The sequence below is a fragment of the Mustela lutreola genome, chromosome 9, assembly GCF_030435805.1.
Source record: "Mustela lutreola isolate mMusLut2 chromosome 9, mMusLut2.pri, whole genome shotgun sequence".
Lineage (NCBI taxonomy): Eukaryota > Metazoa > Chordata > Mammalia > Carnivora > Mustelidae > Mustela > Mustela lutreola.
The window spans coordinates 49975671-50047759 of record NC_081298.1 but is presented as its reverse complement, the minus strand read 5'-3'; the positions used below and the strand labels follow the sequence as shown (position 1 = coordinate 50047759).

Genomic DNA, 72089 nt, shown 5'->3' with positions numbered 1-72089 from the left:
TGATCTCTATGTATGTGCATATAAAACCCCTTAAAATACTTTGTAGGAATGTGCTACAGGAAATTAAGGAGACAGGGAGATAAAGGGGGGAAAAATAGCTCAACTTGAAATGACTCGTTGGTTGCCACTGTGTTTTATTTACATTTTCCACCACTTTTTTGGTCAATGAAATTATTTTTCATGTATCTATTATTATCTTGTAGGACATGTTACACTAATATCATTATTAATGAAGTTGAGAATAAGAATATGATGCCTCATTTCATCATAATTGTTAAAAATGATCCCTAAGCTGGTAAATGCAGGAAGCCAGAAACAGAAATAATAATTAGCACCAGTTCAAAAGCTTGTCCACCTGGAACCTGTAAGAAAATCCAACTAGATCCTGAAAATAATGAGTGATTTGAGGTAACTGGACAGGGATATAGATTTGCAGATGCTTTTTACTTATAATGGCAATAGCAACTTAGACAAGGTAAAGGAAAAGAATCTATTAATTGGCCGTAGGAAAATTATTAAAAAAATATAAACCATGAGCCAATGAACTTGGGAAAATTATGAAGAATCCACATAAACATAAAAAGAAACAATATATATTTGCCAAGGCACATTCACATTTAAAAAAATAAGTTGAAAGGGGAACAATATGCCATAATACATATATCAATGTTTTTCATAGAAGTTTAGTATAAAAAATAAACATTTTAAATAATTTATTTGGAAATTGATATCACATATCTGAAAAACTTGGAAGAAATGGATAACCATGACTAAACAAATGTAGCAGAAAATGATTTACAATAATAGATAAAAGCTATTCAAAAATGCAGTGAATATTGGCCAAAGCTTAGAAAAATCGATAAAATATAAAATGTAAAATGAATTCATGAATGAAAAACAGAATCCCATTAAATCTAATTTGGAAAGAACTAATATATATATATTTTTTGCCTGAATCTGCTCTGCCTTTCATTAGGTGGGACACTGACCAAGCCCACTCAGCTCCTCTCTCATGCCCAGTAATAGAAATGTCAGGGACATTAATTACTTCTGGGATGAATTTTAACCACTGTGAATAGGATGCAGAAGCCAGTGGGTTAAACAGATTCTTTCTTGTTTCAGGAAAATAATTCTGAGATGTATTCTGTGCATTAGGATTGATGCTCAGTTGTCCACAATCATAATCCACTCAGTCTGAACTCATATATGTTTCTCCTGGACCACTTAGCTCTTCTCATTCTCTCCTCTTCCACGTGATCAAATCCCAAAATAATTATTTAGGTTGTGTATGCAAGTCCTGATTTTGAAGGGAAACTCAGTTACAGAAAGAGATGAAAATAAAGATACAGGGGAAAAAATGGTGCACTTGGTTGACTCAATTAGATAAGCATCTGACTCTTGATTTCAGCTCAGGTTGTTATCTCAGGGCGATGAGATGAAGCCCCTATAGGCTCTGTGCTGGGCAAGGAGGTTGCTTAAGATTCTCTCTTCTTATCCCTTCCCTTCCACCCTTCACCTCCCATGCTGTCTTTCTCTTAAATAATAAGCACTGCTGAACTATCTTAGATTCTGTACCTTCTCTCCAGCCATGAACCTATCACTGTCTTTAACTCTTGAAAACTTCATTAGACAAATTAATGTGGTGAAGGAAGCAATATGAGAAAGCCTATTAATCTGATGAGCATGGAACTGAACAAACCCTATAGATACTTTCCCTTTGATTTCTAGCCTATCAATACCTACAGTGAGTCACATACACTCAAGACTATTGTTTTTATTGTATACTTCATATATTCATTAATTTTTGACTCGTTATCATTTTGTTGAAGTGTTAAACTATGGTAATAAACAAACTTTAATTAACTTTTCCTCCTATGATACAAATATAACTTGCACTTGAGCTTTAGCTAATTTTACGTCCTAAAATTGCCAAAACAAAACGATCAAGGTTTCTAGATTATTTACTGTATTTTCTACTATATAATATTGTTCTATCTCTTCTGTATAAAGAAAATGAATGCTTGGGGCTCTTGGGTGGCTCAGTGCGTTAAAGCCTCTGCCTTCTGCTCAGGTCATGATCCCAGAGTCCTGGGATAGAGCCCCACATCAGGCTCTCTGCTCAGCAGGGACCCTGCTTCCCTTCCTTTCTCTCTGCCTGCCTCTCTGTCTACTTGTGATCTCTGTCAAATAAATAAATAAAATCTTTTAAAAAAAAGCAAATGAATGCTTGATAACTAAATGAATGCTTTACTGAACAAATTAAATATGGCAATAGCATTTTATTTTATCATGCTTTACATATTAAACTATAATATTATATCACTAGTCTACAAATAATCTACTCACATAGTGATTTGGAAGCATTTAGCAAAAGAATTCTTCCTCCTGATTGTAGTATAAAAGCCACAGAAATATACAGAAGACTCTTAGGATAGAAAGTTAAATCCAGTTATCCGTGATGCCTTGAGTAGGACCTGACCTATGTATGTCCTGGGATGCACTAGTAACTGTTACATGTGATAGGATTATATTTAATATATACAGTTTCATTTACTTCACAAAGGAGATATAAATTTGAGAATAAAATATTTGGTGAATCTATAAAGTCTATATCTATTTGTAACTAATGTGGTACAATTAAGATGTTAATTTGAAAAAAAATTTCATTGAACACATACACATATTCAATTGTTTTTATATATATAAACAGCATTATTTATTTATGTAAATAAATGCATTGTCAGTAAAATCCATTTACTTATCAATCATAAGGGTAATTTTAAGTACTAAGAATAAGAAATATGTGAAAAGATAAGTGTTCAAGAGTGCAGTTTGTGGTAATTAATGCAATATGATAGGCTCATAAAAAAGATATATTACTTGAACTTAAAAGCTTCTATAATTAAGCGATGACCACTTGAAATTTGTAATTAGTCTTGCTGCAGTTTTTCCTTGTACTTATTGCCCTTCTCCAGAAGTTCATTAAGAATTTCTGTGAATGTCCTTATGTTTAATCTCATTCATAGATTCCACTGCTGCACACAAAACAAAGCCAAAAAGAGAGGTAACTCTATGTGGCACTCCATCCACAAGCAATACATTCATAAATAATTAAAAAGCTCTCTACTTCATTTATTACCCATTCAGCTGATAATTTAAATGAGTAACTGAGGCCATTTTATCAGCACTTTTAATAGAATGAGACTCAGAAACTTCACAGTGTTTTTTAAGAAGAAATGCTCATGTGTTAAGGTTTTTATTTCTTTTAAATCAACAAAATAATTTTCAAATATTAAAAGCAAATGTCTCCTTTTCCTCCAAGTTTCCTTGCTATGTCAAAGTTATAAATAAATACATTACTATCGTATTTTGAGTAGTAGATAAAAACAAATGTTTTGAAACTGCCTGTGGGTTGAGTGTCTGGGTTAACTTGTATAAATATCTGAATTCAATGTATTTAGACTTTATTAGATGGTTATTTTTAGACTATTTAAAAATACATGCTCAGATAATGACAACATTATTTTATTCATTTTAATAAATAAATTATTTTATTTAATTATGTTTAGATATTTATTTATTAAATTAATGATTTAATTTTTAACAATCTAAATTTGAAATATTTAAAATTCTAAAAAATATTTATTTAATTAAATTGATATATTTAATATAAATATTTAATAAATTATTTAATCATTATTATAATTATGCAATACATTATGTATTGTGTAATAATTGCATTTTAATAAATAAATAAATGTATTATTTACATTATTTTATTTTATTTAGTTGACAATGAGAGGGAGAACGCAAGCAAAGGGAGCTGCAGGCAGAGGCAGAGGGAGAAGTAGGCTCCCAGCTGAGCAGAAAGTTCAACCTGGGGTTCCATCCCACGACCCTGGGATCACCACCTGAGTCGAAGGCAGATGCTTAACTGACTGAGCCATCCAGTTGCCCAAGGCTTTGTATTCTTCGCTTCTAAATATTGATGCTGCTTCATCTCTGGAGTTAGTAAATTGATGCTGAGAATTCATATCAAAGAATTGATAGTAGCTGTTAAACAGAAACATGTAATTTAGGGGGAAAAAAAGAACAGAAGGAAGAGAAAAGCCAAAAGTCAAAAGCACATTAATATAAAATTTAATTAGATAAATAAAGCTGATATTCCTGAACGGGGCTAATAAAAGAGCTGCAAAGAGCTCATAGGATTAGGAAAATTGTCCACTCCTGGTCATTTCATAATTTTAAACTATTCCTTATTAATAAATATACTTAGTTCCAGAAACACAACCACATAAGGACATTTCCACCAAGTTTCCTCTAACAGCATTTACAAATTAGACATTCAAACAATGTAGTTCGTTACATGTTGCATCTGTATCTTAAAGTTTAAATACTTTCTGTGACACATTTTCTAACAATTAAAATAAATAAATATATATATTATACATATATACATATTACATATATATACATATTACATACATATATATACATATTACATATATATATACATATTACATATATATATATATATATATATATATATATATCTTATCCCTAAATGGAAACAAAAAAAATATATATAGAAACCTTATCCCTAAATCAAACCTTTCTTTGTTTATTAGCTTAAATAGGTAAATTAGCAACAACAACAACAACAAACAGCTAATATTATAGAGGCAGGAACAGTTTACCTCTTCATTCATTGCTATTTTCTAAAAATTCCTATTTTATTTTTTTCTCAAGTCTGTCATAATAATTTTCTGTATCTCCTGCTTTATTCAATTTTTTTTTCTTTTAGTGGAAATCTCTATTTCATATTTATTTTCTCTTCCTCCACTCTTTGCTCTAATAATTCAATGTATTATTAGATTTTCTGTTTTTCTCTTTATCCAGATATATCTTTTCTTTCTTTCTTTCTTTTTTAAATAATTTGATTTGCTGGCATTTTACATCAGTACATGCTTTCTTATGGATGTTAGAAATGTCTGTGGAACTACTAGAAGAATAAACTTTTTTACCTTTAAGAAGTTTACAGTCTAGAGTGCCTGGGTGGCTCAGTTGGTTAAGTGTCTTCCTTCAGCTTAGGTCATGATGCCAGGGTACTAGGATCCAGTCCTGCATCAGCTGCCTGCTCAGCAAGGAGTCTGGTTCTTCCTCTCCCTCTGCCCCTCCCTCTCTCTCTCTAATAAATAAATAAAATCATTTAAAAAAGACTTACTGAAATCTGAGACTGAATTACTAAATTCAGTCTTAATATAAGACAGCTAAACAAAGCAATGATCACAACTGGAACATTTAGTCAGATCATGGTTTAACATTTTTGGTTGACACAGGACCTATTTCAGTAACAACTTTCCCTAAATATCAATTTCTTTTTAAGGCAAAAAATTTTGACAAGAAATCCAGATCCTTCTCATCATTTTCATATCAATTTAATGTGACATCCTCGGAGTATATAATCAAATATGTAATTATTCTATCTGTTGCCTTGTATATTGCCTGTATCTTTTTCAGACTCAAAGTTCCATTGAGGTAGAGTTTTTTTGTTTTGTTTTTAAAGCAGAGATTTTTAAAGTGTTTGATATATACAAGATGCTTCATAAGTGTTTACAAAACCTATGTATTTCAGAAGCCTTAAACAGGCTTTCAAATAATGTAGGTGATATTAGTAGTCATATCAAACAATTTGTAGGTTTCAGTCATGTAAATAACTACATTTCTCAGAGACAGAGAAACATACAAATGATCTGGGTCCAGTAGGATAATGCTAGCATGTGTTGTAAATTCTCTTATATGACCTTATTCTTGCAAGAATTGGTTATGTGGCAGAAAAAAAGGTATCACTATCTTATACTTTATTATTTAAAGAGATTTATGGAAGTTGTTAATTTCTTACACTACCCCTTTGTTTCAGTGGACCCAATTTCCGTGGTAATGGTGAGAGGAAAGTAGGCAATTTAGGCAGCAGCAAAAATCTCCTACAAGGCACTATAAAATAAGGCTTGTTCTAGATCATGGGTCTGTCCAAAGGGGAATGTTAAGGGGTAGAATGGATGATGGATGCATTGAGGACTTATAACTATAAGATTAATACTGTTATGCCCCAATAATGGGTCTATGATTAAAGGAGCCAGAGTGATGTAAAGCGAAGGTCAAGCAAAGCTTTATTTCATGCCAAGCATCAAGAATCTAACCGAACGTTCGGGGCCACACCTCTTATGAGAGAAGGCAACCCTTCGCTGTTTCACAGTCTAGCTTTTAAGGTCAAAGGCCATGCAGTCAGGCCTGGCCACGCACAGGTGACCAATGAGATTTTAACACACACAGGAAACTCCACAGTGAGGCTAGGTGACCAATTGAGGTTCAATTTACCCTAGTATAGACATTTGACCCAGCCTATTACACCTTGATTAGGATTGGTGCCAAAACGGTTCCCAAAGGGCGGAGGAGTGGGGCATACTCCTTAGTATCTAGGGAGACAATATGCAAACACCGCCCCCCCCCCCCCGCTGACTGATGTCTCCACCTGGCCTGACCCACCCTTGTATATGGGCTTTGTTACCTGGAGCTGATTCCCAGGACTTGTTTTTAAGTGAATCCCCTGGGGGAAGGGGAGCAAGGACAGTTTAAGGGTTAACCTCAATGAAAGCCTCTTGCTAAAATATAAAAATATAAAATAGGTCCTTACATTACAACAACTCAGTAGGGAAAGTCCCAGTGTGGTGATAAAAGAAGTGATGTAACTTGCATTGCGCATTTTATTTTTAAAACGTGTAAGTTGTATTTTTCCCTGCCATGACATCATACTTTATCTTCATCTCTGTCTACTAGTTTAAAACTAGTTAAACAAACTCAACAATTTTTTTAAAGATTTTTTATTTATTTACTTGAGAGAGAGACAGTGAGAGAGAGCATGAGCAAGGAGAAGGTCAGAGAGAGAAGCAGACTCCCCATGGAGCTGGGAGCCCGATGCGGGACTCGATCCCGGGATTCCAGGATCATGACCAGAGCTGAAGGCAGTCGTCCAACCAACTGAGCCACCCAGGCATCCCCAAACTCAAAAATTTTTTAAAAAAATATTTTATTTATTTATTTAAGAGCAAAAGCCACAGAGAGAGAGAGAGAGAGAGAGAGAGAGAGAGAGAGCATGAGCAATATGGGGCTCGATCCCAGGACTCTTGAGATCATGATCTGAGCCAAAGGCAGACACTTAACTGACTGAGCAAATGAGACTCCCACAAACTCAACAATTTTATAAAATTTTTATTTGTTGTGGTTCCTGGTTGGATCAGTCAGTAAAATATGTAACTCTTGATCTTGGGGTTGTACGTTTGAAATCCACCTTGTGTGTAGAGGTTTTTAAAAATAAAATCTTAAAAATTTTTTTTTTCATTTTTTTATTTAAGCCATTGTATGGCAGTGTTGATCACTATATTGTACACCTGAAACTAATATTAACCTTATTTTAACTAACTGGAATTTAAATAAAAACTTTAAAAATAAAATAAAAATAATAATCATAAAAATAAAAAAGAGGAAAAATTATCTGGCAGGCAATTTTCTTAATTGCATTATTATTTATTATTATCATAGTCTGTGTGTCGGTGGGAAGTGGCTGGTATTCCAGTGAGTTCCATATCTGTGTTACACTGAGGTCCATGTCTGGAGTCAGTCTTTTTTTTTTTTTTATTTATTTTCAGTGATACGAAATTCATTGTTTATGCACCACACCCAGTGCTTCATGTAATAAATTCCCTCCTTAATACCCACCACTGCGCTCACCCAACCACCTGCCACCCTCCTCTTCAAAACCCTCAGTTTGTTTCTCAGAGTCCACAGTCTCTCATGGTTTGTCTCTCCCTCCGATTTCCCCCAGCACACTTCTCTCCATCTCCCAGTGTCCTCCCCGTTATTTCTTATGTATTGAGTCTTATAAAAACTTTTACTTCTTTCCCTATTCTGCTTTGCATATGCTTACCTTAGATGTTAAAATGTTATAAACCTCTCCTGCCTGGTCCACTTTCTTTCTCTTCTCTCATGATTTCTCATGCTCTCCCTGCCAACCCCACATGCCTTACAATATCTGGATATGACTAATTTCTTCCTGAGCTACTTTATTCTACTCTGCCATATGGTTGCCCTTCCCTCTTCTGTACCATAACTTCTATCCCCTGCATTTGTGCTTTAACAATACCTAATTCTTTTCACTACATCTGTATCTTTGAGGCCAATACTCAGTAGTGCAATCGCTGGGTCATAGGCTAGCTCTATTTTACTGGAAAGAAGGGCCATATGCACCCCAGTGTTCATAGCAGCAATGTCCACAATAGCCATTCTGTTGAAAGAGCCAAGATCCCCTTAAACAGACAAACGGATAAAGAAGATGTGATCTATGGATACAATGGAATATCACTCAGCCATCAGAAAGGATGAATACCCAACTTTTGCATCAACATGGATGGGACTGGAGGAGATTATGTTAAGTGAAATAAGTCAAGCAGAGAAAGTCAATCATCATATGGTTTCACTTATTTGTGGAACCTAAGGAATAGCATGGAGGACATTAGGAGAAGGAAAGGAAAAATGAAGTGGGGGGATTGGAGGGGGAAATGAAACATGAAAAACTATGGACTCCAAGAAACAAACTGAGGGTTTTAAAGATGAGAAGGATGTGGGGATGGGTGAGCCTGGTGATGGGTATTAAGGAGGGCACATATTGCATGGGTCACTGGGTGTTTTACACAAACAATGAATCATGGAACACTACTTCAAAAACTAATGATGTATTGTATGGCAACTAACATAACATAATTTAAAAAAAAAGGAGGGGGACAATACCTAACACTCAATCTTTGCTAGTTTCTTGTTTACCTCCTTTTAAGAGTAAGCTCATTAGTGGTTTTTGTTTGTTTGTTTGTTTTTTGTCTCAACTAAAAGAAGAAAAATAATACACATTATTTTGAAAAATTTTGAACAGTGTACAAACGTTAGTCAAGTCCACAATGTCTCATCTCTTCTTCCTCCTAACATGGCTAAGTTGAAAAACCCTTTACCTGGGAAAAGATCATTCTCCTGCGACCTTGTGTAAGATTTTGGCTTTAGCTTAGATTATCCTTTCTTTCCTTTTCTGAAAATAAGTTGAAAATATTAATAGCCTAAGTTTCTTCTTCCAAAATATGACTGCTTCTTTACCAAGTGCAAAAGCAACCCATTTTGACCATAGTAAACAGCTTGGACCTACTTTTTTTGGCTCACTGTTTTAGTGAGACAAGTGGAGTGAAGATGACACACCATTTCCAAATGTATTAATAATTGGTAGACCATACTTCTAACTTGAAGTTTTGTTGCCATTAAACTACGACCACACTTGCTATAATTACAGAGGTAAATTCTTTATATTTACTATATTTGAAATTACCATATAATACCAAAATAAAATTATGATTATATGAAGAGTCTGTAATATTAAGAAGATGACTTTGAAATTATTGTTATCTAAATGAAATTTCCCATTTTATAATCTTGTATAAGCTTCCGTTGTCATTTCCTATTTAAAATCTATTAGAAGGCACTCTTATTTTCCCTTACGTGGGAAGTCAAGTGTGGAACAAATTCATCCCAAAGGAAATGATTCTATATTCCACTGAAGACCAGGTGCCTTCCATGTGGCATTTTACCTCTTGCATATTGTTCATCTCCTACAACAAATGGGGGTATGCTCTTTAGTAAACTAATTCAACTCAATTAGAGACATTGTCTTCAAGGGATAACATCATAGAGACTAGAATCAGAATGATACTTTTGGGAAAATTGGGCCCAGGTTTTTTGTTTTGTTTTTTTTTGTTTTAAGATTTTATTTATTTATTTGACCGACAGAGACCACAAGTGGGCAGAGGCAGAGAAAGGGGGGGAAGCAGGCTCCCTGCTGAACAGAGAGCCTGATGCAGAGCTCGATCCCAGGACCCTGAGATCATGGCCTGAGCCAAAGGCAGAGGCTTAACCCACTGAGCTACCCTGGTGCCCCTGGGCCCAGGTTTTGATGGCTTCTTTCCTCAATCTTATAAAACCTATTTGAACTCTACTGGATGCCAGAACTGCTTAAAAATATTTGGTCCCTTGTAATTTTAACCTTCCAGTATTCAATGCACCTGATCCATGTAATATCCTATAGTATTTTTGTCAAATGAAGACTCTCAAAGTGTGTTTCTTGGGAGACACTTTTCAATTGGTTGCTTACATTTCTGCATTTATTATTTGTTCTAGACCATCCTTTGAAGATGGTTGTATTGAATAGACTTGGAAGACAGAAATAGTATCTTTTTTTTTTAACTTAACCTGTTGTGTTTGCAAATATTATCTGCCTCTGTTTTGATTCTTCTTGTGGGAACTGAGGCTCAGAACTGATATATAACTCCCACCCCTACACACACACACACACACACACAAACAAACAAATACTGTTAATATTCTGGCTACCTCTATTGCTGTGAATAATAAACTATATTATTTCTGAACCATGAGTCTGCGTCTTCTATCAACACCCAAGAAACCACGGCAGACTCATACACCAGCTTTCAAATAAGGGAAAATAATCTCAGATGCTTTATATTTTTTGATAGTGTTACCTACTTCTGAACATATGACTGAACACATATAAAGCTGGAGCCATGACCATTTAGAGCTTCTTCTGTGGAAGAACTATGCATTCACTAGTAAACAAAAGTAGTTTCATCTTTTTTTTTTTTTTTTTCCTCCTGGACACCATTTCCTCTCTCACACTGTTGCTCAAATTGGATGGAGTCTAAGGTCCTTTGAGGAAATTTTTGTTTAATGACTCAAAATAAAATAGGAAGAGTCTAAAGTGCTAAAAATAATTCTAGATAAAAGGTATAAGATCATGCCAGAAAGGATAGTAATTTTATCTAACAACTGCCTGTTCACCCCGTATTTGTTCATTAACTAATCTCCAAATTCCTGACTAAATCCCTTTTGTAAGCCAGAATGTGAGGTAAAAACTGGGATTTTTAAAAAGTTTTCATTTGAAATCCAGTTAGTTAACATATATGGTTGTATTAGTTTCATGTGTACAATATAACATATAGCACTCAGTGCTCATCAAGACAAGTGCTCTAATTAACCCTCATCACTTATTTAATCCATCACTCCTTTCAGATCCCCTCAAGTAACCATCAGTTTGTTCTCCGTAATGAAATGTCTGTTTCTTGCTTTGTTTCTCTTTCTATGTCTTATTATTTTCACCTTTGCTTGTTTGTTTTGTTTCTTTTATTCCATATATGAGTAAAGGTATTTGTCTTACTCTGACTGACTTATTTCACTTTTAGCATTATACTGTCTACTTCCATCCATGTTATTGCAAATGGCAAGATTTCAGTCTTTTTTTATGGCAGAATAATATTCCATTGTATATACATACCACTTATTCTTTATTTATTCATCAATTGATGGATACTTGCGCTCTTTCCATATCTTAGCTTTACAAATAATGCTTCTATAAACATAGGGGTGCTGGCATCCCTTTGAATAATTTTTCTTATATTCATTGGGTAAATACACACCAACAGGATTGTTGGATCACAAAGGACTTCTATTTTTAAATTTTATGGAAATTCCATACTGTTTTCAAATATGGCTGTATCAGTTTGCATCACCACCAACAGTTCACAATTGTTAATTTTTCTCTTTTTTTAAGATTTTATTCATTTGACAGAGAGAGATCACAAGTAGAGAGAGAGAGGAGGGAGCAGGCTCCATGCCTGGCAGATGTGGGACTTGATCCCAGGACCCTGAGATCATGACCTGAGCTGAAGGCAGAGGCTTAACCACTGAGCCACCCAGGCAGCCCCCACAAGTGTTACTTTTTCACATCCTCTCCAACACCTTTTGTTTCTTGTAGTGTTGATTTTAGCCATTCTGACAGGTGTGAGGTGGTATCGCTTTCTAGTTTTGCTTTGCAATTTCCTGATGATACATGATGATGGACATCTTTTCATGTATCTACTGAACATTTGAATGTGTTCTTTGGGGAAACACTTGTTCATGTCTTCTATCCATGTTTTTATTGGATTATTTGTTTTTGGATGTTGACTAAAAACTGGATATTAAGTAGCACACAAGACAGGTTTCCTTGAGCTTAAATTTTATTTGCATGAGTATCATTAACAGGAAAAAATATGCATATGTGTATGTACAAGTGTGTTTTCGTATACATCTATCTATCTATCCTCTATCCCCTGTCTTCCTATTGTGGTAAATCCTGTAAGGTGGGGAATGGGATAGTCTGAAGAAATATGCTGCTGGATATGTTGGGTAAGCAAATTTAATTGCACTCAGATGCATTGTATATAAGTGAATCACTCAAATGAGTTATTTAATATTATATAGAAACAAATTAAAATTTTATGTAGTTGAAAATAATAGGTAGTTAAAATAATTTTTGTTGTTTGTTGTTTTTGTGTCTTTTTTTGTTTATATATACTATGGTGTGAATGTTTATGTCTCCCAAAATCATATTATGAAATCTAACTCTGGAAGTGATAGTATTAAAACATAGGGGCCTTTGGGAGGTGATTAGGTCATAAGTGGGATTCCAGTCCTTTTAAAGGAGACCCCAGAGAGTTCTCTTGCTTCATTCATCGTGTACGTTTACAGTGAGAAGATAGCCATCTATGAGGAAGTGGGCTCTCCCTGGATCTGCCCATTCCTTAATCTTGAACTTCTCAGTTCTAGAACTGTGAGAAATAAATTCCTGTTCTTTATAAGCTATTCAGTCTATATCATGTCCGTTATAGCAGCCTGCATGCAGAAGGACACTATGACCTAAAACGAGAGCAATAAATATAAAGCTTCAGTAAAGTCAGTTGGTACAATGTTTTTTTACTTAGAGAAGACATGCTGCTTCATGTTAAACCTTGATATTGTATATGTTTCTTGAAGGGCCACTTCTTACTCCTTTGTGTGTCCTCCACAAAGTCCAGGATGATGCCTTACATAAAGGTAATATTTTATAAATACTGTTGGAAATATATACTTCTCTAAAATCTTATTTTGCCTACGGATTACTTGGATCCACTTTGCCTTGTGTAGAATATTTGAAATATATTAAGAACAGAATGTCTCTCTAAATAACATTTAGAATCATCATTAGTTTATGACTCCTGACTCATTTGTTTATGCAGTGATACTTACTGCAAGAACACTGAAGTTTGTAATATAATTTTTGAATTAATCACCAAGCTAGTTTATTATAACTTATGAAAAAATAATTTCTCATGTTGGTTTAATTCTGCTCTTATGTTATGGTCATGACATTTTCATTAACATAAAGTAGAAAATAGAAGTAAATAATAAATGAAAAATAAAAAATAATAAATAAAAAAATAAAAGTAAAACTCTTGTGAAATGTTAAACTTTTCTTACTTATTTTGTTTTGCTTTTCCTCTACCATGCTGGCAAAGCTGTATTTTGCAAATAGATACAATTTTCGAGTTGCTAGGTTTGTTACTTTTGCTAAAATTTTCAAAATATAAGAAGTTGAATAGTCATGGATTGTTTATTAAACTCCTTATCTACACATATAAAAATAAAACAATGATGGTGACCTGGGTATTTCTAAAATTGTATTCTGTTTTTCCATATTATGTTTTACAATGTAATTAATAAAGATTCTGCATATATTAACACCCATCCCCTTCTATCTCATCTGTATGTCCATTACAGAGCATGTATGATTTCTATTCATTGCTATGTTGTGGTGAAGAGATTGTCTGAAGTAGTCCTATATTTATGCAGGTAGATCTTAAGCTACGGTGCTCTTGTTTATTTGCTTGTTCGTGATCAGTATGTCTGAAAGATGGTAACTATTGCATCAGGTATGACGATTAAAAAATATTATTGGTGCCTGATACACTGTGATGAAATAGGTAAGTCAATTCATAATTTGTTAATTAAATTAGAAAAAAATTCCTTTGGATTTGTCCTTTATTAAGAGTTTTTTTTTAACGAAATCCTTGGGATGTTTTTTGTGTAATATATATCACATGCCTCAACCTTTAAATTTGAATGTAGAAAAGAGTTATCAGAATGAGCCTAGAAAATATTGTTATGAAATATTTGTGTTCTGTTATATTATGTTAACTTAGGAAATAATGGTAGTTATTTTTATTAGCATTTCCTACTTTCCACATGCCCTTACAGATGAGATATCATGTTTTTCCTACTCTTTTTATCGTGGTTGTTATATTCTTCATGATCAATAACAATCAATGGAAATTTATAACATTAATTTTCTTTGGGAAAGTGATATTTTAGCAAGAATCCATGACCAAAAATTTTAGCTGTTGTTCTTCCAGGAGATGAGACTATCAATGTTCCCGAAATTTCAAGAAATAGAACTTATTAATTGTGTTGGTTGATGTTTATTGTCTCTGAACTTAGAGGTGCATAATTCACTTTAAAATTTATTTTGGATGCGCCTGGGTGGCTCAGTGGGTTAAAGCCTCTGCCTTTGGCTCAGGTCATGGAGTGGACCTTAGGGGTGTGCTTATCTGAAATTGAGGGACATTATAAAAAAAAATAAAAAATAAAATTTATTTTGAATTGAAAACAAGATCTTACTGAAGTTTAGGCATCCCACTTTATATCAGGCCTCCAGTACATTCTAATTTATTTATAGAAAATATCATAAACATGAATGTCACTTTTCCTATTGCATTTATACTGAAACTGCAATGATTCAAAGATGTCAGATCTGAAAAGCACTACCTTTCTATAATTTCTGTTTCCTAGGAGGAATGGATATACCATTTTAGCACAATTATCCAACAGTATTCAAAACCACCATGAATTTTAAAACATAGTTATTACACCCTAAAAATCAAGTATGAAAATGTATAAGCAACCAAATCTCTATCTGTAAATGAAATACTCCCACACAGACGGGTTTTAAAACTTTCTAACTTAAGGAATTTGATAGCACAGACTCAGGGTAGTAGTTTCAGTGCCTACAGTATACTTTCAGGGAGAGAGTAATGTAAGCTCTGAGTCACTTTCTGCCTAGAGATGACCTAATAGTGGTTCTGCCATTGTTTGTTTGTTTTTGAAAATACGTTCCTGGGCGTCATTCAGAAAATGCAGAGTTTGGTAATCTATATAAATTAAGGATGATCTTTTTGAATGTTTGTCTTTCACTACATCAAATTAACATAATTGGACAGAAATTCCACTAAATTAAGCATTGTTAGGAAACGTGTAAATTGGAGCTGCTCAAATTAGTTGCTCTTTGAACTATGTGCTGTTGGTTCAGGATTAGATAAGCAGTTTGAAGGAAAACCTAAATCATTGCTTCCTTTTTTGATAGAGTCTTAGCATATTTTCTTAAAATTAGCTGAAATCAACAATATGTTTAGTCGCAAAGTGATTTGCAATTTTGAACAAACTCCCTATCTCCTTGAGAATTATAACAAATATTTCATGAAACATCATTGATCTTTACTTTGTGACACTGCTGTAAAGTACATTCAGAGTTGCCAGTTAAAAGTGTTAGTGTTGAGATGAAATGTCATACATTTTTCTTCACTTCCATGCAAATGAACACAGTAATTTATTAAGACACAATGAAGAAAAAAAAATTGACAATGAGTTCCAGATTTTAAAAATCACTTGCCATTCAATCCAAATTGTGAGTTTGATCGGTTACCGAACACTTTATAATGCACCCCCGGTAATTTTACAGAGATTATTTGTTTCTTACCAATTCTTGATTATTCTGTCTTGCAATGCAGAGAAAGCTAACTAATTTAAAATAAACTTCCATTAATTTTGATTGTTATAAACTTAAAATTGATTAATTTCCATATACAGAGTTGAAAATGTTCGCAATTTACATTAAATATATATTCTGTGTATGCCTTGGAAAAATTATACTGAAAATTGAAATTAAAATGATGTTGTATATAGCTGCAAGAAGCCGCCTGTCCCATTTCATCTTCCTATATAAGTTGTGTCAGGTAATTTATAAAATCCCTACTGCATAACAAGTCTATTTTTTGTTGGAATGTGTAGTAATGTTTCTTCTTATTTCTAAATAAGAGTTGGTCTATGAGTGCATCTGCAACTGTATTTTTCCTAAGTGGCTTCATGGTGTTGAACTGAGAAAGCTCAGAACATTAAACATCAAAATAATATATTTTGACATAATTAGACATCAAGGAAATGCAATTAAAATGACACTGAGATATCACTACACACTTACCAGAATGGCTAAAATAAAATATAATGACAAGACCAAAAGAAAAAAATATACCATTTGATGATACACAATGGCAAGTTGTACCATCACTTAACCATCTCAGACTAGTGTAGTGTTAAATTTGTTTTTCTAAGCAATGTTTTGGGTCACTTACCACTTTTCAAGGATATAAAGTGCTACCATTTTACTTAAAACTGTGAAATTTGGTCAGATTTAAATTTCAATTTATGTTAAAACATTCTGTAAACTGTGTTAAACTTTGACATTTGTTCCCTCTGTTCAGTGAATAACACTATATCATATTCTGAAAAATACACTAATTTTCATTTTGAAAAATATCCCTTTTTCCTCTTATGGTAATTATTAATATGAATTAATAGTAGAATTTGATATGGTTCCATATGCCCATAAATACTTTATTGTATATTATCAAATTTAATAATGAATATAATGTACTTCTTTGGACAATTTTTAAAGACCAGTCTACTCTTAAAACAAAAAAATGGAGACGCACTTCTTTAGTTCACACAAATTTTATTTTATTATACATAACCTCAGACAAATTTCAACAAATCATAATTTATTAAAATTGTGTCTACTTAAAATTCTCATAGAAGAGTAAAACCATCAAAAATAAAAATAAACACACACAACACACACACATCACCCATGTATTGGCAAATCACAATGGCTGTAACAATACATTAGGCATTCCACAGTTAAGGGCTATCAAAATTTCCATCAGTGGCAAAAAGATTTGTATCCAAATGGACTGATTTTCCAGAATCCAAGAAAAAGTCTCCTAGGGTTTATTTAAAGATAAATGTTTAAACAAATACTTCTTAAATTTAGGAAATTCAGAACATATGATTAAAGAATATTTGCAGTGCAGACTATATTCAATCCTTCCTTCAAAATGTGCCTTTGAGTACATAATTCTGTTTTCTCTATCTAAATTGAGCTGTCCTCCAAGGAAGTTTTCTAAAATGTGTGTCTCTGTGTGATAAATGTTCTAAGACCTAACATGCTTCATTGTATTTTTACTGTGCTCTCAAATTTAATCAGTAATTTGGCTTGATGTATAATATCTAGTTTCAAATATCTTTTCCATCTATACAAACACCCAGCTGTCTCCTTTATATGCTATTACTATTGAGAATTCTGCTGTCAGTATTATTCTTGTACATTTTAGGTGATCTGTTCTTCTCTTGGGCATCATTTATGCTCTTCTCTGTTTTTGATATTCTTAAAACTCACCATAATGTATATGAGTGGTTTTTTGTGTGTGTGGTTTTTGTTTTGTTTTGTTTCTGATTTCTCATGTTTGGCATCATTTTAAGTCTGGTATCTTTTACCTTTCTTTAATTCTCCAAAATTTATCTCAGTACTTATTTAAATATTTTCTTTATTTTTTTTTCTCTTCTGCTGCATTTGGGCAGAAGTCATTAATTTGTTTGTTTGTTTTTCCCAACTCATTTATTCATTTTACAGCTATATTCATCTTAGTCTCCATTTATTGTATTCTTTATTTCAACAATTTTCACTTAATTTATATTCACAGTATAGTATCTTTTCTTTGTATATGTATATCATTATTTTATCATATCCTTTTAAGCTATTTTTAAAAATATTTTATTTATTTATTTGACAGTGAGAGATCACAAGTAGGCAGAGAGGCGGGCAGAGAGAGAGGAAGGGAAGCAGGCTACCTGCTGAGCAGAAAGCCCGATGTGGGGCTTGATCCCAGGATCCTGAGATCATGACCTGAACCGAAGGCAGCAGCTTAAACCTCTGAGCCTCCCAGGCGCCCCTTTTAAGCTATTTTTTTAAAGTACAGTCATTCATTTTTTTTTTTTAAGATTTTCTATCTTTATTTATTTGACAGAGAGAGATCACAAGTAGACGGAGGGCAGGCAGAGAGAGAGAGAGAGAGAGAGAGAGAGAGGGAAGCAGACTCCCTGCTGAGCAGAGAGCCTGATGCAGGACTTGATCCCAGGACCCTGAGATCATGACCTGAGCTGAAGGCAGTGGCTTAATCCACTGTGCCACCTAGGCGCCCCTAAGCTATTATTTTAATTCCTGTTCCAATAACACTTGGATTGCCATATAAAGTTAACCACATCATCTTTTTTAGGTAAATGATTGTACTTTTTATGTGCATAGTTATTTTGGTCCATGAGTTCAGCTCCTTTTAGGATCATCAAATCTCTGTAAAGTCTGGGTATGCTAGGATTTTCTAAGCAACAATAAAATACATTGAAACCTGGTAGCTTAAATATAATAATGTTTTCTTTCTCAATAATTCACAATAGTATTACATTCTGAGTAGCTTCCTTCTATTTTGCAGCTATAGTGTTTGGAAAAACTTGAATTGTAATATCACTGTGATAATGTGAATTAGTCAGAGTTTTTCAGAGAATCGGGAAGAGAAAACAAGGAAGAAATTCTCCAGGGCCAACTCTAGAAGTGACTATTAAAACATCTGTCCAAATTCAATTGAACAAAACTCAGAAATGCCATCTCCAGTGAAATACAAAGAAGATTATATATAGTTCTGGGCACACACATCTCATTTGACCCAATGATGTACATCAATGAAAGACTGAAGGCCAATCACCACTCCATGGGAGAATTTAAAAATAAATTTACTAATGAGGCCAAGAATTCAGAATCACAAATACTTCAGAACTAATAATAACTGCCTTCACTTGATGCTATTCTTTTTTTTTTTAATTTTTTATTTTTTATAAACATATATTTTTATCCCCAGGGGTACAGGTCTGTGAATCACAAGGTTTACACACTTCACAGCACTCACCAAAGCACATACCCTTCCCAATGTCCATAATCCCACCCCCTTCTCCCAAACCCCCTCCCCCCAGCAACCCTCAGTTTGTTTTGTGAGATTAAGAGTCACTTATGGTTTGTCTCCCTCCCAATACCATCTTGTTTCATTTATTCTTCTCCTACCCACTTAAGCCTCCATGTTGCATCACCACTTCCTCTTATCAGGGAGATCATATGATAGTTGACTTTCTCTGCTTGACTTATTTCGCTAAGCATGATACGCTCTAGTTCCATCCATGTTGTCGCAAATGGCAAGATTTCATTTCTTTTGATGGCTGCATAGTATTCCATTGTGTATATATACCACATCTTCTTGATCCATTCATCTGTTGATGGACATCTAGGTTCTTTCCATAGTATGGCTATTGTGGACATTGCTGCTCTAAACATTCGGGTGCATGTGCCCCTTTGGATCACTACATTTGTATCTTTAGGGTAAATACCCAATAGTGCAATTGCTGGGTCATAGGGCAGTTCTATTTTCAACATTCTGAGGAACCTCCATGCTGTTTTCCAGAGTGGCTGCACCAGCTTGCATTCCCACCAAGAGTGTAGGACGGTTCCCCTTTCTCCACATCCTCGCCAGCATCTGTCATTTCCTGACTTGTTGATTTTAGCCATTCTGACTAGTGTGAGGTGATATCTCATTGTGGTTTTGATTTGTATTTCCCTGATGCCGAGTTATATGGAGCACTTTTTCATGTGTCTGTTGGCCATCTGGATGTCTTCTTTGCAGAAATGTCTGTTCATGTCCTCTGCCCATTTCTTGATTGGATTATTTGTTCTTTGGGTGTTGAGTTTGCTAAGTTCTTTATAGATTCTGGACACTAGTCCTTTATCTGATATGTTGTTTGTAAATATTTTCTCCCATTCTGTCAGTTGTCTTTTGATTTTGTTAACTGTTTCCTTTGCTGTGCAAATCTTTTGATCTTGATGAAATCCCAATAGTTCATTTTTTCCCTTGCTTCCCTTGTCTTTTGCGTTGTTCCTAGGAAGATGTTGCTGCGGCAGAGGTCGAAGAGGTTGCTGCCTGTGTTCTCCTCAAGGATTTTGATGGATTCCTTTCGCACATTGAGGTCCTTCATCCATTTTGAGTCTATTTTTGTGTGTGGTGTAAGGAAATGGTCCAATTTCATTTTTCTCCATGTGGCTGTCCAATTTTCCCAGCACCATTTATTGAAGAGGCTGTCTTTTTTCCATTGGACATTCTTTCCTGCTTTGTCGAGGATGAGTTGACCATAGATTTGAGGGTCTATTTCTGGGCTCTCTATTCTGTTCCATTGATCTATGTGTCTGTTTTTGTGCCAGTACCATGCTGTCTTGATGATGACAGCTTTGTAATAGAGCTTGAAGTCCGGAATTCTGATGCCACCAACGTTGGCTTTCTTTTTCAATATCCCTTTGGCTATTCGAGGTCTTTTCTGGTTCCATATAAATTTTAGCATTATTTGTTCCATTTCTTTGAAAAAGATGGATGGTACTTTGATAAGAATTGCATTAAATGTGTATATTGCTTTAGGTAGCATAGACATTTTCACAATATTTATTCTTCCAATGCAGGAGCATGGAACATTTTTCCATTTCTTTGTGTCTTCCTCAATTTCTTTCATGAGTACTTTATAGTTTTCTGAGTATAGTTTAAGCCCGAAGACACCTCCAGATTTAAAGTGAGGGGGTGGAAAAGAATTTACCATGTTAATGGACATCAGAAGAAAGCAGGAGTGGCAATCCTTATATCAGATCAATTAGATTTTAAGCCAAAGACTATAATAAGAGATGAGGAAGGACACTATATCATACTCAAAGGGTCTGTCCAACAAGAAGATTTAACAATTTTAAATATCTATGCCCCCAACGTGGGAGCAGCCAACTATATAAACCAATTAATAACAAAATCAAAGAAACACATCAACAATAATACAATAATAGTAGGGGACTTTAACACTCCCCTCACTGAAATGGACAGGTCATCCAAGCAAAAGATCAGCAAGGAAATAAAGCCCTAAACGACACACTGGACCAGATGGACATCACAGATATATTCAGAATATTTCATCCCAAAGCCACAGAATACACATTCTTCTCTAGTGCACATGGAACATTCTCCAGAATAGATCACATCCTCGGTCCTAAATCAGGACTCGACCAGTATCAAAAGATTGGGATCATTCCCTGCATATTTTCAGACCACAATGCTCTAAAGCTAGAACTCAACCACAAAAGGAAGTTTGGAAAGAACCCAAATACATGGAGACTAAACAGTATCCTTCTAAAGAATGAATGGGTCAACTGGGAAATTAAAGAAGAATTGAAAAGAATCATGGAAACAAATGATAAGGAAAATACAACGGTTCAAAATCTGTGGGACACAACAAAGGCAGTCCTGAGAGGAATATATATAGCGGTACAAGCCTTTCACAAGAAACAAAAAAGGTCTCAGGTACACAACCTAACCCTACACCTAAAGGAGCTGGAGAAAGAACAAGAAAGAAACCCTAAGCCCAGCAGGAGAAGAGAAATCATAAAGATCAGAGCAGAAATCAATGAAATAGAAACCAAAAAAACAATAGAACAAATCAACGAAACTAGGAGCTGGTTCTTTGAAAGAATTAATAAAATTGATAAACCCCTGGCCCGACTTATCAAAAAGAAAAGAGAAAGGACCCAAATAAATAAAATCATGAATGTAAGAGGAGAGATCACAACTAACACCAAAGAAATACAAACTATTATAAGAACATACTATGAGCAACTCTACGGCAATAAATTTGACAATCTGGAAGAAATGGATGCATTCCTAGAAACATATAAACTACCACAACTGAACCAGGAAGAAATAGAAAGCCTGAACAGACCCATAACCAGTAAGGAGATTGAAACAGTCATTAAAAATCTCCAAACAAACAAAAGCCCAGGGCCAGACGGCTTCCCGGGGGAATTCTACCAAACATTTAAAGAAGAACTAATTCCTATTCTCCTGAAACTGTTCCCAAAAAATAGAAATGGAAGGAAAACTTCCAAACTCATTTTATGAGGCCAGCATCATCTTGATCCCAAAACCAGACAAGGATCCCACCAAAAAAGAGAGCTATAGACCGATATCCTTGATGAACTCAGATGTGAAAATACTCAACAAAATACTAGCCAATAGGATTCAACAGTACATTAAAAAGATTATTCACCACGACCAAGTGGGATTTATTCCAGGGCTGCAAGGTTGGTTCAACATCCACAAATCAGTCAATGTGATACAACACATCAATAAAAGAAAGAACAAGAACCATATGATACTCTCAATAGATGCTGAAAAAGCATTTGACAAAGTACAGCATCCCTTCCTGATCAAAACTCTTCAAAGTGTAGGGATAGAGGGCACATACCTTAATATCATCAAAGCCATCTATGAAAAACCCACCGCAAATATCATTCTCAATGGAGAAAAACTGAAAGCTTTTCCACTAAGGTCAGGAACACGGCAGGGATGTCCATTACCACCACTGCTATTCAACATAGTACTAGAGGTCCTAGCCTCAGCAATCAGACAACAAAAGGAAATTAAAGGCATCCAAATCGGCAAAGAAGAAGTCAAATTATCACTCTTCGCAGATGATATGATACTATATGTGGAAAACCCAAAAGACTCCACTCCAAAACTGCTAGAACTTATACAGGTATCGAGTAAAGTGTCAGGATATAAATTCAATGCACAGAAATCAGTTGCATTTCTCTACACCAACAGCAAGACAGAAGAAAGAGATATTAAGGAGTCAATCCCATTTACAATTGCATCCAAAACCATAAGATACCTAGGAATAAACCTAACCAAAGAGACACAGAATCTATACTCAGAAAACTTGATGCTATTCTATAAGATAAATCCTACGATCAAGTTTCAATTTTAAATTCTTGCAATTTTAAAATCTTAAATCCTTATGAAGAAGCATTATTTGGAGGGAGCAGTTTTCATAATTTATCATCCATCAGCCTTTTTTTTAAGATTTTATTTATTTATTGGACACAGAGAGAGAAAAAGAGAGAGAGAGAGAGAGATCACAAGTAAGCAGAGAGGCAGGCAAGCAGGGAGGGAAGCAGGCTTCCTTTTGAGCAGAGCCCGATGTGGGGCTGGATCCCAGGACCCAGAGACCATGACTTGAGATGAAGGCAGAGGCTTGACCCACCACCCACGTGATGAGAGAGCCACTCAGGTGCCCCTCATCCATCAGTCTTAATTGATTGGAGGAAAATGTGTGGAGGAATAAAGCCTTAGGGAGCTAATCTCTCTAAAGAATTTTCAAGTCTTTACCCCTTCAAGGTTTTTGTACAGTTCTGATAGCCTCTAAACATCCAGCTGACTTCTACAGTGACAGGCCTGTTAAAACCTGTCTTCAAACCAGGAATAGAGCTTGAAACATACCAGTCAAGAGCAACTTTGAGTCTTTTAAGGAATTTATCATCATTTCTTTGATTTTGGTTAATATCTGAAATAGTTCCATATTACACTTGCATAACTTCTCCAGAGCTGACTTTGAAGGAGGCATTCAGTTCCAGCTAGTTCCATATTTTGGCAAGAATAATAATTCTATATATAAAAAAAAAACATATTTTAGGGCGCCTGGGTGGCTCAGTGGGTTAAAATCTCTGCCTTCGGCTCAGGTCATGATTCCAGGTTCCTGGGATTGAGTCCCAAAATGGGCTCTCTTCTCAGCAGGGAGCCTGCTTCCATTTCTCTCTCTCTGGCTGCTTCTCTGCCTTCCTGTGATCTCTGTCAAGTAAATAAATAAAATTTTTAAAAAAACATATTTTATACCAGTTATTTATGTTTATTAACTAAGATATCACAATACAAATAATACAAACAGTTGCTCTTTATTAATACCTTCAACCAAGATCAAAAAATATGTCATATTTTCTCCAAAAATTTTATATCATCTGATAGGTCAGATATATATAAAATTACATTTAAAGTTTTAAAAATATCAGCAAATATTTTCATTAAAATGCAAATTTGAAAAAAGAATCTCCTTTTCCAAACACGACTTTTTATCCTATTTTTTATGAATTTTGTCGACAACTGATAAAATGTTTAGCGAGACTATAAATGTTACATCGAAAAAATTGATTAATACATGTAGGTTCAAATTATTGTGTTCCATTAAAAATGATTTAGTCTTTGATGAACATCTGTTTGGTAATATGTTGTATCCAGATATAGTAAATTAATGACATATATAAAATTATAGGGAAATGACACCTTCCATTCCATTATGAGTAGAGCTTTTAAAATGCTATTTGTCACAACCTGTCATCTTGTCATTATGTAGCATTATGTAGCATTTAACAAATGTATACTCATCACTTCGAAGTATTTTTGGAAATCTAAAATATGACTTTCTATGGTTTGTGTTTCCATATTCCTTGATGGCCAGTTTAAAAAATCCACATGCTTTGATTCAAAGGTAATAAATTTCTCTTATTTGGAAAAATGATGTTTATTTTTGTTCTCTCACCCTTTGTAGTTGGTTTCATTTTAGCACACTTCAGAGTTATAATTTCATGCTTATTAAAACATTTATTATGATCTACATAGATGAATGAAACTTTTATTTTATTAAATTATTTGCGAAAAAATCTGTTATTTTTAAAAATGTATTTCCTTTGAAGGGTTATTTTAGAGCGTTCAGAGAGGATCTAGGAGTGTGGTATTATGCAGTTTTTAAGTAGGTATGAAATGGTTATCTATATGCTTGTTTCTTTAAGGCTTATGTATATTGTCCATTATATGCTACAAAATATTTTGAAAGTTAATTTAAAGTATGTTTTACATAGTTTATTTTTTGGAAAAAATATTGAAATGACTTATGAAATTCAGTATACTCTCAACATTAATTTATTTTGCAATTTACCAGTTGTCTACTGAGCCTATTATATGGCAGATATTACTTCAGACTACACTGGTAAATGAAATACTTGGCTTTGTAGAACTTTTATTTTAATGGGTGAGACAATTAAAAGCTATAAACCTTAATAAAATTTGCATAGTGCATTTAAAAATGATGAGTACAATCGGGAAAAACAAAAACTCGATCAGGGTGAGAAAATTCAAGGTTGCTAGGCAGGGGATGGGGAGCTAAAATTTTTAATAGGAAGATCAGGGTAGTTACAATGAAGCTGACAATTGAACAAAGGTATGGAAAGGTGATGAATTTGCCCAGAACTATCAGCAATAAGGTCACTCCAGACAAAGGAATTGGCTATCTTGAAGGCCATAAGGTTGGATCATGCCTGCCATATCTGAGGAATAGCAAGGAGGCCACTGTGAGTGACTGAAGAGTAGCAGGGAAAGAGGTCACAGAGGTTAAATGAGTGGCTAGATCATGTAAAAGCTTAGAAGTCATTGTAAAACTCTGGCTTTTATATTTGGAAACTTACTGTGTGATAGAATTTCTGCTAATAACAGAGAGTTCAAATGTCCATAAAATTTCAAGGATTCTTATTCTAGTAAGACAGAATAAAGAAAAAGAGTTCATATTTTCACATGGTGTAACAAATTCTTGGAGATCTAAGTGTAGGAAGCTATGGGAGCACAGAAGAAGGCACTAAAATCTCACCAATATATTTGATGACAGTGACTATATATAAATTTGTATTTTCTAGATTTTTTATAGTCATGGAATCACACAGTATATACTATTCATTGCCTGGCTTTTCTTTTCTCAGCATCATTACTTTGAGAATCTCCAATTGTAAATAGTTCATGTTGATGTTGAATAGTAATCTCTTTAATGAATAGATCATAATTTGTCTTTGTTCTATTGATGGACATTGCTGAACATTTCCACTGTTTTCAATTCTTAAAAATAAAGCTGCTATGAAATTCATATACAAGTCCTTGTATGAACATAGGGTTTGTTTCTCTTGGTTAAATGCCTAGAAGTAAAATGGCTATTTGTGTAACTGCAACATATTTTGCATTTAAAAAAGTTTTCAAACTATTTTCCAAAGTGGTGGTATCATGATATATGCCAACAACAGTTTAGATTTTTTGTTGCTTCCCAATCTAGCTCAGACGAAGTACAATTAGCCTTTATAATTTTAGCCATTCTAATAGATATGTAAGCATGTCTCATTATGATTTTAATTTGTATTTCCTTAATGTCTAAATGTTGAGAAATTTGTCATGTGCTTATAAGCCATCCATATCCTTTTGGTGACATGTCTCTTCAATAATTTTCTTCACATGTAAAATTGGATACTCTGTTTGGTTATTAGTAAGGTTTTTTATTTTTATTCATTTTTTAATAATCAGAGTAGATGTCCATTATCAGATATATAATTTGCAAATCCCTTCTCCATCTTTACGGTTTCTCAGTGGAGCTTTGATAGCTGTGTCTTTCAAGAAATATGCTACTTCTTTCCTGGAACACGGAGGTATGACTAGAACATAATGAATGTTGACCTTTGCAAAGAAGATCATGGCTTAAGATATAGGTAGTCTGCGGTTGTTGGGAGTGTTCTGTAATATCAAGCATATCTAATTAGTTGATAATTTTGTTCAAGTCTTACATATCTTACCAATTTGATGACCATTTGTCTATATAATATTAAAATAAGGGTGTTGAAATTTTTTTCCATTTCTCTTCTAAGGTAGAAGTTATGATTTTTGTTCTTAGTTTTTACCTATATATCCCCAAATCTGTTATAAGTATTAAAAGTCAAGAATTATTATACTCCCTGATGAATTTATCCTTTTACTCTTCTGTAATTTTGACTTGATCTTTATGTCTGGTAATGAAATTTGCTTTAAAATCACTTTTCAGGGGCACCTGGGTGGCTCAGTGGGTTAAGCCGCTGCCTTCGGCTCAGGTCATGATCTCAGGGTCCTGGGGTCGAGTCCCGCATCGGGCTCTCTGCTCGGCAGGGAGCCTGCTTCCCCTCTCTCTCTCTGTCTGCCTCTCCGTCTACTTGTGATTTCTCTCTATCAAATAAATAAAATCTTAAAAAAAAAAAAAAAAAAAAAAAAAAAATGAATAAAAAAAAAAAAAAAAAAAAAAAAAAAAAAAAAAATAAAATCACTTTTCATTATCTTGATATAACCACCAAATTTATAGTGTGATTAGTGTTAATATAGCATATTTTTTCTTTCACTTTTTAAAGCACTTCTATATTTAATCCCGACAAAGAAACAAAACAGCTTTTTAACTCTGGAATCATCTTTCTAAATTATCTTTTTTTTTTAATTAAGCAGTAGCAATTTTTGTTAAGGGACCTAAACTGAAAGTAGGTTTAGAAATTTATTTATTTATTTATTTAGTAAAAGATTTTATTTTGTTTATTGACAGCAAGAGAGAGAGAGAAGAAGAAGAAGAAGCAGAAGCACACAAGCAGGGGGAATCACGTGCAAAGGGAGAGGAAGAAGCAAGCTCCTTGGGGTGCAAGTAGTCCCATGCAGGGCTGGATCCCTGTACACTGGAATCATGACCTCAGCCAAAGGCAAACATCTGCTTAAACCACTGAGTCATCCAGGCACCCCTAAAAAATTTTTTTAAAAAAAGAGCTTTTAAAAAAATTTTGTTTCTTTCTTGTTTTTTTTTTAATATTTTATTTATTTGACAGACAGAGAGACAGGAAGAGGAACTATAAGCAGGGCAGAGGGAAAAGGAGAAGCAGGTTTCCTACTGAGCAGAGAGCCTGATGTGGGGCTCCATCCCTGGACCCTGGGATCATGACCTGAAAAGAAGGGACACTTATGGAGGAAGCCACCCAGACACCTCTTTTCTTTGTTTTTAATATATGGCAACTGATGCTTCCCAGCCATGAGGAGCATATTACCCATTGATTAAATCTTTGATAACAACCTATTTAAAAAGGTGTGTAAATATATACTTACTCGGATTTATACACTTTGTGTTTTCTTCATAGTTTGGGGCTGGACCTCATGGTCACAACACTGCTTCCAGTCTTTGCCTTCCCATCTTTTGATACCAGGTATTTGGTCAGCAAAGCATATTAGTATCAAAGTTAATAAGCCCTTGGCACCATATATCTGAAGCAGGGGTTGCTCTTAGCCAAGGCCCAGAGCAGTTGACCTCCCCTCGCTAGTGCGATAGCCCCAAGGACTAAGTCCCTGCCACCAGAACTCAGTCTTACATGTTATGCTAAGCAGACAAAACCAAAACAGGAAAGCTCCGGCAGTTTTCACTGGCATTCCTTATCTCCAACTCCCTCGACGTCCAGGCAGTACCAGATGACAGGGAGGGGTCTTGGTCCAACATATGGGAGGGAAGGAAGTAGCCACGAGCAAGTACTGCCTCTCTGTTCCTTTCTTTCATGAGCAGGTTGTAAGGAGGAGGAAGAGGAAGGGGAAGAGAGGTGAAGGCCTCAGGTAGGCAGCTGGCTCCTGCCAGTAGGAAAGGGACAAAGGAGAAGGCAGTGAGTCTTTCAGTGAGGGTGGGGGGTAAGGGTTACAGCTTATGATGGAATCTGGACAGGAATAATAGGGATACTAGTCATTCGAGTCCACGATTGGCAAGCTGGGCTGGGTGTCAGGGCAGATAGGCCTCCCTGGGCAATGGCTCATGAGAGAAGGTGGAATTATTCTCTGAGGAGCAGGTGGAGCTTTGGGTGTTGGGAAAGCATAGACAGTATTGTTCCAGGGCCAAGGACAGGTCGGGGTACTCCTGGTTGGAGGTCAAGTCCACATTATGATCCAGGTCTTCTACCAGCAGCTTGAAGGTACCACATGCCAGCCCCCCCACCCCATTATTGTGTATAACTCTCTGGTGCACTTATTGGCTTATCCATCAAATGACTCCTTCAGCTGCTTGAAAACCACCTCCACAGGCACTCCAGGGTATGGGAAGCTTCCAGAGTGAAGATTTTGCATAGGATCACGCTAAAAGACCAGAAGTCACGCTGGTGGATGTAGATCTGGTCAAACATGGCCTTAGGGACCATCCACTTCACAGGCAGTCCATGTTGATTGTCTTTTTATAGTAATTGATGTGGTGATATCTCTGGCAAGGCTTAAGTCTGAGATCTTCATCATGTTGTCCTTTGTCACCAGCACTTCCCTGGTGGCCAGGTCTTGGTGTATGCACTTCTTGGAGGCGAGGTACTCCATGCCTCAGGCTACGTGATAGGCACAGGATACCAGGTCCTTGGAGGAGAGTTGCTCTGCTGCATTGTGGCTGATATTGTAACAGTACTCCAGGTCAGGAGGCCTCTGGGCCTGCAGGTACTCCTGTATGTTGTTTTCCACAGTTTAGAAGTGGTTTTCTTTTATAGAGTTCTTGTACAAGCCTACACTATTGAACGATAATGGGCAGTTGTACATTACAATTATACAAACACTTTGGTAATTTATATCCTTTTTTTGTAATTCATGACTGGATCATTTAATTCCTTAGGAGCATTATAGCATTTCATTTTTTCATGTTCAATAAACTTATTGGGGTTGCTACCTTTTTTATTCAAATGGAGAAATAGTCATGATTTAATCTAAATAGAGTGTTACTGATTGTGTTGTTTTCTAGGAATGAGTCGCACATGCTAGTTTAAAAGTTTTGTTAAATTCCCAAGTCTGTCACCGATAAAAGCCTTTTGTAGATTAGTAACTTGATACAAAACAGAAAAGCTATGTAACACTCAATTGTTATACTATCTATGTTTCCATCTTGCATTGTAATAACACCCATCTTAACTCTATTTAAGACAAATCATTGCCAGATGGCTTTCTCACATTGATTGCATGGTATGAAATCTAGTATAGCTAAAAGTTTTTTGTTTTAGTAGCATATAACTCAATTTAGAAAAATATATGAATTTGAATATAAGATAACGTTTTAAATTATTTGGCAATAGTAAACTAAACTTTTTTTTTGTAAATTTTTATTTTCTAAAATTTCATTGAGCTCTTTTGCAATAAGAAACAAGTTACAAAAAATTAAGGTTTATTTACCCCAATTCAAAATTATTAGGAATATAATCATAGAGGTTGAAGTATTTAAAATATTGAACCCAAAATATTTTATTAGGTAAATTCATGAATGCTGAGCATTCACTGTTAAATATACTAATACTATTGATAGACTGGTAGAAGCCTAAAATCAAATATTTATTAAATATTTATATCCATATCTTTTCATGGCTTGGTAATTCATTTCTCTAGCATTAAATAATATTCCATTGTTTGCATGTACTACACTTTATTTGACCTTTCACCTATGGAAGGATATCTTGGTTGCTTCCAAGCTTTTGTCAGTTATGAATAAAACTACTATAGACATCTTTGTGGGTATAGATTTCATATTCTTTGGATGAATACCAAGAACTGCTACTGCTGAATCATCTGGCAAGAATATGTTTAGTTTTGTAAGAAACTGCCAAGTTGTTTTGCATTCTTTATTCTCAATAGACATGGAAGAACATTCCTGTTGCTCCACATCCTCACCAACATTTCGTGTTCTGTTGTCAGTGTTCTGGATTCTGGGTATGTACTGGTGTCTCTTTTTTGTTTTTTTTTTTTTGTTTTGTTTTTATTATGGAAATTTGGTATTTTATTGAAATACGTTGCACCTAAATATATATATATATATATATATATTTTAATTTTTTATTTTTTATAAACATATATTTTTATCCCCAGGGGTACAGGTCTGTGAATCACCAGGTTTACACACTTCACAGCACTCACCAAATCACATACCCTCCCCAATGTCCATGCATTTTCCTGATGACATAGGATATGAAGCATCTTTTTATATGCTTATTTGCCATCTGTAATATTTTCTTTTTTGAGGTATCTGCTAAGGTCTTTGGCTCATTTTTAATCAGGTTTTTCCCCCATTGTTGAGTTTTAAGGGGTCTTTGTGTATTTTAGATTAACAGTCCTTTGCCAGATGTGTATTTTGCAAATTTTTTCTCATAGTCTGTGCTTTGCCTTTTCATTCTCTTGGCATTGTGTTTCACAGAGTAGACATTTTTAAATTCAGTGCTTGTGCTTTTGTAACTAAAGTTATTGCCAAAACCAAGGTCATTTAAATTTTCTTCTATATTACCTTCTACATGTTTCATGTTTAGGTTTATAATCCAATCTGAGTTAATTTTTGTGAAGAGTGTCTGATATCTGCCTGGATTTATTTTATTATTTTATGTTATATTTTTACATTTAGCTTCACCATTACTCCAGAACCATTTGTTTAAAAGATTGTATTTTGCTCTCTTGTATTGCTTTTGCTTTTATATTAAATATAAAATATAATTGATAATATATATTCTGTTTCTTTAATCAGTCTTTCTGTGGTATTACAATATATTGCTTACTATTATCGTTATGGTAAACTTTTTTAAAAGATTTTATTTATTTATTTGACAGAGAGAGAGATCACAAATAGGCAGAGAGACAGACAGAGAGAGAGATGAGGAGAAGAAGGCTCCCTGCTAAGCTGAGAGCCCAATGCATGACTCGATCCCAGTCCCCTGGTATCATGACCTGAGCCAATGGCAGAGGCTTAACCCACTGAGCAACCCAGGTGCCCCATCATTATGGTAAACTTTGAAGTCAGTCCTCAGACTTTGTTCTCCTTCAACACTATGTTGACTATTGTGAGTCTTTTCCTCTCCAAATAAACTTTAAAAGAAGTTTGTTAATATTAAAAAAAAGAACTTGCTGGAATGCATTAATTGTATAGATAAATTTGGAAACCAGTGACCTCTTGAGCTTAGCAGGAGATAGACTATGGACATCAGTTGTCACAGTGGTGCCTCTAGCAGAACCTATTGTAAATCCCTAGGCAAAATGAGACCTCAAGGATCTGAGAGAATGTCTAAGAAGTACTTGATACATCCCTTGGGTATGGTTTATTGAAGTGTCCACATGTCTGGAAGCTGGGGAATCTAGATAAGGGAGGGAAAATTAGTTATGATAAAACATATCAACAAACATTAATAAATTTTTTAAAACTAACTGTCATGGCTCATATACACTATGACCAACAGAGGGACCATCAGAAGGAAAGCACCAGTTATGTTTATTGTGAATTTTTTATTCAAAATAAAGCAATGTGAGGGGAAGATACAATGAGAAAATAACCACTTTTTAAGTGGTAAAATTCTTACAAAATGGAATAGGTTTTATATTCTAAGAAGTATATTGAAAAGTAAAACATTAAAAAATAAAATTTTGTAATAGAGCTTGAAGTCCGGAATTGTGATGCCACCAACGTTGGCTTTCTTTTTCAATATCCCTTTGGCTATTCGAGGTCTTTTCTGGTTCCATATAAATTTTAGCATTATTTGTTCCATTTCTTTGAAAAAGATGGATGGTACTTTGATAGGAATTGCATTAAATGTGTAGATTGCTTTAGGTAGCATAGACATTTTCACAATATTTATTCTTCCAATCCAGGAGCATGGAACATTTTTCCATTTCTTTGTGTCTTCCTCAATTTCTTTCATGAGTACTTTACAGTTTTCTGAGTATAGATTCTGTGTCTCTTTGGTTAGGTTTATTCCTAGGTATCTTATGGTTTTGGATGCAATTGTAAATGGGATTGACTCCTTAATTTCTCTTTCTTCTGTCTTGCTGTTGGTGTAGAGAAATGCAACTGATTTCTGTGCATTGATTTTATATCCTGACACTTTACTGAATTCCTGTATAAGTTCTAGCAGTTTTGTAGTGGAGTCTTTTGGGTTTTCTACATATAGTATCATATCATCTGCGAAGAGTGATAATTTGACTTCTTCTTTGCCGATTTGGATGCCTTTAATTTCCTTTTGTTGTCTGATTGCTGAGGCTAGGCCCTCTAGTACTATGTTGAATAGCAGTGGTGATAATGGACATCCCTGCCGTGTTCCTGACCTTAGCAGAAAAGTTTTCAGTTTTTCTCCATTGAGAATGATATTGCACTATTGGGTATTTACCCTAAAGATACAAACGTAGTGATCCAAAGGGGCACGTGCACCCGAATGTTTAGAGCAGCAATGTCCACAATAGCCAAACTATGGAAAGAACCTAGATGTCCATCAACAGATGAATGGATCAAGAAGATGTGGTATATATACACAATGGAATACTATGCAGCCATCAAAAGAAATGAAATCTTGCCATTTGCGACAACATGGATGGAACTAGAGCGTATCATGCTTAGTGAAATAAGTCAAGCAGAGAAAGACAACTATCATATGATCTCCCTGATATGAGGAAGTGGTAATGCAACATGGGGGCTTAAGTGGGTAGGAGAATAATAAATGAAAGAAGATGGGATTGGGAGGGAGACAAACCATAAGTGACTCTTAATCTCACAAAACAAACTGAGGATTGCTGGGGAGAGGGGGTTTGGGAAAAGGGGGTGGGATTATGGACATTGGGGAGGGTATGTGCTTTGGTGAGTGGTGTGAAGTGTGTAAACCCAGTGATTCACAGACCTGTACCCCTGGGGATAAAAAATTATGTTTATAAAAAATAAAAAAATAATAAAAAAATTACATACTGCAAAAAAATAATAAAAATAAAATAAAATAGAATAAAATTTTCATTTAAAAAATTATGTAATTTTTTTAAAAAGTTAAAAATAGCAGAACCATTTTTCTTATAACTGGAAAATACATTGTATATATATCTATCAAAAATAACTTGTTATGGGGGCGCCTGTGTGGCTCAGTGGGTTAAAGCCTCAGCCTTCAGCTCAGGTCATGATCCCAGGATCCTGGGATCTAGTCCCACATTGGGCTCTCAGCTCAGCAGGGAGCCTGCTTCCTCCTCTCTCTCTGCCTGACTCTGCCTACTTGTGATCTCTGTCAAATTAATAAAGAAAATATTTTTTTTTAATTTTTTATTTTTTATAAACATATATTTTTATCCCCAGGGGTACAGGTCTGTGAATCACCAGGTTTACACACTTCACAGCACTCACCAAAGCACATACCCTCCCCAATGTCCATAATCCCACCCCCTTCTCCCAAACCCCCTTTCCCCCAGCAACCCTCAGTTTGTTTTGTGAGAGTAAGAGTCACTTATGGTTTGTCTCCCTCCCAATCCCATCTTGTTTCATTTATTCTTCTCCTACACCCAGCCCCCATGTTGCATCACCACTTCCTCATATCAGGGAGATCATATGATAGTTGTCTTTCTCTGCTTGACTTATTTCGCTAAGCATATCACCTCACACCAGTCAGAATGGCTAAAATAAACAAGTCAGGAAATGACAGATGCTGGCGAGGATGTGGAGAAAGGGGAACCCTCCTACACTGTTGGTGGGAATGCAAGCTGGTGCAGCCACTCTGGAAAACAGCATGGAGGTTCCTCAAAATGTTGAAAGTAGAACTGCCCTATGACCCAGCAATTGCACTATTGGGTATTTACCCTAAAGATACAAATGTAGTGATCCAAAGGGGCACATGCACCCGAATGTTTAGAGCAGCAATGTCCACAATAGCCAAACTATGGAAAGAACATAGATGTCCATCAACAGATGAATGGATCAAGAAGATGTGGTATATATACACAATGGAATACTATGCAGCCATCAAAAGAAATGAAATCTTGCCATTTGCGACAACATGGAAGAAAATATTCTATAAAAAAATAATAACTTGTCATGTCTGGAATCAGGAGCATATGGAAAAAAATAATATCTGAGGAAAATACTTCTGCCATGTTTTGTGCCTTGTTAATATTTTTAAACAGTCAGGCAACTTTTAGCTTTATTGAAATACCTGCTAAGATACTAGCAGTGCCTTTTGGAGCCTTATGACTATAAAAATTAATTGCAAATATTCAAAATGTTTACTATGGTGTCACTATTTAGGGCCACCACCAAGTATGTTTCAGAAGTAAGCATAACTGTTACCCTTCCATAAGGCAAAAGGGCATGTTTTCAGGAGTTCCATCTGCTGTACCAGGAGGTGAATCAGGTAATGTTTTTGTCTATAAAATAATTCACTTTTCAATCTAACATTCCTCATTCCACATTATAATAATAAAAACTAGGAGGAGACTAAAACAAACAAACAACTACAACTACAACAACCAGCTTTTCCTTCAGTGGAAAAGTAAATATAACCTTATGAGTAGCCTGAAATTTATTTTTAAATATTTTTAAGGTAAATGTTTTTGCTAGAAAACCATATATTTTATATTACTAAGAAATAACAGGTGAAGTTTTATTAACTTCTAAAAAGTCTAGTAACTTCTATTTATCTATTAACTCATCTCTTTATGAAGTAGAACATGATCACACCTATTGTATCTACCCAAGTTTGTATGCTTTGGTTATTTTATGTTTGCTATTTCCTTGCTTAAATTTTACAATTTTTGATACATAATAGTATCTTTAAGTCCATCTATGGTTTCACAGAATTTGTTTGAACTTCATAAAAATGTACCATACTTTTTGCACTGTCCTTGTTTTACTTCTCTATTAGCTTTCCAAGATTTATTCACTTTAGAGTGTGTAGCTATCATTTATTTTTATTCCTCCATAATGCTATGTTTACAAATTTGTATTTATCTGTACTTTTAAAAATATCTTAATTATATACCATTTCTCATCTCATGTAACACTCATGTTACTTCTGCACTTATCAGATATTATGTAACAGAAAACCACAACTCAGCAACAATAGAACATCATTTTTCAAAATTAAATGGCTTACCAGAATTCTTTAATTCTATCCTTTATGTGTATTAGATGACCCTTTATTCTGGTATTTGGCATTGTTCATATGGAGGAAAGCTTATAAATTGATATTCCATAAATAGAAGGATTTATTATGATTGATTAATTATTTTCATTTAGAATGCATAGAATATGGTTGATTTAATATTTCTTCCTTACTCTCTGCCTGGAACATAGTGCTATCTATGTAAGAGCCACTAAAATATTGAGTTAATTACCTAGACTTTAAACTGCATATTAATAGGAATAACATACAGAACTCTTCTCAGATTGGGACACCTGGGTGGCCCAGTCAGTTAAACGCCTGAGCCTTTAGCTCAGGTCATGATCTTAGGGTCCTGGGACAGAGTTCTGCAACAGATTCCCTGCTTAGCCAGGAGTTTGCTTCTCCCTCACCCTGCTGCTCCCCCTGCTTGTGCTCTCTCCCACTCTCTCTCTTACAAATAAATAAAATTAAAAAAATAAATTCTTCTCAGATAGCTAATATAGAATATCGTCTTTGTATTCATCAAAGGGAAAGTGCCATATAATAATGAAATTCAGACTACTTCAAATTCATTTTTTAACCAGTAAGAAAGTACTGGAAACAAGCCAAAAATGTCTTCAATGAATTAAAGAAATAGATTGATTTTCAATATCTTAATGTTTCTAAAATAAATTGCAAGGTTTTTATACTAGATATCAGTGTAAATATTCATTATACAAGGATATTCTAAAAATAAACCCGAGAAAACTACTTGACATATATGATGACAAAAACGAGTTTGACAAAAGTCAGTTTGGGTAAAACTTACAACAGCTACCACCTGTTCTATAATTTAATTATTTTAATTTACAAAAATAGAAAAATAATATACCAGAGTAAGTATATTGATAGCTTTGAAGGTATGCTGTGGTTTTGCACTGTTTACAATTTAAAGGGGAATCAAATATGTGATGCTTATCGTGTGACTATATTAAAATTCTACAAGTTCAGAAGCATACGAGGAATAGCATAAAGACAAAAGATTACCCTTACTTATCCTAAAGATAGACAATGATATATATGTGCTAGTTGGGGAGAGAATCCAGTCAGTAGATGGAGAATGTGGTAGTGGAAAAAAAAAAGACACAACGTTTTGGTTGAAACTTTAGCACTATATTTAACAAAGTGAAATTGTGTGTTAATAGCCTTGAATAAAATCCAAAAAATATTTTCAATTCATTGAAGGTTATTTAGGAAAAACTTGAAAAATATAACTTGATAAGGATTCCAATAAAAGATTCATAAGCAATACAAGTTTCACAATTTTCAGTATATTTTCCCTAAAAAGCCATTTGATTTAAATTAAAAAGAATTCTATTTACCTGTCACTTAAATAAGAGGAAATTATTTGGTTTTGTAATAAGTCAATAAAATAAATTAACATATCTTTAGAAAACAGACATGTACACTAATTTAAAAATAATTGTGCTTAATCTGTTCAGCAAACATTTGTAAAATTCCTTGCCGTCAGCTAGCTCTGGAGTTCTGCTAGGTGAGTAAGGCCATGTATGTTACTGCTCAGAGTACTGACGCAAAGCAATTGTCCCCTTCACATCCATTTTTTGCTGTTGATATGTCATGCTATGTTGTTTAGAGATCCATAGATGGCCCTACATGAAGGCCTTTTTTTGTGTGTATATGGGTGACTGTGATTTAACTTTCAAATAAGATGGCTCCTGATTTACAATGATTCAACTTATGATATATTTGGCAATGATGTGAAAGTGAAAGTGATTCAGTAGAAACTGTACTTTGAATTTTGAATTCGGGTCTTTATAAAAAGGACCAGTGACATGTGGTATGGTGCCGTCTTGTGATGCGGGGCAGGGGTAGTGAGCCACAGCTCCCAGTCAGCTAGAAGATTACAAGGGTGAATACCTGATATACTTACAACCATTCTATATATAACCATTCTTCTTTTTTTTAGTGTAATATTTAATAAATTGCGTTGATATTTGATACTTTGTTATAAAATAGGCTTTGCTTAAGATGATTTTGTCCAAATGCAGGCAAATGTAAGTGTTCTGAGTATGTTTAAATAAGGTTAAGTTAAGCTATGATATTTGATAGTTTAGGGGTATTAAATGCATTTTCAATTTTTTATGTGTTTCTCTGTACATAGCTCCCTTGTAAGCTGAGGAACATCTCTATATGTATATGTAGCCTTGGTATGGCTTACATATTATTGGCATGAAACATCTAGAACAGTACGCGTGCCATATAATTTTCTACAATATCAAACAAGTTTCTTGAAAATTTGTGCCAAAGGGGTTATATCTTTAAGGATTCTTATTTCAGAAGGGTTCTCTCAAACGTAAGATTTTTCAGAAGTTAAGTGAAAATCTGACCAAACTAAACATTTTTCCATTTTCTTTAGTGAGCAAAGATAGCTAAAAATCTATCTGCCATTTTCAACACTGTACTCAATGATTGAAATTCTAATTTAAGAACAGATTATTTATATCAAAACCACATGTTGGCCTAATCTTATACAATATTCATAAATCTCACTCAGAGCCTTGGACACTTTTATTTGTTGAGTCTATATGGTACTACGGACATTCATCTTTTTTTGACCTCATAGCTTCATGTATGTCTATACTTTTGAAAATATATGCATCATAGTTCCATTGTAAAATGTCTGGGTTATAAAATGTGCTATGCTATCAAAATGGTAATAAGAACATACAAATGACCTGATGTAATGAACTGGATCAGATTTCCAGATATCACATTTCATACCAGAAAGATTCAGTGGTAAGTTTTAAAATGGCCAGCTATACTTCGACTGAATTATAACTCATTTAACTTCTTTCTTTGTGTACAGTATTATACATTAGTCAGTATTACAGTAAATAAGTACTTTGGACAGATGTAAATATGCTGTAATAAAAAATGTTTTCCTTCTTTCTTTTAGTCCATTTAACTTGTAAGACTAGCCACAAATACCATGCCTCCTCCAAAATAATTTGCAATCCAAATTTATCTCTAAATGAATTTATTGCACAGAAAAAATAATATATATATACATTTACAGTAGACATGTTCAAAAATAGTTACACAACAGCAGGGCCCTATATGTAAGCAGTATTGTTGTTTTGTTTTGTTTTGTTCTTTAAAAAAAAAAAGAGGTTATGTGAAATATTGGAATTTTATTTCGAGGCCCAGTATTTCAAGACAGTTAACTACACTTACGGTGTCAACAGCCTCTTGTTGGCAGTATGATTTTATTGGCTCCATGGAATAACAGCAAGAATTTACTATTGCTTCTTTCTTTTATGACACACACAGAAAAAAAAAATTGACACATTTGCTCAAGACCAACCAGAATCATTTTAACCTATCAAAATTGATGGGAGGCCTTCACTGCCAAAGTCACTGCTGGGTTTTCACAATTCATTGCAGACAATCTGCTACTCCCATTAGGATAAAGGAGAGAAGAGTCATAATCAGGGAAGAAAGCTGGATTGATACTTGTAATTATCATTGAATTATTTAGCCTGCTATAGGATTATTATTATTAGTGTCATTTGATAATTTTCTCTCATTTTATTAAACACAACTGTGAATAATTACCCTACCTAATATTTCTCTGTATTGGCTGACTAGCTAGCAAACATTCATGAAAATATCCATTAGCCACACATATAAAATGCTGCATATGCATTTTGATGCTGTTGAATCAGAACATACCACTAGCTGATCCTGTAGCTCTTTGAGGATTTGCAAATCAATTAATTCTATGTTTATTGGATTCTTCCCATACAATTAGAAAATTTATAATAGAGTCCATGAACATTATTAGTTTTACCATTTTAAACCAGCAATCACACTTTGATTTTTACAACAAAAGCAGAAATATAAACACACACATTTGGATCAGTTTTCTGTTAGTCTCTCTGGACTTCAAAATCCTATTCCTCAAGATAATGCACACCAAAGTTCTGGATTAAACAAGAAATTAGATGGCACCTGATTTTTTTTTCTGTTAAGTCAATTTTTTATTTAGGCATCAATATCGTACGACATTCTCATTCTACAACTTGAGAATACCAATACTAAGAGAATAGAGCACTGGTTACATATAAACAAATTTTTTAGTAATGACTAAGCACTTGAAAACTTTAAAAACAGGTAGAGGTGGGTAAATGGAGGCTCAATAAGCTTTATAAAAGGACCATAGCAGGAAGTATTTAATTTCAATTTTATACCATAACCCAAGACATTTTTCTATTAATATTGAGGAAAGAAAATTAAGATATTATCATTTTCCAGTCAGCCATTAATACAAATATTTGTCTCCTCTCATCAGTGATATCCTAGGAAAAATAAAAAAACAACAGCTTATAGGGATACTGTCGTAATTCTGAATAATTCAATTAAATAATATACTGCTTCAATTGCCCCTTCGAAAGAGATCAGTTCTGAAAATGAGAAATTTGAGGCTAGTATAGGACACACACAAATGGGTCTCACTTAATGAAGGCCAAATCTGAATTTCTGAATTCTAATTTCTGAAGATTAAGTTCAAGAATTTTAAAGTAATTCCTGTATAGTACTTTTCATTAAGCAATCTACTTGTGTCAATGATGAAATAATGTTCATTTAGGCAGATTCAAGATAGATAATATTCTCAAAAGGACTATGCAAATTATTTCTTACATTATGACATTGTTTTACAAAGATCCACTCCTTTATAATGTCAATTAATCATGATTAAAAATCAAACATAAAAATTTCTACTTTTTGCTTTTGCCCCCTCCACTTGGAACTTATTTATAGCCTGATAATTCAAAGGTCCCTATGTTTATGAAAATCTGGACAGAAATAGCTCTAAGATCCCATTCAGAACTTGATATTAATCTAAGCCTTTTGGCTCCATTTATCCTGAGAGCAAAGAGTAGGACAAAGGATTTGAGTACTGTTAGTTTATCTGGGAGATAATCCAAGGTAGAAAAGAATGGGAAAGTGATACAGTGAAGAAGCAACTTTGTCAGAGAGGTACATTGTTGATATAATTGTTGTGGATAGAAAATGAAGGCTTGCTTTTACTGAAAGGTCCTGAGAAACCTCTTTAAGTTGTCCTCATGAAGACCTGAAAACTGACAATTTTATCTATGGTTCTTATTTCCACTTCACTGAGAGCTGTCCTCAGAGGACATTAACTCTCGTACACTTTTGGGTTGTGTTGGAGACATTCTAAAATGAGAGAGAGAACATGAGATGCTATCAGTGTTAAGTAACTGTAATTTCCCATGGAACTATGCACCACAGGTTTGGCTATAATCAGGTGTTGGCCTTGATATCAGAGGTATTTGAGGCAGTATCATTTTAGGTTAATCACTGTATCTGAAATTTCCAAAAACTTCAACTGATGAAACTTTGATTATAAATCTATAAATATAACAATAAATCTACTGTATTCAAATTATTTTCATAGAAATTCACAGACAAAGCATCAATTGATTAATATTTAAATGTTACAAAATACTGAACTGAAAGAATTTGGTCTTATAACAACGTGTAAGAAGTAGAACTTAGGTTTAGGTTAGAACTCAGGATGCATTTGAGACTCAGTTAAGAAATTGAATGGAGGGACGCCTGGGTGGCTGAGTGGGTTAAGCCACTGTCTTTGGCTCAGGTCATGATCCCAGGGTCCTGGGATTGAGCCCCAAATCGGGCTCTCTGCTCAGCAGGGAGCTTGCTTCTTCCTCTCTTTCTGCCTGCCTCTCTGCCTGCTTGTCATCTCTCTCTGTCAAATAATAAATAAAATCTTAAAAAAAAAAAGAAATTGAATGGATGTCTGACTATCTTATAGGTTTGCTAAAAATCAGTGACTTTGTGTTCACGTGTGGCTATGCAGGAATTTTTAACTTTCTCTAAGAAGTTATTAGATTTGATTATATAATGGCAGTAAAGGATGGGGAAAAGCAAAGTACAAGTTTTAAGTTTCCTTGTTGTCAATCCCTCAGTGCTTTCTGATATTAAAGGAAAAAGTAGATGGATATTGACCTGGCAACTATCAACACCTGTCAGTCTCTCTTGGAGAAGAAATATCTCTATAATCTCTTCTTCCCAGTAAAAAAATAAAATATATTCATAACCCACACTGTGCCATCTCAAGTTATTGCACCAAGATAAAATTACAATGATTTTCAGTCATTCCAAATGGACCGAATACCCTTCCTTATGATATCATGTCTTGTAAGATAGATAATTGGCTTGCTACCAATATACCCAGATGTGACTGTGGAAGATACAGGAAAAAAATAATAATATTTATAAATTCCTTGGGTTGACCCTGTTTACACAGATGAATTACTATTAGAAAAGCTGGTTTGAGTCATTGGAATGAATTTACTTAATGGGTCTGTATGTAATAGTTTGGAGGAAATTTTTTTTTTTTCATTTCTCCCTCTCTAATCTCACGCCAATGCCAGCAAAGCACTGCGACTCCAACATTCTGGTCTGGATCACCCTTCCCTCTTTTTTTTTTTTTAATTTTTTATTTTTTATAAACATATATTTTTATCCCCAGGGGTACAAGTCTGTGAATCACCAGGTTTACACACTTCACAGCACTCACCAAAGCACATACCCTCCCCAATGTCCATAATCCCACCCCCTTCTCCCAAACCCCCTCCCCCCAGCAACCCTCAGTTTGTTTGGTGAGATCAAGAGTCACTTATGGTTTGTCTCCCTCCCAATCCCATCTTGTTTCATTGATTCTTCTCCTACCCACTTAAGCCCCCATGTTGCATCACCACTTCCTCATATCAGGGAGATCATATGATAGTTGTCTTTCTCTGCTTGACTTATTTCGCTAAGCATGATACGCTCTAGTTCCATCCATGTTGTCGCAAATGGCAAGATTTCATTTCTTTTGATGGCTGCATAGTATTCCATTGTGTATATATACCACATCTTCTTGATCCATTCATCTGTTGATGGACATCTAGGTTCTTTCCATAGTTTGGCTATTGTGGACATTGCTGCTCTAAACATTCGGGTGCACGTGCCCCTTTGGATCACTACGTTTGTGTCTTTAGGGTAAATACCAAATAGTGCAATTGCTGGGTCATAGGGCAGTTCTATTTTCAACATTTTTAGGAACCTCCATGCTGTTTTCCAGAGTGGCTGCACCAGCTTGCATTCCCACCAACAGTGTACGAGGGTTCCCCTTTCTCCGCATCCTCGCCAGCATCTGTCATTTCCTGACTTGTTTATTTTAGCCATTCTGACTGGTTTGAGGTGATATCTCATTGTGGTTTTGATTTGTATTTCCCTGATGCCGAGTTATATGGAGCACTTTTTCATGTGTCTGTTGGCCATCTGGATGTCTTCTTTGCAGAAATGTCTGTTCATGTCCTCTGCCCATTTCTTGATTGGATTATTTGTTTTTTGGGTGTTGAGTTTGATAAATTCTTTATAGATTCTTGACACCAGTCTTTTATCTGATATGTCATTTGCAAATATCTTCTCCCATCCTGTCTGTTGTCTTTTGATTTTGTTAACTGTTTCCTTTGCTGTGCAAAAGCTTTTGATCTTGATGAAATCCCAATAGTTCATTTTTGCCCTTGCTTCCCTTGCCTTTGGCGATGTTCCTAGGAAGATGTTGCTGCAGCTGAGGTTGAAGAGGCTGCTGCCTGTGTTCTGCTCAAGGATTTTGATGGATTCCTTTCGCACATTGAGGTCCTTCATCCATTTTGAGTCTATTTTTGTGTGTGGTGTAAGGAAATGGTCCAATTTCATTTTTCTGCATGTGGCTGTCCATTTTTCCCAGCACCATTTATTGAAGAGGCTGTCTTTTTTCCATTGGACATTCTTTCCTGCTTTGTCGAAGATGAGTTGACCATAGATTTGAGGGTCTATTTCTGGGCTCTCTATTCTGTTCTATTGATCTATGTGTCTGTTTTTGTGCCAGTACCATGCTGTCTTGATGATGACAGCTTTGTAATAGAGCTTGAAGTCCGGAATTGTGATGCCGCCAACGTTGGCTTTCTTTTTCAATATCCCTTTGGCTATTCGAGGTCTTTTCTGGTTCCATATAAATTTTAGAATTATTTGTTCCATTTCTTTAAAAAAGATGGATGGTACTTTGATAGGAATTGCATTAAATGTGTATATTGCTTTAGGTAGCATAGACATTTTCACAATATTTATTCTTCCAATCCAGGAGCATGGAACATTTTTCCATTTCTTTGTGTCTTCTTCAATTTCTTTCATGAGTACTTTATAGTTTTCTGAGTATAGATTCTGTGCCTCTTTGGTTAGGTTTATTCCTAGGTATCTTATGGTTTTGGGTGCAATTGTAAATGGGATTGACACCTTAATTTCTCTTTCTTCTGTCTTGCTGTTGGTGTAGAGAAAAGCAACTGATTTCTGTGCATTGATTTTATATCCTGACACTACTGAATTCCTGTATAAGTTCTAGCAGTTTTGGAGTGGAGTCTTTTGGGTTTTCCACATATAGTATTATACCATCTGTGAAGAGTGATAATTTGACTCCTTCTTTGCCGATTTGGATGCCTTTAATTTCCTTTTGTTGTCTGATTGCTGAGGCCAGGACCTCTAGTACTATGTTGAATAGCAGTGGTAATAATGGACATCCCTGCCGTGTTCCTGACCTTAGCGGAAAAGCTTTCAGTTTTTCTCCATTGAGAATGATATTTGCGGTGGGTTTTTCATAGATGGCTTTGACGATATTGAGGTATGTGCCCTCTATCCCTACACTTTGAAGAGTTTTGATCAGGAAGGGATGCTGTACTTTGTCAAATGCTTTTTCAGCATCTATTGAGAGTATCATATGGTTCTTGTTCTTTCTTTTATTGATGTGTTGTATCACATTGACTGATTTGTGGATGTTGAACCAACCTTGCAGCCCTGGAATAAATCCCACTTGGTCATGGTGAATAATCTTTTTAATGTACTGTTGAATCCTATTTGCTAGTATTTTGTTGAGTATTTTTGCATCTGTGTTCATCAAGGATATTGGTCTATAGCTCTCTTTTTTGATGGGATCCTTGTCTGGTTTTGGGATCAAGGTGATGCTGGCCTCATAAAATGAGTTTGGAAGTTTTCCTTCCATTTCTATTTTTTGGAACAGTTTCAGGAGAATAGGAATTAGTTCTTCTTTAAATGTTTGGTAGAATTCCCCTGGGAAGCCGTCTGGCCCTGGGCTTTTGGAAATTTTTAATTTCTACAAAAATTATTAGAATTATATCTTATTCTCTTTTGTTAATTTTCACATGTTAACAAAGCCAACGTTTTTGTCTAGCAGACAAGATCGTAAATTTTAACAAAACTCAATTTTTTCCCTTTTTTTTAAGTTTGAGAGCCTCATGTTCTCTCATGCTGCTTTAAATACAACTCAAAAAAAAGAGCTAAATGGGGCAGTAAGAAAAAACTTTTTATTTTATTTTATTTATCTTATTTTTAATTAAAAAATTAAAGATTGTATTTATTTATTTGAGAGAAAGAGAGCATGAGTGGGGCAGGGAGATGTAGCTGCAGAGAGAGACTGAGAAGTATACTCCCTAATGAGCAGGAAGCCCAATATGAGGCTCGATCCCAGGATCCTGACTGAGATCATGACCAGAGACAAAGGCAGATACATGTGCAAAATCCCTTTTTTCTGGGAAACAATACAAGAGATGTTGGAAAAAGTACTGGGGAATCAACTTTAATCAGAGATACAAAAATTTAATTGACTTTTGTAAAGCTACAGGGATCCAAATGATGGGAATCCCAGCCCGTTTAGGTTGTGGACCACAGAGTATTCTTCTCTGTAATATTTTATTTTCTTCCATGTCTACTAACTCCAGTCCAAGTTTACTGATCTCTTTTTAGATAGTGCAAATCATGGCAAAGAATACCAAACAAGTGTCCAATATTCTACATTTATTACATCATTTCTGTGAACAAACCTAGTTATGCTAAAGTGTGTTTTGTTCTCCAAGAAATTAAATGCATGATTATCACACAATTATAAAATACTTGTGTCAAGAATTTTTATTCAAAAATTAATAAGAGAAGCAGATATTAAAACCAGTTCACATGGTAATTTGGGATATAAGCAGAGTTGTGCAGCAGAAGTGCTCTGGGCCCATAATTTGGGTTATAGAATTTATGTTTTCTAATGAAAAATCATTAACTTGCATTATTGTTAACAAGAATCTTGTGCATTACCATCAGTTTTCTACATTACAACCTCTTGCTCTACAGTTTGTAAATAACTTTGTCAATAGCAAGCTAATAAACGGGGTGACTCCAATGGATTGAGATAATCTCCAGAGTTTCTGTTACATAATGCCCAGGACTCCATTGAAAGGACACCTAAGAATTTATTTTGCCCAAAAATTTGATCATTTTTTTCACTGTCCTTGCCTATTTTCCAAACCTAGTCCTTTTGATTCACCTTTCAGTCTACGGACAACTCTGTATCTGACTGACTTGTTAATTCTGGGAATGTTTTGCAGATTAATTTGCTTGCCAGAGGTGGTTCCTCTAATTAATGTCTAAGAACCCTAATTAGTTAAGAAAACTTTTTTTTAACATTTTCATTGCTACTTATTATTATTATTATTATTATTGCTAATATCTCTATTATAAATAATTCACAAGGGCATCTTTCTGACAAAAGACAAAGAGCTGGCTACTAGTAGAAAAATTACATTTGACCCTGTCAGTGAAAGTGGTAAAGGGATTTGAGAAAATAAGGCAAAGCATTGGAATTATGTGTTAAAACATTAAATATTATAGACACATTTACTTAATTTCTAATACTGTTGTTGCTTATAATTAAATAAGATGTTTTCCATGAACCACGCATTACAGCAAATATATTGTTTATACAGATTAAATTTTCATCAAAAGGGACGCCTGGGTGGCTCAGTTGGTTAAGCAGCTGCCTTTGGCTCAGGTCATGATCCCAGCATCCTGGGATCGAGTCCCGCATCGGGCTCCTTGCTTGGCTGGGAGCCTGCTTCTCCCTCTGCCTCTGCCTGCCATTCTGTCTGCCTGTGCTTGCTCTCTTGCCCACTCTCTCTGATAAAGAAATAAAATCTTAAAATAAATAAATAAATTTTCCTCAAAAAATTGTAAGTGTATTTTATTGTAGGATCCTGATAAGCATTTTGCAGATGAGAAAAGTGAAATTTAGAAAAGTATGTCTCTTCAAATCCCTCATACAATATCTGGCCTAGATAGAAGGATATACTATCACAATTGAGGAAGATCATTGAGATTACTTAAAATGATAAACTTTACTGTATAGGGTTTTTTAAAAGTTTGCCACAGATTCAGATTCTTTTAAAATATATATCTATTTTGTGTAAAGAGAATGGACTGAGAAGTAAAAAGAAAGTGATATATCAGTGCTACCAACTAATGGCTATAATATCATCACCTTACTTATGAACAATGAAACTCTGCAATATTTAAATACATTTAAATAAATTCCTATTTATTTTATATATTTATAAATTTAAATAAATTCCTATTTATTTATTATTAAAGAAATTCCTCTAACAAACAGTATTTTTTGAAGGATGCTAGCAGGAAAGTGTTGTACTACATGGAAGTAATCAGAAAATGTGATCTAAAATTCTGCTTTCAAGACTGCCTGGGTGGCTCAGTGGGTTAAAATTCTGCTTTCAAGAAGCTATAACAGTAAGTACTGAGCATTAGCTATTATATGCTATGGATGAATAACTGAAATATACATTTGAAACTAATGGTATACTATATGTTATCTAATTGAATTTTAAAAAGTTAATAAAAAAATCACTATTTTATAAAACAATACTCCCAACAGGCTCTTTTGCTTTAAAATACTCACTTTGTAATGAAAGACATTACTTTTGTCTAGCCAATTCTTACATCACTGTTTATCCCTTCCCTACTTTATCCCTTCCCAGTATCAATAAAGGCTCACTTGGGTTACCTAGAAGCCATGAGAAAGCTTGTAATAGATCTGGCTGTTTTTCACCAGCAATTTGACCACCATGTGCACAGGGAAGTCTATTGATAAAGGCTTTATTGCAATAAATTGCAAATATATGGATGGTTTTGAATTCTCTTTCTTGAGGTCTTGTTTCATTACAATAAATTTACGGTGGCTTATTGGAATGGATGTTATTAACATATCTTCATAGTTCTAAGTACATGGAATTGTAAAATAGATTAATGAGTGTGGCATTACTGACAACTGTCCTCATTTTGAAACCAAATTACATTGTACTAAGCTGAGGAAGCAAAGCAGATTTGGGATTATGAGTGAAACAATTTTAAAAAGCCTTAGGGTTATGATCATACTATTGGGTAATTCAGTAGAAAAATGTCAACTGATTGAGATTCTGTGTTCCCTGATTTCAGAGAGAAGTTAAGATAAATAACACGAGGAGACTAGGAAGCCAAACATAAGTGATAATTTTGTGCCAGGGTGTGTATACATCTGTTTATCTTCTTGCTTTACCACTAAGGTTGCTCCTAGAGGAGAGTTTAAATATGTGTTGGAGCTAATATCTTTGGATTACACAAGGAACCACATCCTACAGCTCTCCCTGAAACACCCCTTATGATTTCGATGTAATTTGGTTTTTGCATTTTAGAAATAACAAAATACTTTGCAAACTCATCTAATTCATTATTTCTACAAGTTACCACCACAAGTGAGTCAGCCGACTCCACATTTTAACATAGTGACAGTCACAGAGGAATGGAGGAATGAGTAGAGTTATCAATATATGTGCTTTTAAGAAGTATGACAGGGTAGCAGCTATTTCCAGGAACCAAAACACGGGTCAGCAGCTGTGCAGGAAAAGTGATGGAATAAATGACTCATTTCAGAGGAGTTCTATAACATATTAGTTCTATAATGTATCTTCAGCACCCAATTACCCACTTTCATCTAAAGATTAGGATTTACAGTTAAGGTCCCATTTATGATTTGGCTGGTAGGGTCTGAATCATTTTTACTATTGTTTTGACTATTACTTGAAACCTATGTGGATAGGGATATGTACTTGGGATATGTGTTGTGTATTCTGTGAACATGTGCTATTTTTAGATTAGATAATTCCTGTCTCGAACCCCTGTTAATTTGTTTGTTTTTGTTTATTTGTTAGTGGTTTCAGTAAATGGATATATCTGAAAAATTGCAAAGCCACTATTAAAATAAGTTATTATGATATATAGCATGGAATTGCACATTCCTCCTTTGAATCCGACAGAGCTTCACCATATCCTTAACAACTTGGGAAAAACATGCTATTATTTTTCTTTATAAAATTTCTCCTGTTAGGCTGTGATGGTTGTCATCAGCAGTAACTCCTCTGAAGGCTTTGTCAAAAGAGTTGAAAAAATTGGAGAGGTGTGAATGAAGCTGTTTGCTGAATATAAAGAAAAGAGCATTGAAGTACAATTCACACTCTTACTTCTCCTTCTATGCTTTCAGATGTTTGACATTTGAAAATTTTGCTTCTAGAATAGATGCCCTATATAATTCTTACTTTAAGGAGCAAGTTGCTTTTATAATTTTTTTTATTATTCTACCATTCAAGTATTTCCATTTAAATTAAATTCAATACCATTTAAAAAAAATCAAAAGTGCAGCCAGTATTCAATTCCTGGGCTAAATAATTTTTGAAAGCTTTGTGTTATTGAATCTACAGGGTTTTTCTGTAGTTTTAACTCTTTCTTTCTGTGATTTTTCCCATTAGTCACATAAGTGACTGCAATATAACAGACATTGAGGATAAAGAAGGACTGAATAGAACAATCCTTGGACTCATGAAGTTGAGAATCTAGCAAGGGAGTCAAACAATTCAATCATTCAGAGACAATTTATTGAGTGCCTGGCCTAAGGTGAGCACAACAAAACGCCGCCCAGAGGAATCATTTTAATGGGAGAGATAGATAATAGGTAAGCCAACTTAAAAAAAAAAAAAATCGTACTGGTTTTTCTTTAATAGTGATACATATTTGAACTAAATAAGCACATTTTAAAAAGAGCAGTGATTGAGAAGAGGCTTTTTAACTGAGTGGTCGAAAAGGCCTCCCTGAAAAAGTCTGTTTTGAACAGATTTCTGAATAATATCAGCTAGGAAGCTGCGTAAAAATCTTAGGGATGGGTAATTTTTCCAGTCAAAAAACTCTAAAGGGTCCAAAGTCACAATGCAGCTGTAAGTTTCTCTAATAAAGTAACTTCTGACAAAGAATGAGAAGAAATAACTAACCCAGGTTTGAAAGAAAAGGGACAGACTTTCTATGGAATTCATATTTAATTAAAGCTCTAAAGGACAAAAATACAATAGAGCAAAATTCTGGTCACGCTGATATACCTAATGAAAGTTCATAAACAAGGTGTGGGTAGCAAAGAGTGTGTGGGAATGTTGGTAAGAACAGTGGGGAAGAGTCATCCCTGAACATGTTCTTAAATGAAGCAATTCTTGTGTTGTTTTAAAGGGTAAATTGGAGTTTGCCTAAGTGATTAGAGAAGGATGCCTCAGCTTATGGAAGTTCAAAGCCATAAAGATGTGATAAACTACTGCAGACATTTTCATGTATATTTGTTGTTGCTTCTAGGAATGGTGATCTAAAAACTCCTACTTAAGACAACTAAAAATCCAGACAAAATAGCTTTTAAAATTAAAAATATCAGAATGATTATAAAAATTAAGTGAGGGATTCCTGGGCCAAAATACGAAATACAATGAGAGCCTAGAGATATATGCCCTGAAGCCATTTTAGCTATGAGAGCATTTGAAACTGCTAAAACACACTGAGCTGTGTTGTTAATAGACTCCTGATACTAGAGAAACAAAATTAAAAATCCAGCAGCAATCAAATTTGAGGACTTTGGTACAACCCAAATTTAAGTTGAGATCCCTAAAGCACAAGGAGAAGCAGAAATAAGACTATAGCCTACCTTGCCTTCTGTGTAAACTGAGAAAGTCAATCACTGAATTTGGAGTATGATTGTCTTGTAGAGTCTCAGATATAAGAGAAAATCCTGCCAAGGAGGACCATACCATTATTATAGCTCTTAATTATCCCTACTCAATAAGAGTTTCAAATATAATGTCTTGAACATAGCAAAATGGAACAAAGCACACAAAGAAAAACCATTAACAAGATTTGATAGACAAAATGGGATTAAGTATGATGTTAAAATGTCAATAAAGATTGTAAAATGGCTTGATTACTCTGCTCAAAGAAATGAGAGGGGAAGCAAATTGAACAAAAAACTGAAACTAAAAATGATATTGAGAAAGATTTTATAAATGAACCAAATGGATACTCTAGAACTTTAAAGATATGACAGCTAATTTAAGATACCACAGGAGTGCCTGGGTGGCTCACTTAATTAAACCTCCAATTCTTTTTCCTTTTTTTGTTTTTTAACACCTTAATTTTATTTTATTTCTTTCATTTTTGCTCAGGTAATGAGGTCAGGGTTGTGAAATAGAGCCCAGAGTTGGGCTCTGTGTTGAGCCTGAAGCCTGCTTAAGATTCTTTTCCCTTCTTTTTCTATCCCTCCCTGTGCTCTCACTCGCTCGTTCTCTCTTGCTTGCAAATAAATAGATAGATAGAAAGATAGATAGGTAGATAATAGACAAAGGAAAAGTAAAAGTAGATTATGAAAATAAATATAAAGATTTTGAAATGAAAACAAGTTTAAAATAAAATAGAGAAAACCTGGTACACAGCTAAAAGTTCATTCAGAAAATCTACTATTAAAGAAGTCAGTATGACACAATGTTAAGATATCAAAAGATTTGAGCATGTACTTTACAGAAAGGGTAATCCAAATGGCCACTCATATATAAAAACTGTTTACCTTTATTATGAATCTGGAATTAAATTAAATTAAATTAAAAATAAATTAAAACCTAAAATGACATACTATTACACACTTACCATATTGGGCAACAGTAAAATTGTCTTGCAAGAATGTGAAAGAATGAAAGTGCCCATTATGAAAACATTTGAGGTAAGTTGGACAATATTTAGAAAACTTAAAAATAAATATAAAAATTTGGTTCATTCCTAGAAATACAACATGGAACTAAATGAATATTTTCACCAGTATATGCAAACAGATGATTATAGCTATTTCATTCATAACAGCAGATCAGTAGTCGTCTATTTGCACAATGTTACATTAAATAAGAGAGAATATTAACAAACTGGGAGGAGGGGCTAGGTTGTTATCATAAACAGATCTTCTATGCTGCTGATTATGTTCTATTTCTCAAAATCTTTAAGTTAAAAAAGTTTTCAAATTTATATCTAGATAGATAGATGATAGATAGATAGATATCCCAGAAGCTGCAATGCTAGGCTAAGGCCAGGCTTTAAAGGGCTTTTCTATACTCTACTAAATACTTGAAACCATTCATTATATCATAGCTCAATGTTCAAATCTCCATTTGTTTCCTCAGTTTCCTAATATTTATCTTAAGGTGACCTGATCCAGACTTTTGATCACCTTTGTCTAAATATTTCTATTTTAACAAAGTCCTTTTTAACACTGAGAGACTAAAGCTTAGAAAAATACTCTGATTGTTATCTCACTAGAGTGGAAAATATATAGTTACCCATTAACTAATGATATCCATGTCTACATTAGATCCATGATATTTTTAATTCTTGGGAGCTTTTGGTTAAATGAAATTTTTAAGCTTCCTTTAAACGAAGCTTTAAGCAATCACCACATGAATAAAATTAAAGAACTAAATGAAAACAGGCCAAGTATTTACAGAGTAATAGAATGTGCAGTGGAAAGAGTACAATTCTGAAATCATAAAGCCTAAATTAGTATGATGCATCTTTATTAGCCATGTAATCATAAACCAGTTATCTAAATGTGTTAGCCTCAGTTTTTTCACCCTTGAAATGGTGATGATAATACTTATTATGCAGAGTTGTTGTGTGGATGTGATGAAGCATGGAGCATGTGAGTCTCATATTCCATGCTAAAATGATAGCTATTTTTATACTTATAAAAATTCTAATAATAGTAATTAAATTGTTCAAAATGGTAATATTCATTTATATTGAGGCATTGTATTGACTATTCATAGACACATTTACCAAAATAAATTTCATTTTACTTTACCCCCTCTGAGGATATATATTCCCTAATTCAATATGAATCTCATTATGAATAATAATTATCATAATAAATATGCTGATTTTTCTTCTATTTATTTTTAGGGAGGTATCCTTTACTGTTGAACATAAAGAAACTTAAGCAAGTCTGTCTTATTCAAAATTTGCATGCTGCTTTCTTATGAAACTAGATTATAGAGTTGTATGAAATAAATTCATGCAGTTAAGACATTTATGTTTGGAAAACTGGGTGGTCAGTTTAGTATTTCAAAAGAAGATTTTAAATTTAAACCTTAAAACTGAGCTCTTTCAGCCTTATTTCAGCCTTATTATTTATAGACCATCCTTCATGCTTCATAAATACTCCTTCATTGTAAACTAAGTAATAGTTTTTGTCACAGTGTATATAACGAAAATGGATTTTATATTCTATTATTTCAGAGTTAGTTGCAGTTTCTACTTCCTTACTTCCTTTTTTGAAAAATAGATTAATTCTACAAAAAGTTTTTTTCCAGCTTTATTGAAAAAAAATCGACATATTATAATTTGTAAATTTAAGAAATGATTTCTTATAACATTGCAAACTTTTAACGTTGTGTAAATTTTGTACAATTTGATAAATTGGTATACATCTTTATTGCAATATAATCTACATAAAAATGTTAATACATCTACTATTTCGTATAGTTGCCACTGTTTTTTATGCATGTATCGTAAGGAATTTTAAGATCTACTCTCTTAGCAACTTTTATGTATATAGTATAGTAGAGATAAACTTCAGCGGTCTTGTGGGTTTTGTTCCAGACTGCCTCAATAAAGTGATTATCTCAATAAACTAAGTCAAATTATTATTATTATTTTTGGCTTCCCAGTGCATATAAAAAATTATGTTTCCCAGTGCATATAAAAAATAAACACTATACTGTACTGTTCAAAAGCATTATGTTTTTAAAGAAAAACAATGTATATACCTTAAGTAAACTAGTTCTGAGTTTTCAGTGGGTCATAATTACTGATCACAGATCACCATAACAAATACAATAATAATGAAAAAACTTGAAATATTGCAAGAATTACCAACATGTGACAGAGAGACACAAAATGAACAAATGTTGTTAGAAAAATGGTGGCAGCAGACCTCTTTTATACAAGATTGCTATAAACTTTCAACTTGTAAGAATGTGATATATGCAAAGTTTAATAAAGGGAAGCACAATAAAAAAAGTATGTATATTTTATTAACTATGATCATCATGCTGTACATGAGATCCCCAGAACTTTTTCATATTATAGTTGCAAGTTTGCACCCTTTGACCACCTTACTCCACCCCAGGTTACCCCTTGTCAACTCAACTCTAAGTTTCCATTAGTTTGCCTTTTCCTCAGATTCTGTATGTAAGGGATATCATAATACATAAATTATAAAAATATATAAAATATTTGAAATATTTCACTTAGTATAACACCTTCAAGATCCATCCATGCTGTTGTAAACGGCAGTATTTCTTAATTTTTCATGGTTAAGTAGTATTCCATAGTATATTTTTACCATACTTATTTTATTCATTCATCCATTAATGGATACTGAAGTTATTTCCATCTCTTGCTTAGAGTTAATAATTTTATAATAAACATAAGAGTGCAGATATGTCTTTGAACAGTGACTTTGTTTCCTTTAGATATATACCTAGAAGTGGGATTACTGAATCATATGGTAATTTTACTTTTAATAATATGAATAATCTCCATACTGTTTTCCATACAAATTTATATCCCTATCACAGTGCATAAGTTCCCCATTTTCCCCAATATTTACCAAAATTTGTTAGTTTCAATTTTTTGGTAGTATATATTCTAATAGGTAGTAATATCTTGCTGTGTTTTTCAGAGGTAAACAACAACAACAACATAATGACTTTGCCCTGAGTTTTTTATGTTGAGCACTTTTTAATGCTCCTGTTGGTCATTTATATAACTTTTTTGAAAAAAAAAGTCTATTGAGATCCTTTTGCTATTTTTTTAATTATATATTTTTTTCTATTTTAATCTGTTGGTTATTAACCGCTTTTCAGATTTAAGATTTGTAAGTATTTTCTTACATTCTGTGGATTATGTTTTCATTCTCTCTCTCTCTCTCTTTTTTTTTTGGCAATGCAGAAATTTTAGTTTGATGTAATACCATTTATTTATTTTTGCTTGTGTTTTTGGTCTGGTATCCAGAAAACTATTGGCAAGACCAATGTCAAGGAGAATTTTTCCTATGTTTTCCTTTAGGAAATGTAGTTTCATGCATCACCTTTAAGTCTTTAATCTATTTCAAGTTAAGACTTATGAGTCCAGTTTCATACTGTTTATGTGACTATTCAGTTTTAAATATCATTTATTGAACAGACTATCTTTACCCATTACATATGTTGGCCCCTGTCAAGTATTAGGTGACTGTATGAAAGGATTTATTTCTGGACTCTCAATTCTGTTCTACTTGTTTATTGGTCTGTTTTTATGCCAGTATACTTTATTATTTTGAGCATGAGGGCTTTGTAGTATAGTTTCAAATCAAGAAGTGCAATTTCTCTTCTTCATTCTTTCTCAGAACTGCTTTGATTATTTGTTGTCTTTTATGGTCTCATATAAAATTTAGGATTCTTTACTTACTTCTGTAAAAAAATAATATTGGATTTTTTTTAAGATTTTTAATTTATTTATTTGACAGAGAGAGATGACAAGCAGGCAGAGAGGCAGGCAGAGAGAGAAGAGGAAGCAGGCTTCCTGCTGAGCAGAGAGCCTGATGCGGGGCTCGATCCCAGGATCCTGGGATCATGACCTGAGCCAAAGGCAGCGGCTTAACCCACTGAGCCACCCAGGCGCCCCTAACATTGGATTTTTGATAGGAATTGGATTTACAGATGGTTTTCGGTAGTATGGACATTTTAACAATGTTAATTCTTACCATTCATAAATATGAGCTATCTTTCCATTTGTGTCTCCTTCAATTTCTTTATCAATGTCATAGTTTATGGAGTACAGATCTTTCATCTTCTTAGTTAAATCTATTCCTAAGCATTTTATTATTTTTGATGCTATTGTGAATTAGATTGTTTTCTTTATTTTTTCAGATAGTTCATCATTAGAGTGTTAAAATGCACCTGTCTTGAGCTTACTTTGGCAGCACATATACTAAAATTAGAATGATGCAGAGAAGATTAGCGTGATCACTGAACAAGGATGACATGAAAAACTGGGAAGCATTCCATATTAAAAAAAATGAAACAAAACAAAATTCTTGTCTTTTATATATTGATCTTGTATTTGGCAGCTTTACTAAATTTGTTTATTCAAATTTTTTGTGAAGTTTTTAGGATTTTTAACATGTAAGTTCATGTTATCCAAAAAAATAAAATTTTACTACTTCCTTTTTTTTTTTTTTTTTTTGGAGTCTCTTATTTCTTTGTGTTCCTTGTTTCTCTGGCTAGGACATCCAGTACTATGTCAAATGAGAGTAGTGAAAGTGGACACACTTGTCTTTTTTCTGCTCTTTAAGGGGAAAACTTTCAAACTTCTTTGATTGAATATGAGATTAGCTCTGGGCTTGCAATATGTGTTTTTTCTTTAATGGATTTTTAAAAATTTTTATAAACATATAATGTGTTTTTATCCCTAGGGGTACAGGTCTGTGAATCACCAGGTTTACACATTTCACAGCACTCACCATCACTCACCATAGCACCTGCCCTCCCCAATGTCCATACCCCCACCATCCTCTGCCAACACACCTCCCCCCAGCAACCCTCAGTCTGTTTAGTGAGATTCAGTCTTTTATGGTTTGTCTCCCTCCCAATCCCATCTTCTTTTATTTTTCTTTTCGTATGCCCGAAACCGCCTATGTTGCATCTCTACTTCATCATATCAGGGAGATCATAGGATAGTTGTCTTTCTCAGATTGATTTATTTCGCCCAGCATAATACCCTCTAGTTCCATCCACGTCATCACAAATAGCAGGATTTCATTTCTTTTGATGGCTGCATAGTATTTCATTGCACATATATACCACATCTTATTTATTGATTCATCTGTTGAAGGACATTTAGGTTCTTTCCATAGTTTAACTATTGTGGACATTGCTGCTATAAACATTTGGGTGCATATGCCCCTAAGAATGCCATGTTTGTATCTGTAGGTTATATACCCAGTACTACAATCACTGGGTCATAGGGTAGTTCTATTTTCAGCTTTTTGAGGCACCTCCATGCTGTTTTCCAGAGTGGTTGCACCAGCTTGCATTCCCACGTACAGTGTAGGAGGGTTGCCCTTTCTCCACATCCTCGCCAGCATCTGTCATTGACTGACTTGTTCATTTTAGCCATTCTGAAAGGTGTGAGCTGGTATTTCATTCTAGTTTTGATTTGTATTTCCCTGATGCCGAGTGATGTGGAGCATTTTTTCATGTGTCTCTTGGCCATTTTGATGTATTCTTTGCAGAAATGTCTGTTCATGTCCTCTGCCCATTTCTTCATTGGATTATTTGTTCTTAGGGTGTTGAGTTTGATAAGCTCTTTATAGATTTTGGATACTGGCCCTTTATCTGGTATGTCATTTGCAAATATCTTCTCCCAGATAACTTCTGACAGTCATCTTTTGGCTTTGTTAACTGTTTCCTTTGCCGGCAAAAGCTTTTTGATCTGATGAAATCCCAATAGTTCATTCTTGCTCTTGCTTCCCTTGCCTTTGGCGATGTTGCTAGGAAGAACTTGCTGCTGCTGAGGTCAAAGAGGTTGCTACCTGTTCTCTCCAGAAGGATTTTGATGGATTCCTTTCTCACATTATGCTTCTTCATCCATTTCCAGTCTATTTTCATATATGGTGTAAGGAAATGATCCAATTTCATTTTTCTGCATGTGGCTGTTCAATTTTCCCAACACCATTTGTTGAAGGGACTGTCTTTTTTCCATTAGACATTCCTTCCTGCTTTGTTGACGATTTGTTGACCATAGAGTTGAGGGTGTATTTCTGGGCTCTCTATTCTGTTCCATTGATCTATGTCTGTTTTGGGGACAGTTCCCTACTATCTTGATGATGACAACTTTGTAATAGAGCATGACCCTGGGATCATGACCTGAGCCAAAGGCAGATGCTTAACCAACTGAGCCACCCAGGTGCCCCACCTTTTGTAGTTTTATTCTTTTATTTTTATTTTTTCCTTTTGTAGTTTCAATTGAGCATTTTATGGGATTCCATTTTATTTTCTTTTGTAGCATATCAGTTATATTACTTTAAAAAAAAAAAAAAACTTTTTTAGTGACTGTCCTAGACTTGCGCAATATAATAATACAAGCCATTTTCAAATAGTGCAAGTAGCGCAAGTACCTTATAATAACATAAGTAATCCTAATTCCTCCCATATATCCCTTGTATCATTGCTCATTTCACTTATACAATAAGCATACTAAACATATATATGTATATAAACACACATAATTAAGTACATTGTTCCTATTATTATTTTGAACAAATTAATGTTAGATCAGCTAAAAGTAAGAAAAATAAAAGCTTTTATTTTACCTTGATGTATTGCTTCCCTGATGGTCTTCCTTTCTTTATGGAAGTCTGAGTTTTTGACCTCTATTTTTTCCTTCTAAAGAACTTCTTTTAACATTTCTTGTAAGGCAGGTCCACTGGCAATTAATTCCCTCAATTTTTGTTAAATTGAGAAAATATTTATTTTCTTTCACTTTCGGAGGTTAAGTTTTCAGGGTGCAGAATTCTAGGCTGGCATTTCTTTTCCCCTCTCAACACTAAATATTTCACTTCACTGTCTTCTCGTTTGCCTGGTTCTTGAGCAGAAGTTGGATGTAATTCTTACCTTTATTCCTCTAAGTAAGGTGTTTTTATTCTCTGGCTTATTGTTCCTTTATCGTTGCTTTTCTGAAGTTTGAATATATTATGCTTTAGTATAGTTTTGTTTGTCTTGCTTGGTTTTGGTTTTTGTCATTTATCCTGCTTGGTATTCTCTGAGAGTCCTGGAACTGTGGTTTGGTCTCTGATACTAATTTAGGAAAATTCTCAATCATTATCACTTCAAATATTTCTTTTGTTTCTTTCCCTCTTCTTCTGATATTCCCATTACATGTATGTTAAAACTTTTGTAGCTACATCTCAGTTCCAGAACATTTTGTTCTAGTTTCTTTTTCTATGTTATTTACCTTTTCTCTTCCATTTTGGAATTTTCTACTGTCTTATCCTAAGCTCTGAATTTTTCTCCTCAGCCATATCCCATATGCTGATAAGCCCATCAGAGGCATTCTTTATTTCTGCTACAGTGTTTTTTTTCCCCTAGCATTTAAAAAATTTTTCTTTTGAGAACTTACTTCTTCCTACTTAAGTTGTCAATCCACTCTTGCCTGATATCTACTGTATCCATTAGAGCCCATACCATATTGATCAGAGTTTTCAGTTCTCTGGTTGATAATTCCAACAATCTTGCCATTGCTGTTCTTCAAATTGTGTTGCCTTTTTAGTATGCCTTGTAACTTTTTCTTGATAGCCAGACATGATGTACCAGGTAAAAGGAACTGTGGCACATAGGCCTCTCATACGCCAGCCTTTAGTAATGTGGTGGTGAGTGTTGGGGTGAGGAAGCATTCTGTAGTCCTATTACTTGGTTTCAGTCTTCTGATGAGTCTGTGTCTCTGGAGTGTGAACCTCACAAATGCTTCTCAGTCCACTTTTGCCCTGAGATGAGACAAAATTGCTAGAGTAGGTTGGACTTGGGTCTTTCCTTTCCCCCATGTGGATGGTGAGAGCCAGCTGAGGTTGGACATTTCCTTCCTCTGGGTTGGTTAGGCTGTGATAAAACACCAGTAGTTTAGACTCTGGTAGAATAGTTCCTCTGAGAGGGAAGCCTTTTTAATAACAGAATGCTCTGAGTATTTCAAAATGATTCCAATTCACTTCTTGCTACTGATAGTTGCTGTGAGAACCTGGTCAAACTCATGAGGTAAAATTCCTAAAAATGTGTGGTTCCCCATCCCCCTGCCCCCTGGAGTTTTTATTTCTCAGAAACCCACACTGAGCCTTCAGCAATTGAACAATTACAGTCCAGGTTTTCCTGCCTTCCTACGAATTCCAGTGAAGGTTTCTGTGTGTGGCTTTCTGTTCTGGTAGATTGTAATCTTCTATACGGGCCTGTTGATTTCTCCAATGTTGGAAGGCAGTGCTTTGCCCTGTGACCCCACTTCTCTGATGGATCTAAGGAGGGCTGTTGACTTTCCAGTTTGTTGAGCTTTTTACTTGTTGTCAGGGAGGAGTGGGGAAGACTTTCAGGCTCCATGCTGGCCATTATAAAGCTTTAAGTATTTGAAAGCAAAATAATGATTTTATTGTTGTATCAGTATACTTTTGTGATCATCATTAAGGTATCATAATTCAACCACTCTATTATTGAACACGAAGGTGCATCTACTCTTCCTTTATTTCTTAGTTATACTTCAGCTGAAATGATTATCTTCACGCACTTGAAATTATTCTTCTTTGGATTATTTTCTTTTTATATCCAAGTTTACATCTATAAACCCCTAATCCCAAAATCGATTAAGAAAATGACTATAATATTCATGACTGATTGGATCTTTTGGTTGGGAAAGGAGGTTGGGGGAGGAGACACATGAGGATTAGTAGTCCTCTTTCAACACTTCCAAGTCTTTTCACTGATTGAAATGGAAAATGTCTGAGTATCATAAGGAGTTGCCTGTTGAAACAAGTTAAGTGACACCCCATTCTCTCAACTGAATAGTAAGGAGTCCTTGGGGCTCCTGGGTGGCTCAGTCAGTTAAGCCACTGCCTTCTGCTCAGGTCATGATCCCAGGGCCCTGGGATTGAGTCACACGTCAGACTCTCTGCTCAGTGGTGAGCCTGTTTCTCTCTCTCCTTCTGCTTGTCTCTCTGCCTAGTTGTGTTCTGTCAAATAAATAAATAAAATATTTAAAAAAAAAAGAAGAAGAAGAAGAAGAAGAAGAAGAAGAAGTAAGGAGTCCTGAAACTGAGAAAGTTTGTATGGAAATGCTGGTGATATGCATTTCTAAAATGCAAGTTCTTAATAATCACAAAAGGAAGGTCAATTAAATTCTGTTAATCCATGAGAAATTATATTCTACAATGTGCAACTTAATTAAATTTTTTGTTTTAACTGAATTAAATTTTTCTGTTTCAACTGAATTAAATTTTTCTCCATGCTAATTGTGTCAACTGTAACTTAGTGATAAAAAAGTACACGTTTCAGACACATAAATGTCACCAAAACTCTCAAAAGGCAGCTTTTGCCTTATATTATCCTGTTATGTATAATGTTTTGTCTATCATAGATATAAAATTGGCTTTTCAATTAAAAAAAAAAAAAGTACACGTTTCTTCCCCAGAAACTGCTGGAACAGATGTTGGTTTGAGATGGCTCATGCACAGGTCCTCTGTACTTGTGTTTGCCTTTGGTGCCCTCTACCTTCCCTCTCGGTGCACTTCCTTGTTCCTCTTCATTATTTCCTCTCTTCCTAATGCTCCCCAGTTCCCCAAAGAAAGCCAGATTGGATAAAAATAATTGACAATAGCATGAAACTATTTTCCTTTTAAAGGAGATCAAAACAGTGTGACACAAAGGAATGGTTGGTATATAATCTCAGACAGGAAAAGTCTCATATCTATTTCAAATATGCTAACCACCAGTTAATTGTGCAAAATGGATAAACAAAATCAATTATTATGTTCATATTTATGTCATAGTCTGTGCATGTCCCTTGTTGGGTATTGGATATTTTTGTATTTCTATATTTTATATTTGTGTTTATTGAGTTTTTCAGGATGCAGCTAAGTTACTTGAAAAGAGTTTGATCCTTTTGGGTCTTGCTTTTAAGATTTGTTGGGTGGAAATGGGGCAGTGGTCCATCAGTCCAGGGATAATTATTCTCCTAATTCTTCTCTACTACTGAGGCAAGACTCTTGTGTGAACTCTGCCAAATTCCTATGAAATAGAAGGTTTTTCTAGTCCTGTTGGTAGGACTAAGCACTATTCGTGGCTCTGAGTGAGCACCACTCATTGTCCCCTCTAACTGTCTGACATTGTCCCTCTAATCATCCTTTCTCCATCTCTGGGTCATTTCCAACATGAATGCCTGCATCAGTAAATGTTATGCTGAGTAGTCAAGAGGGACATTCCATGGATCTCTGAGGAACCTTCTGTGGAGTCTCTATAGCATTCTGTCCTGTGACTTCTAGCTTCATCTCCTCACATTAGGGAGTCATAGGGATTTATCTGCATTCCCGTTCTCTGCACTGCAACTGGGAAATTCCCTTAGACAGTAAGCTGGGACAATTATAAGAATCATCTTGCATATATCCTGGCTCTTAGAAATCATTGACATTTTTTATCTGTTGTGTAGTGCCTTAAAAACTCTTGTTTCATATATTTTACTTGGGGTTTTTGTTCTTATTTCAGGTAAAAGGTAAATCTGCTTCCTGTTACTCTACCTTGGTCATAAGGCAAAGTTGACATACATCTATTTTTTAAAAAATCGTACATGTACTTATAGAGAACATAGATTGGCTTGTGTCTACCCCTCATATCACTGTGCAACTTGTTTTTTTCATTTTAAAAAATTTTAGCTTATTTTTGCTAACTTCTGTAAAATATTATCTTGCATGATTATATTATATATTTATTCATCCTCCTATTGGTTGCCATTTATGTTGTTTCTAATATTTGCTGTTACAAACAATGCTGCAAACAACATTCTTATGCGTTCCTCCTTGTATCACATGTAACGGATATGTTAGATCAATTTTAGCAAATTTAGCAATTTGAGGCCAATGCTCTCCAATGTGATCATTATCACTTTACATTCCCACACTGTAAGAAGACCTGTTTCTTTGCAATTTTGCCCATATTTGATATTGGCCAGCTTTTAACGTTTTGCCAGTCTGCTAGCTCACTAATACTTTAATTTGTATTTCTCTTACTTTTTTAAAAGATTTTATTTATTTATTTATTTATTTTTAAAGATTTTATTTATTTATTTGACAGAGATTACAAGTAGGCAGAGAGGCAGGCAGAGAGAGAGGAAGGGAACCAGGCTCCCCGCTGAGCAGAGAGTCGATGTGGGGCTCAATTCCAGGACCCTGGGAACATGACCTAAGCCAAAGGCAGACGTTTTAACCCACTGAGCCACCCAGGTGCCCCAGTATTTCTCTTATTTTTACAAGGTTGAGCACCTTATCATATTTTTATTGGTCATTTTGGTTTCTCCTAGGAATTTTCTGCTTAGTTTTTATCTAACCTTATATTATTTTTTAACATACTTTAATTTGTTTAAATGAATGCTGAAAACTTTTGATCCTTGCCTTTTATTTTATATACATAAATACATATTATATACTATTCTATTTTATAATTAGAAATATAACTATTTTAGGGGCACCTGGGTGGCTCAGTGGGCTAAGCCTCTGCCTTTGGCCCAGGTCATGATCTCAGGTTCCTGGGATCCAGCCCCGCATTGGGCTCTCTGCTCAGCAGGGAGCCTGCTTCCCCCTCTCTCTCTCTCTGCTTGCCTGTCTGCCTACTTGCAAACTCTCTCTCTCTCTCTCTGTGTCAAATAAATAAATAAAATCTTATAAAAAATTTTTAGAAAATAAATATATTTTATATTTAAATTTTATTTTATATATTACTTAGTTATAAAATAGAATATTACATAGTTAATTTCTCTAAGTTTGCCCTTATTGTATAAATTTTTAAAAATTTTTTGTTTTTGTTTTTTCTTTTTAATTAACATGTAACGTATTATTTGTTTCAGGGGTACAGGTCTGTGAATCATTAGTCTTGTATGATTCACATCACTCACCACAGCACATACCCTACCCAGTATCCATATCCCAGCCACCCTATCTCTCCCCTCCCAGCTTCCCAGAAACCCCTCAGTTAATGGATGAAAGACCTCAGTGTGAGACAGGAATCCATCAAAATCCTTGAAGAGAAAACAGGCAGCAACCTCTTCAACCCCAGCCATAGAAACTTTTTCCTAGAAACATCCCCATTTTATAATTTTTAATTGTTTTCTGGTGCAGAATTTGAATTTATATTCAGTTAGACTTTATTTCTGCTCATTTTTTGGCCTTAAGAAAGCCTTTCTGGGGCACCGGGGTGGCTCAGTCAGTTAAGCAACTGACTCTTGCTTTTGGCTCAGGGTCAAGAGATCCAGCCCCACGTTGGGCTCAACACTCAGTACAGAGTCTGGTTAATACTCTCCCTCTCCCCACCCACCCTTCTTTCTCTCTCTCTCTAATAAATAAATAAATAAATATTTCTTTTAAAAAAGGAAGCCTTTCCTGCTCCTGAAGTTATTAAGACATTCTCTCCTTCTTAGTAATTTTAGTCTTTCTTAGTAATTTTAAAATTAAATGCTTTACAGTTAGATATTTAATCTGTTTGAAACTTACTTTTGTGTATAAGGTGAGGTAGGGATATAAATTGCATTGTTCATCTCAATCCAAATATTCCAATATTATTTTTGGACTATCCATCTTCTCACCACTTTTTTTTAAAAAAGATTTATTTATTTGAGAGAGAGAGAGCATGCACCTGCATGCATGTGAGTGGGACAAGGAGCAGAAAGAGAGAGACCCAGGCAGAATCCTTGCTGAGCACAGAGCCTGAGGTGGGGCTTACCACACAGACCCATGAGGTCCCTGAGGAGAAACCAAGAGTTGGTCCCTTAACCAGCTGAATCACCCAGGTGCCCCTCACCATTTAAATATCTGTCATAAGCAAATTCCCAAAAGATACAAGAGTCTGTGCTTGAAATTTTTTCTGCTCCCATTAATCTTTTTTTTACACCAACTGTTTTAATTACTGTTGCTTTATAATATCTTGCTATCTTGTAGGGCAAATCCCCCCTTTTTGTTATTCTTCCTCAAAATTCTTTTATTCACCCTCTCATATACATTTGCAAACAGTTTCATGCTCTAAGAAAATCTTATTAGCTTGATTGTGTTTTATTAACTCGATAGATTCATTAGGGAATTATGAGTGTCTTTATAATATTGAAGCCCCTTTTTTCTTTTTAAAGATTTTTATTTATTTGTTTGAGAGAGAGAGAGCATGAGCTGGGGGTTGAGGGTAAGAGGGAGAGGGAGAAGCAGACTGACACAGGTGCCTGCTCCCGGGCTAGATCCCAGGGCACTGGGATCATGACCTGACCCAAAGCAGATGCTTAATATACTGAGCCACCCCGGGGCCCCAGTATTGATGCTTCTTGCCTATTAGCCTGGTATAGCTTTCTCTTTAGTCAGATTTCCTTTTTATGGCTTTCAGGAAAGCTCTGTAGTTCATGCAATTTTTGTTTTAAGATTTACTTATTATTTTAAAGGCAGAGGCAGAGGGAGAAAGAGTCCCAAGCAGACTCCATGCTGAGCACAGAGACCTTTGTGGGGGTCAATCTCACAACCCCAAGATCACGACTGGTGCCAAAAACCAAGAGTCAGGCGCTTACCAACTGCACCATCAAGGCATCTCAGTTCTTGCAATTTTTAAACAATGTTATTGAATTTCTCCAGTAAATTTATAGCTTTATTTGCTACTGTATAAATTTTTTAATAAATCTTATTTATTTAATGGAGAGAGAAATCACAAATAGGCAGAGAAAGAGGGAGAGGGAGAAGCAGGCTCCCTGCTGAGCAGAGAGCCTGGTGCAGGGCTCAATCCCAGGACCCTGAGACCATGACCCTGAGACCATGACCTGAGCCAAAGACAGAGGCCTAACCCACTGAGCCACCCAGGAGCCCCTTTATTTGCTACTGTAAATGGGATTGTTTCCCCTCCCCCCTTGGTTATATCTGGTCTAAAAGAAAGCTGTTGGGGTTCCATTTGTTGAGCTTTCTCTCTCCTCCAAAATGAACTCACTTATGTTCTAATAGTTTCTCAGTTGAGTCACTTGGATCTAAGCCTACCTTATTGTCTAAGCTCAGAATGAATTCTAAACGACAAGTTGTTAAAATAACTTATTTAATGATGGATGACCTTGTAGATATCCAAGTCAGCAACCTGAGCCTGTGTTCCACATTCTGGGGATACACAACACAGGAAACTAAACTGTGGGGTTCTTACCATACAAGCTTTAGCTTGTTACTGATAAAACCGGGTTTTCTTCTCTATTCTCTTCTAACAGCAGAAACAACAAAATCTCCTCTGGCTGACTTTAGATAGTTGGGGATCAGGTTTTAATATAGCAAGTCCAGGGGCACCTGGGTGGCTCAGTGGGTCTCTGCCTTCGACTCAGTTCATGATCCCAGGGTTCTGGGATCAAGTCCTGCATCAGAGCCCCTCTGCTCAGGGGGGAACCTGCTTCTCCCTCTCTCTCTGGCTGCCTCTCTGTGTACTTGTGATCTCTCTCTGTCAAATAAATAAATAAAATCTTAAAAAAAAATATATATATATATATATAAAGTCCATCCCTCTGAACAGATTTTTCTCTCAAAGTCCAGGGCAAGAAATCAATTGTTACATATGTATTCACTAAAAAAGCAGCTGAAAGATGCTGAGCACTGTGGCCCATGAGATCAAGGCACCAGCACACACTTGTGAGTGGTGAGCTCCCAAGTATGGAGGAAAATTCTAGAATAAAGTGCTCAGAGCCATACCTTTTCTCCTGTTTCCTTACCTCTCTGCACTGCCCTCTTGTATCCACAACATTGGAAATGCTTTTAGCAACACACCACACTGAATCACCACAAATTATGTGATTCTCTTGGTGGAAAACCAAACACTGTGTAAAAACTGTGGTTTTCTAGTTCATGCTTCTGGATGGAAAATAATTCAAAATAAGCTGATAAGAGAGATTTAATCTTCTGTTTGAAAAAGGACTTCTATATAAGTGAGTAGAGGAACCTTTAAGAATTATTCATGTTTAGGAGCACCTGGGTGGCTCAGCGGGTTAAGCCTCTGCCTTTGGCTCAGGTCATGATCTCAGGGTCCTGGGATTGAGCCCTGCATCAGTCTCTCTGCTCAGCCGGGAGCCTGCATCTCTCTCTTTCTGCCTGCCTCTCTTCCTGCTTGTGATCTCTCTCTGTGTCATATAAATAAATACAATCTTTTTAAAAAGGCAACCAAAAAACAATTACAGTTTTGGACAGGAGTTTCCCTCACGTTTGGACAAGGATGCAAATTCAACTTCATAATAAATTACAGTGCATCATAAAGATTAAATGCACTCAGGGATTGCGTTCTCTCCTCCCTCCACCCTATCTTACACTCAGCTGCCCGACTAATCCTCCAAAAACACCAACTTTCATGTGCTGTTTTAAAACTAGCTCCCTGGCTTCCTGTTGCCTGAAAAAAATAGTCTCAAATGCTTTTGTCTGGCATTCAGGGCTCTCTAGGATGGGCACTCTGGCCAACACATCACTCTGCTCGTTTGTTCCACCACACACAACTGGATCTCGGGCTAGTTATTCATAGACCGCCTCCTCACCGACCCAGCAAAGGTCTCGTTCATCGACTAAACTCTCGGCTCACTCAGTGATGTTCTCAAAGACCATTAGTGGGTTACATGCCAACTTCTAGAGTCAGGAGCCAGGGTGAAGTTGCCACCGCCTAACTACATGGACTGAAAGCGGGAACGTTGATTGTCCAGGAGAAAACTGGGGCATTGTTATGAGAAGGCAGACGCCAAAACCACCCAGGTCCCCTATGACTGCTTTAACACACTCTGGACAAAATTTAAGGAGACAAGTGAACGTATTAACTCTCACTTAGGCTGTAGAAGGCAAGTGCAATGGAGGGAGGGCGTTGTCTTGTTCTGGAACAAACCACTTAGCTCCAGCTACTTTTATAAATAGATCAGACCCTGTCCAGGAGCCCACTTAGCTGGGTTCATTTGTATACAATGTCCATACCCTCAGGAATATTAACATTTTAACTCAGATTGCATTAATTTAAATAAAACTTAACAAAAATGGTGTGAAATGAACAAAAACACCATATTCTGTGATGAATCAAATGAAATACATTTTCAGTTGCTGTTTTCCCCATTTAAAGATAAAATTTCTGATAACTGTCATTATTTGTGAAAAGACACAAGATCAACAGTTTGTGTGTATGTGTGTTTTGGTTTTTGGTTTATGGTTTTTTTTTCTTCCCCTTAGGGCTATAGCCATATTGTCACTAATAAAGATCTCAAATTTGCCTGGAAGCTTTCATGGCAAATTGTCAGTCTGAGGGTAGTCACCACCCAGCCAAATGGCTTTATACATCATCAGTGCCTTTCTTCCACACACATTCTCTTCCTGGTTTAAATATTAGTTACCCTGGTTCTACACTGACACAGTATTTGCATCTCTCTCCTGTCCATAACTCCTGAAAGTTGGGGACCTCTCACTTTGGTTTCCCCAGAGCATGACATTTTATTTGGTGCTTGGGGGGCAATGGGCAGTTCAAGAAGTATGTTAATACTATCACTCAATGTATTGATCCATGCTATGCACCAACAGTGTAGTAAATGTCATTCATTTCTTGTAACAAAGGCAGTAGGAACTTCTCCCAAGGGACGGAATTCCAAGGACAGAATGAAGGCAGGAAGGGAGCTGGTATATTTGTACCTACTTTGTGAGAGACACTGGTTTAGATATTTTTATGTATACATTATACCACTGAACTGTCACAATCCTGCAAATTCTTACATGCTTGGGTTTATATGTAGCAAGTTTAGTAAGCCACCCAAATTCACAGTGACAGGCCCGTGAGTCAAATCCAGCATGCTTGACTCCATGATTGTCAAGTCCACTAGCCCCATATATCATGAGTCTGAGATTCATGAATGTGTAGGTGCTATCAGGAAATGTCAAAAATGCCCATTTCAGGGATACATGGATGTCTCAGTTGGTTAATTGTCTACCTCTAGCTCAGGTCATAATCCCAGCATCCTGGGATCGAGTCCCCCATCAGGCTTCTTGCTTACCAGGAGCCTGCTTCCCATTCTGCCTACCTCTCCCTCTGCTTGTGCTATCTCTCTGACCAATGAATAAATAAAATCTTTTTTAAAAATCTTGTTAAAAAGGCCCATTTTAAAGAAAGTTTTAAAACATTGTTTGGACAGCAATAGAAGCAAAAGCAGAATGACATAATGTAACGACAGATAGTTTATATGGGAGCCCTTTGGGTACTCTGGTGGATGAATGTTTTTAAATTAGTTTTTCGTGGACATGGGGAGATAGAGAGGAGAAGGGAGGTGGGGGAAATTGGAAGGGGAGCTGAACCATGAGAGACTATGGACTCTGAAAAACAATCTGAGGGTTTTGAAGGGGCGGGGGTTTAGGAGGTTGGGGTACCAGGTGGTGGGTATTATAGAGGGCACTGCTTGCATGGAGCACTGGGTGTGGTGCAAAAAGAATGAATACTGTTATGCTGAAAATAAATAAAAAAGAAATTTAAAAAAATTAGTTTTTCATAAACTGCAAGAAAAGAAAAGCACTCCCATTTATAGCGTACACTTTATGGTTCACAAAGCACGTGGTAACAATAAAAATAATGATGGATTACCATTACAATTCATAGAAAAGGAGGTACAGGGAAATTGAATGAAAGGTTTAACAAAGTAGGTTCATAAGTCAATCTTCCTTGTAAAAAAATTAACCTGAAAGTGTGTTTCTGCCACCTCTCTCCTGTTTGATATGATAAAGAATGACCACGATACATGAATTATAGTTTGGGGTTTTGAAAAGCATAATAGCTTTATACCCACACTTGAGCTTTTATTTATTTATTTATTTTTTGCTAACAAGATAGCTCGATTTGATATGCGGTTCCTGACAACCAAACTCAGAAATAATTCCATCTTCATGAGAAGTCAGAAAGAACCACAAACCAAACCTCAAAATAGATTCAAAGAGAAAATACTCTTAAAAAAATTTCCCTTCCTGGGGCACCCGAGTGGCTCAGGGAGTTAAAGACTCTGCATTCAGCTGAGGTCATGATCCTAGGGTCCTGGGATTGGGACCCATGTCTGGCTCTCTGCTCAGTGGGGAGCCTGCTTCCACCTCTCTCTCTGCCTGCTCTCTGCCTACTTGTGATCTCTGTCAAATAAATAAATAAAATCTTAAAAAAAAAATTCCCTTCCTATCAGAAGCAGACCAAACCACTAACAAATTCCCCAGAAAGCTTCATCTGAAAGGTTGTAGTTTCTTCAGACAATCAGCAGGACCTTCTCTGGGCCTGGTATTTCTTCAATGGCCTATTCCAGAGAATAAGACACTAAATTACTGTGCGCCATGGGCCTCAGAACCACGAAAGAGATGATGAGGGGCACAAAGCACGCCTCTGGTCACCAAGAGTGTATGGAAACGTTTGCTGCTTTTCTGCATTTTTCAAAGCTGAGTTTTTAGCTGGAGGCCGCTCCTTTATGATAAATTGCTGATACCGTATAGTAAAAGCTATTATATGATCTTTTACAAACCATTTCCTATCTTTGCATTCTCATGTGCCAAGACAGACACGGATTATTTAAAACCCTGAAGAGAGTGCTCTTGCATTTAAATTGCCTGTAACCTTCATGTAATAGATTTATGATTGATGATAGATTTAGTTAAAATATAACTATTTAAAATATTTATTCTCGGTAAAGGATTCCAACCTATGCTCATTTAAGTAACTTAGTGCATAATCCCTTTTCTATTAAACCGTAGTGCAAGGACCAATACCGCATTTCCAAGAGAACCCCAAGCTATTTTTCTAGAATGGCTGTATGCGTATATATCAGGCGTCCTGTTTTCACTCCCTTTGTGGAGCACCTACCCTGGAGGTCATGTAATAACCAATGACCAACAAACAAACAAAAAACCCAAACATCCAGGTCGAAGTTATTCGCGCGTGCAACGGTGGACCCTGCCTGGAGACGAGGAGACTGCTCAAACAAATAGCAGGCAGGCATCTCAGCCCTGGCTGTGCTGGGGTAGCTGGTTCCCATCTTCGGGTGCAATCAGGAAGCCAGCGAAGTGACCCGAGAGTGCAGCGGGGGTTTAGGACTGATGATCTTTTCGCAGCCCGGCCACGCGCGGACACCCGCTAGGAGAGCCAAGCTAGGAGGCCACCCAGCGCCGACGCTGACGACGCTCGCAGCCCCCCCCCTTCGCCCCAAGCCCCAGCCCCAGCCTCCGCCTCAGGAGGGAGGGGGGCGGGGCGGGGGCGGGGCGGAGAAGGGGCTTTGCTAATTGCCAAAGCGGGAAGTGAGCTAGCAGAGGTGGAGGCGGAGAGTCTGGGAGGAGGTGGAGGGGCTGGCGGAGGAGAGGCGCGCAGCGCCCGGGTGCTGTGCTGAGGCCCAGTCGGGACTTCAGGGCCCTCGCGGACTCGCCCCTCGTACGCTCCCACGCTCCAGCCCAGCCTCCGTGGCCACGCCAACCGGCTCCGGCGGCGGCTGCCCCTCCCCACCCCATGGCTTCTCCAGACGACCCTCTGCTCCCAGGTAAAGTGACACTGCACCGCGCCCTCACCTGGAAAGGGAAGCCCGGGCGGCGAGCTCGCGGGGGTGTCGGGGCCCAGCCTCCTGCGACCCCAGGGGCACCTGGACCACCCCGGATGCCGCGCGACACCGGGTCCGCACGGGGTCGGGCTGGGGACAGCGCAGCGCAAGGTGCCCCCTTCCAGCGGGCGAGCTAGCCCCCATGGTTCGGCACCCGCAGGCCCTTGTGCTGAGGACCCCCTTCCCACGTCCCAAGCTGTGGCCCCGCCGCTTTTGTTCTGGACTTGGGATCCCAGGTGGAAACTAGTGCCTCAGACCTCTCTGGCAGCAAGGAGCGCAGGGAGGGATTCTCAGTTTTTCCGCCCTGGCTCTTCCTCTCTCCCCACTCACATGCCTTCTCGCGTCCCTTTCCTTTCCTCATTTTCACTTTTATTAAATGGTTTTGTTCTGCGTGTTGACCCGCAGAGCTATTTCATGAACGAGTATACACGAAACCGAGTCGGAGCCCACCTGTGAGAGCCCACCTGTAGAGGCCTGTCATTAGAATGGTCTCTGGTTCTAGCCTCAGTTCAGAATACTGCATGTACCTGAGGACCAAGTCCAGATGTTTTTTTCATCTCTGACTTGAATTTGAAATCCTCCTCAGACGTCAGCTTCCAGGATT

At 35.6% G+C, this 72089-nt stretch overlaps 1 non-coding gene across 1 annotated transcript; it reads left to right on the top strand.

Annotated features, from left to right (window-relative positions):
- Positions 1 to 56089: 56089 nt before the first annotated feature.
- LOC131808692 (U6 spliceosomal RNA) lies at positions 56090 to 56196 on the top strand. Its single transcript, XR_009344900.1, has one exon. It is a non-coding gene; the product is annotated as a U6 spliceosomal RNA (small nuclear RNA).
- The last annotated feature ends 15893 nt before the right edge of the window (positions 56197 to 72089 follow it).